The sequence below is a fragment of the Balaenoptera ricei genome, chromosome 4 (assembly GCF_028023285.1).
Source record: "Balaenoptera ricei isolate mBalRic1 chromosome 4, mBalRic1.hap2, whole genome shotgun sequence".
Taxonomy (NCBI): Eukaryota; Metazoa; Chordata; class Mammalia; order Artiodactyla; family Balaenopteridae; genus Balaenoptera; species Balaenoptera ricei.
The window spans coordinates 89,152,955-89,225,043 of record NC_082642.1 but is presented as its reverse complement, the minus strand read 5'-3'; the positions used below and the strand labels follow the sequence as shown (position 1 = coordinate 89,225,043).

Genomic DNA, 72,089 nt, shown 5'->3' with positions numbered 1-72,089 from the left:
GCTGATTTCAAGGGTGTTTGGGTTATAAAGGGCAACCCAACAAACCATTTTTCATTTAAGAACATGCATAGCAATACTGATACCAGTGGAGTCCGTGTCACAATGATTCATGCTTAATAACTTTAGACAACCGTATCACACATGTTTCTGAAACTGAGAGAAGTTTCAAAGTCTCAAAATCTTTGGAGAAGTGGCATTAGCAGAACACAGTTTGACAACAATCTTTCCTACAGAGCTCCAAAAAACATTGTCAGAGAGGTGGGCATGGGGAAGGTACACGGTCATTCCAAATTTTAATGCGGATAAAATTGGCTTGAACACTGGAGTGGCCTCCATAGTGCAACCCTGATAGAGCCTGTGAGGCTCCGAGGGAGAAGGGGGGCCACACGGGGAGGGCACGGAGAGTGAGGGGGAGGGTCATGCCTTCTGGAGGGTGGGTGTGTTTTCTTTCTTTTCCGGCTACTGTTATCAATGCGGTGAGCACATCCCTTCAGTTGAATGCCCTGGAGAGGAAGCCCAGGGCTTCCTGTTGTCTTACCAGTGCTGCAAAATGCAAGTTAGAAATAAAGAAAAAAGGGAAAAGGGCAGGGGGGGAGTGGGAAGCTCCTCTGGGTAGGTCAGGGACGCCAGCCTCCACGAGGGAACCCAGCTCACCTTTTCCTTGAGATGTTGCAGCAAGGGCACATCCTCAGCTGCTTCTCAAATCAATCAGGATCCAGAAAATAACCTCCCTCCAGAAAAAGGACATTTTTGTGCAACAACAGGATAGATAAGAAGGTTGGAGATCTTAAAAGGAAGGATAAGGTAATACGTATAGAGGGATACTGCCAAAGAAATAGACTTATCCCCTGCTTAATGCCCTTAAAATCCCTCTATTTGTGGGGCTCTACCCCAAAGTTTTGCAGTGTTAGAAAGAATCATTTAAATATCAGATTCTGTTTTATTTTGCTACTATGCGCTCTTAGCTATCTATGAGATGCTTGAAGAGATTTAGCTGAAATAACATCCTGGCCCCTGGGGTGAAGCACACAGGCGGTGCCAACAGGTTGCCATATATTTACATATTTACCTATTTATAGCACCATAATCAATATAAATACTCATTTATATCACCACACAACTTACCACTTAATAAAATAGCCTGCCCTCGCCTTGCTTTTCAGTGGCCAATTTTTTTCTTCTGTTCTTGAAAAGGCCAATTTTATCCCCTTTGAAATTTGCTTTGGCCGTGTACCTTCCCCACACCCTCCTCTTAGATAATATTTTTTGGAGATCTGTGAGAAAGACTGTGGTCAAGCTGCAATCTGTCACCTCTCCTAAGATTCTGAGAATCTGCAAGAAAATTCTCTTAAACTTTTCAAGCCAACCCTGACTCTCTTGAACTAGATTTCTTTAACAATGTTATCTTCCTCTGTTGCCTGTGTTTCACATCATAGTATATCCTTCCTTCGAAAGAGAGATAAGAACAACAAAAATTCCACTTTGATCATAACAGTCGATTAGAAAGGGAAACTCCCTCCAGTTTTCTAACTTTTCAAACATGCTATGCTTTCCCCTTGAAAGAAACGTGAGTTTTGCATCCCCAACTCCATTTCCTACAGTTTTCCTAAAGGACTGCCTGGCCGGTGGAGACAAAGGGAAAGAGGCACAGACATCTTTGTTGCTAGCATCACCCTCAGTTCTTTTTTTTGTTACATCCAGCTGTGTTTCTAAAGGTGATGTTTTGTTACTTCACTCTTCTTTACCAGAAGTTCCAACAGTATTTAAATTATCTTCTGGACCGATATTTATGGAAGACTATCAAATATTCCGCAATATGTATCATATCCCGGAGAAAAGACCTTACACATGTGTTAAGTAACAACCTACAGTGCAGGAGGTTTGCAGAAGGAGGTACTCGGCTCGGCTCTGTCAGCTGGATCTGCTGGGGAGTGGGGAGCATTGTGACACAGACTGAATTAAGCTTTTTTTTCTTTTTTCAGTTTTGAAATAAAAACTGTCATTAATTGCAAAAATGGCTACAAATTTTACTGAAGCACTCATCAGAATAAATACAATAAATAAATAAATACATTATGAATGGGAAAATGGTACAAATATAACCTGGGAATTGATAGTTTAAATGATCATGATGAAAAGAGATTTAATATTATGTGGATTGGGTGAAAATGAAAATACAGTGAGGCACGACAAATTGTTGAGCAAAATCAATCTCTTTATTTTTTAAAAATTTTATTTTATATTGGAGTATAGTTGATTTACAATGTTGTGTTAGTTTCAGGTGTACAGCAAAGTGATTCAGTTATACATATACATATATCTATTCTTTTTCAGATTCTTTTTCCATACAGGTTATTACAGAATACTGAGTAGAGTTCCCTGTGCTATATAGTAGGTCCTTGCTGATTATCTATTTTATATATAGTAGTGTGCGTATGTTAATCCCAACCTCCTAATTTATCCCTCCCCTGCAACTTTTCCCCTTTGGTAACCATAAGTTTGTTTTCTAAGTCTGTGAGTCTGTTTCTGTTTTGTAAATAAGTTCATTTGTATCATTTTTTTAGATTCCACGTATGTGATATCCTATGACATTTGTCTTTCTCTGTCTGACTTACTTCACTGAATATGATAGTCTCTAAATCCATGCATGTTGCTGCAAATCTCATTATTTCATTCTTTTTTATGGCTGAGTGATATTCCATTGTATATATGTACCACATCTTCTTTATCCATTCCTCTGTTGATGGACATTTAGGTTGCTTCCATGACCTGGCTATTGTAAATAGTGCTGCAATGAACATTGGGGTGCCTGTATCTTTTTGAATTATGGTTTTTTCTGGACATAAGCCCAGTAGTGGGATTGCTGGATCATATGATAGCTCTATCTTCACTTTTTTAAGGAACCTCCATACTGTTCTCCATAGTGGCTGTATCAATTTACATTCCCACCTACAGTGTAGGAGGGTTCCCTTTTGTCCACACCCTCTCCAGCATTTATTATTTGTAGACTTTTTGATGGTGGCCATTCTGACTGGTGTGAGATGATAACTTATTGTAGTTTTGAAAATCAATCTATTTAAAGGATCTAGAGAATGGATCCATTCAATGCATCTAGAGAAACGAATTGCCCAAGATAAGGCAAAGAGACATAGGTCTTTATCTAAGTTCCAGTTTCACATGAACTTTAATGCCATTTGGATATGTGTATGGGGATAAATGAATGAAGAAATTACACATGAAAAAAAAGACGGTCCAAAAATGGAAAAAGGATGAGATATCACAACTTCATAAATATTAAAGGAATTAAAAAAGCTTAGTACAACAGTAAAAGTTCAAAATGTACAAAAGTATGAAATAGTTCAGTGGAAATATTTTCAATAGGGCAAATTAATTACAGAAAAAAAATATTAAAAGGGGGAAGAATAAAATATTTGAATTTGTAAAAACAGTTGCATTTCCAGGTGAAAGAACTGTTTGCATAAAGAATGTGTTTACAAACAAGAAATTGGTACTTCTGAAGTCAGTCCCTGGAATATGATCCTATGTTTTGAAGAGAATGAAAGTACAAAAAATTTTTTTAAATTTCTTTATTTTATTTTTGGCTGCGTTGGGTCTTCGTTGCTGTGTGCGGGCTTTCTCTAGTTGCGGTGAGCGGGGGCTACTCTTCGTTGCGATGCGCGGGCTTCTCATTGCGGTGGCTTCTCTTTGTTGTGGAGCACGGGCTCTAGGCGCGCGGGCTTCAGTAGTTGTGGCTTGCGGGCTCTAGAGCGCAGGCTCAGTAGTTGTGGTGCACGGGCTTAGTTGCTCCGTGGCATGTGGGATCTTCCTGGACCAGGGATCGAACCCGTGTCCCCTGCATTGGCAGGCGCTCTTAACCACTGCGCCACCAGGGAAGCCCCAAAATATTTTAAAAATGTGCTTTACTTACTTTTGGCTGCAGGTAATTTTACTGAGGTTTTCGAGGTGGGGAGGGTTTCTACGACTACTGAGTTTTCTCTTGGTATTTTAGCTCTCCCACTTCCCGCAGGAGGCAGAACATCTTTCCTTGTACTTTTTTAGTTTATTCAGACCATTGGTGAAATCTTTTAACAACTGGATTTTTTTTTCTTTTTGATAGCTGTTAACTTGAGTACTCTCCCCCTTTTGGCATTTAAGATCTTGTAAACAGGTACAATTTGTTTCTCAGGCTTCAAAGGAAGAATATTACTGATACTTCCTTAATTATGTGAGAAGCTCAGCCTCTGGTGGCTGGCATTGAATTCTAGTTGGGTCATCACTGAATTTATCATCTTTTCCCTTCCTGATTTATTTCACCTTTTTCTCCCCAGTTGGCACCCACTTATCCCCCTTCCCCTTTTCTTTCATTTTCAGGTGCTTTTCTTGGATGTATTTATGTGAGTTCCTGACCAAATTTTACTTCTTTTGGGGGGCTTAGCTTTCCAATGTTGATTTCTTCGCCTCACGAATGTAAATCTCTGTGCCCTTGCAAAATGTTGAACTGTTTATTTTTGTATTTTGTTCATAGTTCTAATCACTGAATCATTTAGGGAGTTGTGATCCTGTTGCATGGTAACCAAGATGGTGCATGGCTTGTTTGTTAAGACTTAGCTGGTACCTGAACTTTCATGTCCATGAGGTTTGTTCATTTTCAGAGGACAATTTAAGTTTGAGTTGCTAGCCGAAACTACTAGGTTCTCATATTACTGGGTTTCAATATTACATTCTAGATTCTGCTTAATTTCTGGCGCCAGATGACAGTGCTCAGCACCTCCTTTGCGATAACTGAGTAGAGCTTCTTTTGGAGGCTTGTAGCAAATGACGGAGGGTTGCCAGTTGAATGGTCCTGCTCCTTTGAGTCCTCAATGGCTAACAGTTTCTATCTTTCATGGGACATCTGCTTTTTCCCAATCCCAAGCTGCTCTTTTCTACATAGATAATTGTTTTTTAACCAACCATTTGATGATAAGTCTTTCCACTGTCAGTTCCTGAGCTCTGTTAGGTAGGAAGGTAGGACAGTCTTAGGTCTGGGTATAGAATCTACTCTGAGGTTACCCAGGGTAGAAGAGCAGCACTGGAGTAACAAAGAGCCTTAAACTGTGAGGTTATACTTGGCTTCTAACTCCACGTGACCCTTAAGGCACGCATTTTCCTCCTGGACTTCACCTGCCCCACTTACAAAATAAGGAGGCTGAACTAGATCATTTCTTCAGTGACTTACAAATCTAACATTCCATGATTCTCAGGAGCTTTCTGTTCATCTCTCTGTGTGAAGTAGGCAAGTATTATAAATATTTATAAATAAAATATTAATTGAAAATAAAATTCTGAAGAATGTGCGGTCAGCCTTGTTAAGAAACAGCGCAATCTGGAGGTGCCTGGTTTGCTGACGGCAAAAGATAATGATGGAGCAGCCTTACCCTCTGTTACCCCCTTTTATCTTACTGTATATAACTGTGAGCTTCCAGATTTGTGAGAACACATACATGGATCTTTTTTTGTTGTCTGCAAAGGTCTTAGCCAACACATATCCATTCTTGATCCAGTAACCCTCTGAGACTGGTGTGTTTCAGATCTACCCTTCTCATCAGGGTTCCAGGATGCATCTAAGGGATAGAGGGCAAGAACCTCCCTCTTAATGCCCCTAAAATGGGCTGGAATTCCCCTCTGCCACAAACCGACTGACAGTAACTGAGGAAGACAGGGCAAGAGGAAGGTTAGAAGTTACTGAGCACGACAAGGGGTGCTCTGCTGGTGAACTGCCCACGGGTTTCTTGGTATCAGTCAACTGGAGCTTAAAAAAAAAACATCTTCATCATCCTACCCCTACATCCTCAAATCTGACATCCTAATCACGGAATTACAGCTCAGTGTCTTCCCTATGATTTCAACATTGCAGACCTTTCAGGTTTGTTAACTTTTAAGAATTTCATTCATTTGCTTGGGGTTTATTTCAAGCCCAAATGCACAGAAATATCTTGCTTTTTGTTCCATGCCCTGCAGTGTTCTATAATGAGGGAACGGACACACAATCCTGAGACATTCATTCATTCAGCAAATATTTATTGAGCCCCTGCCATGTGCCAGGCACATGGAAATACAGATAAAGCTATTTTTCTTCTCATTGGTTTCACTTGTAGTTACTTTTCTTCACTTCCATTTCCCAGACCCTCCACTGTTCCTGACTCTCCTTGGTATACTTGAGAGCTGAGTACTGAACCACTCTGATTAAAATAGGCCTGAGGTACTCCTTGCTATATTTGGGCACTTACCAAAAGGGTGTGGCACATGTGTAATAGAAGCTCTTTTCTGTGTTTTCAGTTTTCTTAATTTAATGTGCTTCTGAGAGAGCAGTTTCTGTTCCTGTGTCAACACAATGGCCCTTTCTATTCTTGATTCCAAAACTGGGTGACACAGAACATCAATCCATCACAGATCCAGTCATCCAAAAGACACTTCAGCCCAGGCTCTGAGCCTCAGAATCTCAAAGAAACTAGAGATGAAGTTAAGTAATATTGGCTTGAGCTCTAGTGCCAGTCAACTGCTTGTTTACTTTCAAATCCATTCTTTACCATTCCCTGCTTTGTTCTGTATCCACCTATACTAATATAAAGAAATGATTAGATAAGTAAATAAATGGAGAAAAAGAGACAAATGAACAATTCCAAATAATACATGTAGATGCTCCTCACTCTAGGAGGTGAAGCTTAGCCTCCTCCTATCCCCCTTGCTTTTGGGTGTGGGCTGGACTTAGTGACTGGCTTCCAAGGGATAGAGTATGAAGAGGGGAAAATAGCAGTTTTACAGTGGAGAGACCTGGCAGATATTACTTTAACCAGGCAATCAAAGTTAACATCACCAGGGATGTCATGTGGATATTATGCACCCCTGATATGATGTGATGAGATAGGTACATCGCCTCATGGAATTCTTTCCACAAACCCATAATCTCAGTCTAATCATAAGAAAAACGTAAGACAAACCCAATTTGAGGAACTTTCTACAAAATACTTGACCAGTACTCCTCAAAACTGTGAAGGTCATGAAAAACAAGGAAAGACTAAGAAACTAATAACTAAACACAATGTAGTAACCTAGGACAGATACTGGAACAAAGGTCGTAAATTAATGAAAAAAAATCTAGTAAAATATGAATCTGGAGTTTAGCTAGTAGTAACATACCAATGTTGATTTTGTAGTTTTGACAAGGGGAAACAAATTGGGTGAGAGGGGTATGGGCACTTTCTGTACTATTTTTGCAACTTTTCTGTAAATCTAACATTATTCCAAAATAAAAAGTTTACTTTAAAAAATTCCTAGCAAGACTAATAAAGAGGAAAAAACACAAATTATCAATATCAGGAATGAAAATAAGAATATTGCTGCAGACCCTACAACATTAAAAAGATAATAAGATGGTATAACTATCTTTGTGCAATAAATTGAACAATTTAGATGAAATTAGCAAATTCCTTGAAAAACACAGGTAAAACTGACATAAGAAGAAAGAAAAAATCTGAATAGTTCTATAAATTGAATCTGTAATTAAAAACTTCTCACAGGGGCTTCCCTGGTGGCATAGTGGTTAAGAATCCGCCTGCCAATGCAGGGGACATGGGTTTGAGCCCTGGTCTGGGAAGATCCCACATGCCACGGAGCAACTAAGTGCCTGCGCCACAACTACTGAGCCTGCGCTCTAGAGCCCGTGCTCTGCGGCAAGAGAAGCCACAGCAATGAGAAGCCCCCGCACAGCAACGAAGAGTAGCCCACGCTCACCGTGACTAGGGAAAGCCAGTGTGCAGCAACGAACACCCAACGCAGCCAAAAATAAATAAATAAAATAAATAAATTTATTAAAAATAAATAAATTAATTAAATTAAATAAAAAAATAAAAACTTCTTACAAAGAAAATTTCATGTCCAGATGGCTTCCCCAGTGAGTTACTCAAAATACTTAAGAAAGAAACAATATCAATATTGTTCAAATACTGTCAAAGAGTTGGGGAAAACGAAATACTTTCAACCTGTTTTACAATGCTAAGATAATCCTGATGTCAAAAAAGAAAAATTACATTACAAAAAAGAAAATTATTAGACAATATCTTTTATGAACCTAGATATAAATATCCTAACCAAAATATTAGCAAACCAAATCCAGCAATATCCAAAAAGTATATCACATCTTGATCAGTAATGCCAGATTTGTTTCAGTAGTGCAAGAATAGTATAACATTTTAAAATCAATCAGTATACATTTTGCATTAAAGATTAAAGGAGGAACTTCCCTGGCAGTCCAGTGGTTAAGACCCCGAGCTCCTAATGCAGGGGGCACAGGTTCGATCCCTGGTCTGAGAACTAAGATCCCACGTGCTGCATGGCATGGCCTCCCCTCCCCCCGAAAAAAAAGATTATAGGAGAATCACCTCATATGTAGAAAAAGCATTTGACAAAATTAAAAACGGTTAATGATAAAACACTAAGCAAACCAATAATTGAGAGAAACCCTTATTAATCTAAGAAATGGTATCTATCTCCAAAAAGCCTATAGGTATCATCACACTTAATGCTTAAATATTGAGCACTTCCCCTTAACATCAGAAACATGACTGATTGGTGGTTCTGTTACCACCAGAATTCAATATTTTACCAGAGTTTCTAGCAATTACTACAACGCAAAGGGGGAAAGGCATAAAAATTAGAAATAAATAAAAGTGCCATTATTTACTGATGACAGGATAATATACATAGAAAATCTGAAAGAATCTGCAAATATACTATTAGAATTCAAAAATGAATTAAGTAAGGTTATTGGATAGAAAATCAATATACAAAAAACAACTGATCGTGTTTTATGATCAATTAGAGAATGAAAACCTTAAAAATATAATTTATAATAACTTAAAAACACGAAATATTTAGGAATAAATATAATGAAAGATATGCAAAAGCCCTACACTGAAAACTACAAAATATTAAGGGAGATTAAAGAAAATGTATCAATGGAAAAATATACAATGTTCATGGATTAGAAGGCTCATATTGCTAAGATGTCAAATCTCACTAAATTGATCTATAGATTCAGTTCAATCCCAATCAAAATCCAAGGAAGATTTTTTTGTAGAAATTGATGGGAAGATTCTAAAATGTATATGGAAATGCAAAGGACCTAGAAGAGTCAAGATGTATTCAAGAAGATCAAAGTTGGAGGAGTTACACTACCAGATTTCAAGACTTAATATAAAGCTGCAATTAACAAGACAGCATTGTATGGGGATAAAGACAAACAAATACATTCACAGAAGAGAATAGAGAGTTAAGAAATAAACTCAACACATACAGAGTCACTTGATATACAACAAAGTCACCACTGAAAATCAATGGGGAAAGGATGGTCTTGTCAACAAATGGGACTACAGCAACTGGATATTCTTACAGAAAAAGAAAAAGCAGAACCTTGATCCTCTATTTCACACCATAAGCAACATTTCATTTGAAATGGATTATAGACCTGAGAATTAGAACTGAACTGATAGACTTTATGTAAGAAAATAAGAGCATATCTTCATGAATTTGGGGTAGGCAAGATTTTTTTAGGCAGGACACACAAAGCAATACACAAAAGAAAAAAAATTATGCTTCAGATTGATTAAAATTAAGACTGCTTATCAAAGATGTTATTGTTATTATGTTAAAATCAAGCCTTGTACTGGAGAAGATTTTCACAATATATATAGTCAACAAAAGCTCCATTATAAGAATATATAAAGAATTTCTAAAAATAAGTAAGAAAAAGACAACCTAATTTTTAAAAAATGGGCAAAAGACACAAGCAAGATTCCACAAAAGAGGTTATCCAAATGGACAAATAAGCACATAAAAAGATGTTCAGATAAGCAAAATGCAGTTAAATCTACAATCATTTACTAATACCCATTCACTGCAGTGGTTCAAATTTAAAAGACTGACAACAGTCATTGATGAATATATGGAACAATTGAACTCTCTCCATTGCTGGTGGGAATGTATATTTATGCAACTTTGGGAGATTGTAGGACAGTGTGTGCTAAAGCTAATTGCATGCCTATACTACAACCAAGCAATCCCATTTGTAGTATACGTCCAAGGAAAATGAGTCCACCAAAAGACAAGTGCAAGAACATTTCTAGCAGTTTTATTCATAATAGCCAAACACTAGCAACAACTTCAGAGGGCTGGATAACCAAATTGTGATATATTCATATAATGGAATACCACACAGCAATATAAAAGAGTGAATTACTGTTACATGCCACAGTGGATTAATCTCACTGCCCTGTGTCGAGCAAAGAAGCTGGATGCCAAAGAGTACATACTCTTTCACTCAATTATGTTCGAGACAAGATGGAAACACTCTATGGTAGTATCAATAGAAGTCAGAGTAGTTGTAACGTTTGGGGGGCTGGGTATTGACAAGGAAGGGACATAGGGAGGCTTCTGGGGCACCAGAGATGTATACATGTGTAAATATTCATTGAACTGTACATTTTAAATTGATGCACTTTGCTACACTTTTATAAAATAAAAGAACTATGGAACAAAAATAGTAACCAATCTAGACAATAATAACAGTGTAGACAACAGATAATTAAAGTCTGGAGCAAAGAAGTGAAATTGGAGATAGATGTTGAGGGGGCAGTGTCGTAATTCCTGAGTTGACTCTTCAGGACTCCATTAGAATCCACAGACATCTCCTTACCAAGAAAGAAAAGTGTAAAAATAGCCACCCCATAATGATTAAATACATTTATTTTCTTTTCAATATTATCTTGTATTTCCATGGAGATTGTTGCTTTAAACATTTGATATAAACGTTTTTTTCAAAAAGTGAATTGCCAGTGTTACAACCTAGCTTAGGAAAACTTGCCAGGGGGCTTATTAACACACATGCTATTGCCTGTGAGAAAGTTCAAAAAAAAAAAAAAATGGAGCTGTGGGAAACAGGCCTCTGAATAACAGAAAGGAAGGAAAGCTATTTCCTCCAGTGAGTGGTGAATGTGTGGAGAAGGGATGTAGGTGACAATCCTTCCTCCCTGTACTTTTCCCTCATGCAAGAGGGAAAGAGATGCAGATATATTTCCTGAGGGGATTTTCTCCAAAGCAAGGTGTAAGCAAAACATAGTGAACCAACCTAAGGCAATTGGGCTGTTTATAATTATGAGGGTCTATCTGGTAGATAACACATGTGGTCCATAGGTCTCCCGACCCACAGTGTTGCCGCTACAATGAAAGCAAGTCTCAGCCCAAATTTGGCCACACACACATAATGGTTATTATCAGGCAGGCTTAGAAACCCGTCTTAAAACTTGTTCTGTGGACTTGATGAAGCCCCAGGTCGATGTTGTTTTAAGAACTCCATCTCACTTGAAACAAATAAAACATGAGTCTCCTGTGAGGATTCAACTGCCATCTTGTCAAACTCAAAGGGCCAAGACTCTTCTGAGTCAGTGGCTGGATTACAGGACCATTTAGGAGACAAGCCCAGAACACCATTCTACAGGGTTTGGGCCACCAGCCTGTGACTCTGACCATGCAATGGCAGGGGTGCTCGTCAATATTTCCAGGGAATCCACACCTCTTGGGTCACTACTAATGTCACCAAGGGAAACATGTCTAACATCCATTTTGCTAGTTAACAAAGCCTCTGGTGTGAACTTGACCAGGAATGTGGGAGGTATTTCATGACAGACTTTGCTCACCACCTCTGGAGAAAACACTCCTGCTTAGGATATCTGGCTGTCTCAGGCTTGTAAATCCAGTGTACTTCACACATGTTTATATCGCTGTGGTTCTGCTGAAGCTGTCAAAGTAAATTATAGACAACAGAACAGAAGCTGTCACAGAACTGATTTCTTAACTGAGGGACGTAAAAGTCAAGGTTGGTGGAAGGGAACGAGGCTCTCTCTTTGACATTAGGTCCAGGGATGAAAGAAGAATTGTGAATGACAAAAATTAGGAATAAGTGAGAGAAAATAGGAAAAAAGAAGCAGTTACAGTAACATTGCTTAAGCTTTTCTTAATTTATTGCCTTTCATAAAAGGGGGTTGTAAACCTTTGGGAAAAAAATGTGGAAATCAAAGCCACAAACTCAGGTGAGCACTAAAAGAGCCTGCTGGGGGCTTCCCTGGTAGCACAGCTGTTAAGAATCCGCCTGCCAATACAGGGGACACAGGTTCGAGCCCTGGTCCGGGAAGATCCCACATGCTGCAGAGCAACTAAGCCCATGCACCACAACTACTGAGCCTGTGCTCTAGAGCCCTCGAGCCACAACTACTGAGCCCGCGAGGCACAACTACTGAAGCCCGCATGCCTAGAGCCCGTGCTCTGCAACAAGAGAAGCCACTGCAATGAGAAGCCCGTGCACCACAACAAAGAGTAGCCCCCACTCGCAGCAACTAGAGAAAGCCTGCGCGCAGCAACGAAGACCCAACACAGCCAAAAATAAATAAATAAAATAAATAAATTTATTTTTTTTAAAAAAGCCTGCTGGATGGATTACCAAAACCAGTGTTCAAATCCTACCTCTGCCACGCACATGATGCTGGGTTGCCTACTTTTTACTTCTCTCTGCCTTAGCTCCTTAACCTGTAGAGTAGGAACGGTAATTCCTTCTTAAGGAAATTCTCTGCAAGGAAACCCAAACCCAGCAGATTCAAACATCTGACGTTGGCACACTCTTGCCCCCTGGTGGCGATTTTTAGAACTCTGTGGACCGTAGTAAGGGCAAAAATTAAAGGTGGAAACTGTAAAACAAAAATCATGAGATGCCTTCCTTGTAATGCACAGTAGCTTTTTAATTGCTAATTTTCTTACCTCCTCAGTGCCTTTCCCCTCCTCCTACTCTCAGTAGTACACACACTGCAGGAAGTTTCAGGAGTCATCCAATTACCCTGGAGGAATTGTAGTATATTTATTTTCATTTGTATTTTTCCTTCTTACATTTATGGTTAACATCCAATGGCCCAACATGGTCCACTGAGAGACATAATAGTGAGGTGGTTTAGGGCACCTGAGCCAGGTGATCTGTTCAAATCCTGACTCTCCCATGTATTACCTGCATGTCCTTGGGTGGGCTATTTAACTGCTCTGTGCCTCAGTTTCCTTATCTATAAAATAGGCTTATTGGGAGGATTAAATAAGTTAATAATAGGTCTAAAACATGTAGAACATGAGAGTTCCCTAGTGGACCAGGGGTTGGGACTTGGCGCTTTCACTGCCCAGGGCCCGGGTCGGGGAACTAAGATCCCGTGGGCAGCATGGCCAAAAAATAAAAATAAAAAATTACATGTAAAAATTCAAACCATTTAGAAATTTATTTTTAAAAACTAAAAAATCTCACTTAGGTTCCTCCCCTCTCCCTTAAACTTCACTCCCCTCTCCACAGGCCACGATTAAAGTTAACTTGTGATGATCCTTCAAGAGTTTTTAACTGATTTTTTAAAAATCATGGGAATATAATTTACTCGTTATTTGGCAACTGGTTTCTCTCAACAGTGCAGCTAGGAGGTATTTCCAGGTCCCTAGTCTACCTCTTTGTTCCTATGGGCTTCCCAATATGCCCACAGCACAATTCACTTAACCCATGTCTTTTTTTTTTTTTTTAACATCTTTATTGGAGTATAATTGCTTTACAATGGTGTGTTAGTTTCTGCTTTATAACAACGTGAATCAGCTATACATATACATACGTTTCCATATCTCTTCCCTCTTGCGTCTCCCTCCCTCCCACCCTCTGTATCCCACCGCTCTAGGTGGACACAAAGCACCGAGCTGATCTCCCTGTGCTATGCGGCTGCTTCCCACTAGCTATCTATTTTACGTTTGGTAGTGTATATATGTCCATGCCACTCTCTCACTTTAACCCATGTCTTATTGATGGATATTTGGGGTTTTTCCAATTGTCCACTATTATGTTCCCTTTTCACTCATTCTTTTCTTTGTGTAATTCAAAACCATCAAGCTGAAACTTAGCAGGGCTTCCTCATTTCACAATCATAGCTTATTTCCTATTGAGCAAAGCTTCTTCCTCAGGTCAGCTCTTGCCACACCCCTAAGGGTGGGGGGCTTTTTCCACAGAAAGAAGAAGTGGAATTATCTATCCTGGGCCTTAGGAGCAAACGTGCTCATTCTCTTGACAGCCACGCCCATGCTGCTTGGCCCACGAAGCACTGCTGCCCCTGGGGCTCCTGAAGAGCTTAATAACCTGAAACAACAAAATCAATGTCACTTTGCCTCCAGTGCGGTTGGTAAGTTGTAATAGATGTGGAAACAGACAGGACGCCTTCCCATGACATACACCACCTCATGGAAGAGAGGGGTGTTCCAGGGTGAGTCTGTTTCCTCAGTGTCATTCCAGTATACGCTCCTGTTTTCAGGGGCCACTGGCGGTATGGTTCCCTGTCGTAAATGCTCTTTCCTCTCCCTTCGAGGATGAACTGAAATCTGACCCCTTTTTTTGAAGCTTTCCCAATTGCTCCCGCCTATAATAGTACTTCCCTTTTCTGAATTTCTTCAGCAAGAATGGCTTCTAAGTGCAGAACACCTTGTGAGGGTGAACCCCTGGGCCACAGAACCAGGGATTGTGGGGAGGTTTGAGATAGAAGGCCATCGTATACCTGAATCTCATAGAAATAACATAGTTATAAGAGGAGAGGCCTATAAGCAGAGAGACACTATGGGATATACTGGAGTCAATATGTACGAAAGGGAAGTGTAGATTAGAAGCATGTATACCCACGGCAAGAAAGAAGGAGAGCAAGAGTCTAGTGCAGTGTCCTCAAAATGCAGTCTGGGAAATTTGTTAGAAATGCAAATTCTTAGACCCCTCTGCAGACCTACTGAGTCAGAAACTCTAAGGGTGGAGCCCATCAATCTGTTTTGACAAGCCCTCCAGGTGAGTCTGATTCACTGGGAAGTTTGAGAACCAGTGGTAGCAAAGAAGAGACTTTTGCAACTGAAAATCTCGGGAGAAGTAGAGCAGCTAGAGGGGACTCCAGGTGCTGCTTATGCTTCACCCACTGTCAGCTGCTGCAATGTGGATCTGGTGGTAGGAAGTGGAGGAACAAATCCAAGTGACACATGGTCCTTCCCTTCAAGATGGGATGCATAAATAAGACAGCAGTCCTACAAAGTGAGATGGACTCTGTGCCATAGTAATGGTTGAGACCAGTGGTTCCCAACTGAGGTGCCTTGGGGAAGCCAGTCTGTTACAAATACAGATTCCTAGATCCCACCCTGAGAGATTCTGATTCGCATCTAAGGAGTGACTGAGTCTATACTTTTAAAAGCTGCTCAAATTTTTATGACAACTATAAAGAGAAGCCTGGTTTGGGAAGCCTTGTTATAAATAGTGGTAACAAGGAGGTTCTGAGTAGGGAGGGGAGAACTCAAGCCTGGGGTGGCAGGGAAACTCCACCTAGTAGGAAGGGATAAGCGCCCCTCCAAGAGCCTGTGCCGGTCACGTATTTCCTGGAGGGCCTGCAGGGACAGGAGAATTACCGCCGTCTGGGGCTAAAGTTCTGCCTGAAACTTGGCCCCAGGATTTCTCCCCTCCGTGCCAGATGTGGAGGCTGATGGAGGAGACACGACAGGAGGATGGCTTTTGAGAAAAGGGCAAGTGATGAAGGCTTAAAGGTTAATGTTAATTATCCAGCAAATTGTCAGACCTTCTCAAGGGCTACTAACCAAAAGACTGAGACTGCTTTTTTTTCTTAAGGGAAGTGGGGGTGGGAGGGACGATTTAGAAAGCTCCAGAAGTGATTGAGCTCAGACAAAACTAGGATTTATCTAGTCCCTGCTCTAGACTGCTCTCTGACAGTCGTGTCCTAAGAGAGGGGGTGTGGGGTCACCACCTGAGTTGGTGATAAAGCCATCATCTCCAATGGTCTTCAAAAGTTGATTTTATAAGCAGAGCTTTAAGAAATATCTCGCGTGGAACTCTGTTTTTCTAAAATTATTATTTATTTATTTTATTTTTGGCTGTGTTAGGTCTTCATTTCTGTGCAAGGGCTTTCTCTAGTTGCGGCGAGCGGGGGCCACTCTTCTTTGTGGTGCACGGGCCTCTCACTGTCGCGGCCTCTCACTGTCGCGGCCTCTCACTGTCGCGGCCTCTCACTGTCGCGGAGCACAAGCTCCAGACGCGCAGGCTCAGTAGTTGTGGCTCACAGGCTTAGTTGCTCCGCGGCATGTGGGATCTTCCCAGACCAGGGCTCGAACCCGTGTCCCCTGCATTGGCAGGCAGATTCTCAACCACTGCGCCACCAGGGAAGCCCCTCAAGTGGAACTCTGAAATGGGTTAAACTTGGAAACATAAGGACTGAGCTGCTGTGGTTAAGTTGGGGGTCCAGTTCCCACGTCCTTGGTCTCCTTCCTTTCTATCACTCAGGAACAATTACCATTCCCCACCCCTCCCCTAGTCCGGCTCCCTGGGATGACACTCCCTAGAGAGCGGTGTGAAAAAGACTGATCTGGTTGACCTCCTATCCAGAGCCTCGAGAGACTGCTTTCAGGGACAGCCAGATCACTACTGCACAAAGTCATCCTTCCTACTGCTGGAAGCTTTGACCCTCAGAGATTTCTTCCTTTTACTGAGGTGAGAACTGCTCCCTAAACTTCCACCCACTGTGCCTAATTTTTCCCTCCGGAAGTACTGCTACATTCTTCCACATGAAAGGTCTTTAAATAAATGTTCATAAAGACCATCTTCTCTTTTCCAGGCAAAAGCCTCACCACGTCTTCCAATAGATTCTCGTGTGACGTGGTCATTCCCTGCGGAACGTACTCCAGTTGGTCCATGTCCCCTTTAAGATAAGGCTCCTGAAGGAGAAATTTGGCTCCAGACAGGATCTGGCCGGGGCGGTGTGCATCGGGGCCATTCTTCCCCTTGATCTGGACATTAAGCCGCAATTAGTGCAGTGTGGGATTACATTAGCTTCCTTGGCAGCCACTCTCCAGTCTGTTCATACTGAATCTGCTGTCTACGAAACCTCCTCTGTTTCACGTTAATTGCTATTAAGTGAATTCTTTCCCATCCTGTGCTCCTGCAGTCGACATTTCTTAATGTAAGAGCTGGACGTTACTTTTAGCTCCATAAAATTTCATCCTCTTGGTTTTAGTCCAGTCATGAAAAATATTTTAAAATCTTGATTCTGTTTTTCAATGGCTATTACTTCCCAGCCTTAGTTGCCTTGAATTTTTTTTTTTTTTTTTTTGCCTTGAATTTTAGTGTTACTTTTGTACATCTGGAAGGCTGCTAACATATATCTGGAGCTTAGCGGGGAGGCGGAGGCGAGAAACACTTTTTTTAAACTTCCACTTACTGAGTACACTCTTATTTAATCTTTCATCTTTATACTGGCCCAGTGAAAACAGATACTAATATTGCATTTTATAAAGGAGGAAACTAAGGGGAAGGGAGGAAAATGAAGATCTTCCTCAGTTATCAGTCTCTGACTACTGGGCATGCAGCTGCTTCTACGCATGCACTCACACATGCAAGTTACGTAAGCTCCACCCCGTGGTCTTAAAGGAAGGTTTGGGCTCAGCTGTGACTAATAGGCTTATTTCCAAAGGGTGGAAACAAGAAAAACTAACTCCTGGGTCCTTCTTCTTAGAGTGACATCTCATTAGCCTTTTGAAGAAAATGAAGTCAGGCATAGGAATGGATGAAAATTGGAAAGAGCTAGGAAAAGATGAAGTTGGATTTTAAAAGTAAAGCTTATTGAGCATATAATGCCATTAAATGTGACTTGGTCATGCAGGTGTTTTAGTTACAGGATCTTGGAATTTGCATTTGTGGCTTTATCAGGCTGATAGAATTTTTTTCCTTGTCTTTTTAGATGCTGCAGGAGGAAGCGATGATTAAGTGAAGGATTTTCCCCACATTACCCTACTTTAATTTATCTTCACAGCATTTATGATCACATGATACTTTTCTTATTTACTTATTTCTCCCTACTGAAATGTGAGCTCCGTAAAAGCAGGGTCCTGTCTGCCTTGTTCTCCTCTGGTATCCCTATTACCTAGAATAGTGCTCGGCACATATTAAGTGTTTAAAATGAATGAATCTAAGTATGACACAGAAAACCTAGCATTTTATTTTATTATTTTTTTTTTTTTTATAAATTTATTTATTTATTTATTTATGGCTGTGTTGGGTCTTCGTTTCTGTGCGAGGGCTTTCTCTAGTTGTGGCAAGTGGGGGCCAGTCTTCATCGCGGTGCGCGGGCCTCTCACTATCGCGGCCTCTTTTATTGCGGAGCACAGGCTCCAGACACGCAGGCTCAGCAATTGTGGCTCACGGGCTTAAGTTGCCCCGCGGCATGTGGGATTTTCCCAGACCAGGGCTCGAACCCGTGTCCCCTGCATTGGCAGGTGGATTCTTAACCACTGCGCCACCAGGGACGCCCCAAACCTAGCATTTTAAAAAGAGTATTTAAAAACAACGTACAAGGCTGAGCAAGACTCACCCCGAACTCACCCTGGATGTAGATGTAGGCACATTGTTTAAATTTTAAGAAAATGCTACTAACATCCTTCCAGGGCCAGGTCAAAGCTACTTTTTGATAAATTTTTAAAAATGTACTGCCCTCTGATGGTAGTGGGGGGGTGGTTAATTTTAATTTTTGCAGCAGTAGTTGGACATGCCAGTTCCCTAAGACCAAACTATGACTTTGGGTAATGGCAAAACCAAGGTGTGGCCTGGGAGGGCCTGTAAAATACACAATGTGTTTGCTGTGCATATTCAAGACAATTCCCCTAGCTACTGCTCCTACTTACTCCCAAACTTTCCAACCACGTTGCTGTCTCCAGCCCTCTCATTCTGGGGTCCCACTGGTCAGCTTGGCAGTGCTAGGGTGGGCCTGCTCAGAGATGGTGTCGGAAAGATAGTGACACCGCTTGCTTGCTTGGGCCTGCTAGGACCCTAAGAGGTGTGAGCCCTCATATGGCAATTGTCCTTTATTTGTCTAGCTTCTCAACTTGGCCTCTTTCTCTTTTGCCTCAAGTTTTCGGCTCTTTCCTGCCTCCTGTTCCTAGCTCCTCTCATAGGTGGAAATGTCAGATTTGAAAGTTTAAAAAATGTCAGCACATTATATCAAAAGCATGTTTCCAAAGTCTAAAAAGATGTTAATCCTTTTATCATAAGGGCTATCAGGTGTCAAAGCATCATTTTCAAAATTTTTAAAACGTAATTCTCATAACCAATATCAAATGAACACATGCTAAGATTCATTAACTCATTGATGAAGGGGACCAATAAGATGGTAAAGCTGGTCCCAAAAGTATTTTGAAGGACTAAGTGTTTATAGGTTTTCACAAAGGAATGTTAGAATAAGACTGCTAGGTTAGATACAAAAGTGGTTAATGGGACTTCCCTGGTGGCACAGTGGTTAAGAATCCGCCTGCCAATGCAGGGGACATGGTTCGAGCCCTGGTCCGGGAAGATCCCACATGCCGCGGAGCAACTAAGCCCGTGCACCACAACTACTGAGTCTGTGCTCTAGATCTTGCGTGCTGCAACTACTGAGCCTGTGAGCCACAACTACTGAAGCCCACATGCCTAGAGCCCATGCTCTGCAACAAGAGAAGCCACTGCAATGAGAAGCCCATGCACCACAACGAAGAGTAACCCCCGCTCGCCGCAACCAGAGAAAGCCTGCGCGCAGCAACGAAGACCCAATGCAGCCAAAAATAAATAAATAAATAAATAAAATAAAATTAAAAAAAAAAAAAAAAAAAAAAAGTGGTTAATGTCCTATAGGCAAGTAAACTTATAGGTTATCTTCTTTACTGGACAGAAAATTTCATGTTAACAGTGTTTGGGTTCCAATCAAATAGTAAACCTCAAAGTCAAACACTGATACATTGTCCTAGAAAATTAAGCAATCTTTGGAAAAGCTTCTACACAATGCTGTAGTATAATATTGAAAAGACATGTGGCCCTCATGTTTTGCCTTATTTTAAGTTTGGGATAATTTTTCATAACACAAGTTTTTTTTCATATACATATTAATATAAAGTTTATATGTATTTCTCCTGTTAGTCTTTTCCCTGTTTTGGACCGTGTTAGTATTTTTCAAATGTTGAACAGTGGATAATGAGAGAGAAAACATAAATCTCACAAAACTTCTTTTGTTTCTAGTTGATAACTCTAATTTCAGGATGAAAGTGTTTGGTGTAGAGTGGAGGGAAAGAGGGAAATTGAGAGAAGAGTTTAAAGGTTTTGGCTAAAGTGAACTTTGAGGATTACATTAGGATTTTAATTTATCCATTTTATTATGGTTCATTATCAGACATAATAGATACCTCTAAGTTTCTTGTTGGTGGAGAATCCATCAGACCCAAAACATGAAAATTATGTAGTACCCAGTATCTAATAACAGGGAAGAGGAACAGTGGAATCAACAAGTATTTAATGATAGTGATGACAGTTGCTTGGCTCTGGTTAAGATTTCCTTTTAAGTGTAGAGGCACATGGTAATTTTGCTGTCCCAGCTATGTAATGCTACTATTAACAAGGTCAAGATGGCAGCCTAATGGAATTTGCTAACCTAAGAGTTCTTACCAGAAACTGAAAGTTCCTGGATCCATAATCATGCATTAGGGTGTCCATATCTAGGTTAGGAACAAGGATCATTCATTCAGTTTAAAGAAAATCCTGTCTTGAACAGGTACTGCTAATTTTTTGTTGTTGTTGTTTGTTTTTGCTTCTGGTGGAACACATATAGGAACTTTTTTCTGACTTAAAAAAAAAAAAAACCCTCAAATCTTTTATCATTTTCTCCTCTGTACCTTTTCTCTCCCTCTTCCTAAACATGTAATATTAATTCCATCCTTTTACATTTTCTTCTTCAAATTATTGATGCAGTTGCCCAAAACCATAGTAAGCATTTCATACCTACCCAAATGACTAGGAACTGGCTGAGTTTCTTCTTCCCTTTGCCCTTCATCGGTCACTATTCCCAGGATCTTTCAGCACCTGGTCTACTGCTCCTCCAGACTCCTTATTTTCACAAGGCTCCATAACTTTTTGGATTTTATGGATTTCCCTCTCTATCAGTCTTGGTCTGTCAAATTCAGATGCTGGATCTCATCACCACTAGGACTTACTAAACTTCTGAGATCTCTTAACTCAGAATATCAGTTCTCTAACCCAATTGCTTTATTGTTTTCTCCCAAGCTCACCTGTCACAACTTGCCAGATCTGCCTTCTGATGCCACCCTTTCTAGTACTTTTCATTGCTCAGCCCCTCCCATTTGACTCAGTTTCTCCTGGCTCCACAGGACTCCACCCAGCCTTAGATTCCAAGGTCCACGGCTTTGTACTGCCTTTGCCAGTTGCCTAGCCTTCCTCACTCTCTTGTGCTTTGCTCTGTCCACTGTATCAGTCTCTTCCCAGAGATGTGATTCTCTTTGTTCTGCCCTCATTAATGATCAGCATCATCCTCAGGCTGGCCACAAAATGACTGCAGTATTTCCAGGTGTCACACTCAGATACAACCATGTCCAGAGAAATAGAGGAGACTCCTTTTCTCCAAAAAATAGTGAACACCGATTTCACAGGTCCTTGTAGATCCCCCTTCACATCTCATTGGCTAGAACTGAGTAACATGCCCATCTCTAAACCAATCATAGACAATGAAATGGAACTACTGGGATTTATTGAGACCAAACGGTCTTTGCCTCTAGATCTGAGACTTATGTGGGAGGGATTATACCTGAACAAACAGTATTGGACCTCTGCAGGCAGTGGAGGAAGTGAAAGGATGTTGAGTAGGTAATCTGCTATATAACAGTATCTGCTACAATGTGAAATGGTGAACCACTGAGAGGATTTTATAGCCATAAAAGCTAAAACTTTTGAGCTTGAAGGTTGATTGTTCATTCAGCCAGTAACACTCTTGTAAACTTGGCCAGGGGAAGTTCTTTTGTTAGTTTGTTTCTAGGAGAGAGGAGGTGAGGGTAGGGGAGATCCTTTTCAGTTTGTGACCCCTGGGTTGTAGGTTTTCATTTGACTCCCCACAGTCTACTTTCTCCTTCTATGTTGAACACATCCAACCTCACCCTTCCATCTGAACAAAGCTCCTTCTTTTTCTTTCTTTCTTTCTTTCTTTCTCTCTTTCCTTCTTTCTTTCTTTCCTTCTTTCCTTCTTTCTTTCTTTCCTTCTTTCTTTCTTTCCTTCTTTCCTTCTTTCTTTCTTTCATTCTTTCCTTCTTTCCTTCTTTCTTTCTTTCCTTCTTTCCTTCTTTCTTTCTTTCCTTCTTTCTTTCTTTCCTTCTTTCTTTCTTTCTTTCTTTCCTCCTTTCCTTCTTTCTTTCTATCCTTCCTTCCTTCTTTCTTTCCTTCCTTCCTTCGTCCTTCCTCCCTCCCTCCCTCCCTCTCTTTCTTTCTTTCTTTCTATTTTTGGCTGTGTCAGGTCTTAGTTGTGGCACGTGGGATCTTCATTGTGGCAGGCGGGATCTCTCATTGTGGCGCTCAGGCTCTTTGTTGTGGTGCACGGACTTCTCTCTAGTTGTGGCCTGCAGGTTTTCTCTCTCTCATTGTGGCTTGCGGGCTCCAGAGCACGTGGGCTCTGTAGTTTGTGGCACACAGGCTCTCTAGTTGAGGCGCACAGGCTCAGTAGTTGCCACGCGTGGGCTTAGTTCCTCCGTGGCATGTGGGATTTTAGTTCCCCAACCAGGGCTCGAACCCACGTCCCCTGCATTGGAAGGTGTATTCTCTACTGCTGGACTACCAGGGAAGTTCTCTCCTTCTTAATGAAATAAAAAATCACATTTTAAGGCAAGACAAGAAAAATTTAAACATAAAGTTTTTCAGGGACTTCCCTGGTGGTGCAGTGGTTAAGAATTCACCTGCCAATGCAGGGGACATGGGTTCGAGCCCTGGTCTGGGAAGATCCCACATGCCGCGGAGCAACTAAGCCTGTGCACCACAACTACTGAGCCTGTGCTCTAGAGCCTGCGAGCCACAACTATTGAGCCTGTGCACCACAACTACTGAAACCTGCACGCCTAGAACCCGTGCTCCACAACAGGAGAAGCCACCGCAATGAGAAGCCCATGCACTGCAACAAAGAGTAGCCCCCGCTCGCTGCAACTAGAGAAAGCCTGTGAGCGGCAACGAAGACCCAACGCAGCCAAAAATAAAATAAATAAATAAATTTTAAAAAAAATAGTGATTGGTCAGGGACCTATACTCAATATTTTGTAATAACCTATATGTGAAAAGAATCTAAAAAAGAATATATATGTGTGTGTGTGTGTGTGTGTGTGTGTGTAACTGAATCACTTTGCTGTAAACCTGAAATTAACACATTATAAATCAACCATACTTCAATAAATATAAATAAATAAATATTAAAAAAAAAAAAGATAGTGATTGGTGCAGAACAGACTGGTCAGACAACCTGGGGAGATACTGGGCCACACTTCATGGAGGTCCTTAGCTTAAATACTTACTTATGACCTTATTAATGTTACTAGCTGTATTACTTGTATTCTGCCTATTTTACAAGATTATTATTTCTTGCATTAGCAAATATGTGACTGAGCCTCAGATAAAATTAATGACGCCTAAGTGACCTGAAATGATTGACCAATATATATAGTCCTATAAGACCAATGACTGTAATAGTGTAACTCTAGATACGGGAAGAAGCAACAAGAGGGAGCCATTTCCTGGACCATAACAGACTAGTAAGACAGGCAATCCAGAGGCTTTTGGCTGCTGTTAACAGGGCATAGTGCAGTAATAGCACATGGAGTGGCCTATCAATGAAATCCTCGCCTGACCTGGGAATGAGCATTCCTAGTGCTCTGGAACAAATTGGTCACCAAATGCCTCCCAAACCTTGGTCGAAATTAAGACCGAAAGGGAAGTGATCGATAAACAAAGAATGTTGAGACCTCCCTGGTGGTCCAGTGGTTAGGACTCCGTGCTCCCAATGCAGGGTCTGGCTTCGATCCCTGGTTGGGGAACTAAGATCCCACATACTGCAACTAAGCCTGAGCCCTGCAACTACTGAGCCCACTCTCTGCATGCCACAACTAGAGAGCCTGCATGCTGCCAGGAAGACCCAGTGCAGCCAAAATAAAAAAAAGAAAGAAAGAAAGAAAAAAAGAAAGAATGAAAGAAAGAAAGGAAGGAAGGAGGGAAGGAAGGAAGGAAGGAAGGAAGGAAGGAAGGAAGGAAGAAAGAAAGAAAGAAAGAAAGAAAGAAAGAAAGAAAGAAAGAAAGAAAGAAAGAAAGAAAACGTTGCCCACCATTGAGTTCAAGAATCAAGTCCTTAACTGCTACAGTCACTGACCTATAATACACCCTGAAATGAATTCAGGGTGAAAGATCAGGATGAGGCACTCTGTGCTCTAGGAAAACTGACAGAACTGGCCCTCAGCTAGATATTTTCAGGAGAAATTTTTTATAAACCCGGATTCTTGCATCTTCCCATACTTAGAAAAGCACTAAAACCATTAACTAAGGTGTCTATTCCCCATGGCTAGTAGCAACCTTCTACTGAGATGTGTGCTTGGTTGCACATATCTCTTTCACCAAAATCTCCTTACCTCTTTCAAACAGTTCTCAGAGCTCTCTGAGAGACTGCCTCCTGGGTTATAATACACAGTTTTGTTCGAATAAAATTTTCCATTTCTTTCTTAGATGGGCTATGGATTAATTTTTTTCATCGACATGGTCGCCCTTCATTTTCACCTTAACTACTCACTCTTACCCCGGCTTCTCCTCAGTCTCACTATAATCTGATGGCTCTGCTTGGCTCATTAAGAAGAAGACTGGACTTCCCTGGTGGCACAGTGGTTAAGAATCTGCCTACCAACGCAGGGGACATGGGTTCAAACCCTGGTCCAGGAAGATCCCACGTGCCACAGAGCAACTAAGCCCGTGTGCCACAACTACTGAGCCCGTGTGCTGCAACTACTGAAACACGCGTGCCTAGAGCCCATGCTCCACAACAAGAGAAGCCACTGCAATGAGAAGCCCGCACACCGCAATGAAGAGTAGCCCCCACTGCTCGCCACAACTAGAGAAAGTCCACGTGCAGTAACGAAGACCCAACACAGCCGAAAATTAATTAATTAATTAAAACAAAAGAAAAGAAGACTGAAATCATGAACCTGCCCCTGACATCATAACTGGCCTATCATCAGTCTTCTCTCTTATTCTTCCCTTTCCTTTATTTTTTTATAAAATTTTATTGGAGTATGGTTGATTTACAATTTTGTGTTAGTTTCAGGTGTATAGCAAAGTGAATCAATTATACATATACATATATCCACTGTTTTTTAGATTCTTTTCCCATGTAGGTCATTACAGAGTATTGAGTAGAGTTCCCTGTGCTATACAGTAGGTCCTTATTAGTTATCTATTTTATATATAGTAGTGCGTATATGTCAATCCCAACCTCACAATTTATCCCTCCCCAGCCACCCTGCTTTCCCCCCTAGTAACCATAAGCTTGTTTTCTACATCTGTGACTCGATTTCTGTTTTGTAGATAAGTTTATTTGTACCATTTTTTAGGATTCCACATATAAGTGGTATCATACGATGTTTGTCTTTCTCTGTCTGACTTACTTCACTCAGTATGACAATCTCTAGGTCCATCCATGTTGCTGCAAATGGCAATATTTCATTCTTTTTTATGGCTGAGTAATACTCCATGGTATATATGTACCACATCTTCTTTATCCATTCCTCTGTGATGGACATTTAGGTTGCTTCCATGTCCTGGCTATTGTAAATAGTGCTGCAATGAACATTGGGGTGTGTGTGTCTTTTTGAATTATGGTTTTCTCTGGGTATATGCCCAGTAGTGGGATTGCTGGGTCATATGGTAATTCTATTTTCAGCTTTTTAAGGAATCTCCATACTGTCCTCCATAGTGGCTGCATCAATTTATATTCCCACCAGCAGTGCAGGAGGGTTCCCTTTGCTCCACACCCTCTCCAGCCTTTATTATTTGTAGACTTTAAAAAAAAATTTTTTTTTTATTCATTTATTTTTGGCTGTGTTGGGTCTTCGTTGCTGCACATGGGCTTTCTCTAGTTGCGGCGAGCAGGGGCTACTCTTCATTGTGATGAGCAGGGGCTACTCTTCATTGCGGTGTGGGGGCTTCTCGTTGTGGTGGCTTCTCTTGTTGGGGAGCATGGGCTCTAGGCGCACAGGCTTCAGTAGTTGTGGTGCATGGGCTCAGTAGTTGTGGCTCACGGGCTCTAGAGCACAGGCTCAGTAGTTGTGGTGCACAGGCTTAGTTGCTCCATGGTATGTGGGATCTTCCGGACCAGGGCTCGAACCCGTGTCCCCTGCATTGGCAGGCAGATTCCTAACCACTGTACCACCAGGGAAGTCCCTATTTGTAGACTTTTTGATGATGGCCATTCTGACTGGTGTGAGGTGATACCTCATTGTAGTTTTGATTTACATTTCTCTAAGAATTAGTGATATTCAGCTTTTCATGTGCTTTTTGGTCATTTGTACGTCTTCTTTGGAGAAAAGTCTATTTAAATCTTCTGCCCATTTCTTTTATTGGGTTGTTTGTTTTTTGTTTTTTTTTTTATATTGAGTTGCATGAGCTTTCCCTTTCCTTTAAAGCTGCCCCTTTCCAGATGTCTTGGGAGCTTCCACAAAATAAATACTCAAAAAGTGTTTATTGAATGAATGCATTTATTCCATCCCTTCTCCAATCTTTTTCAATCTCCATCTCTATGTGGGTTTGAAGAGGTTTTGTGCATATGTTTGACCCTTCTTGTTTGTTCTTAGAACAAATGACCTGTAGATGTTGATTCTATTCTATTTCCTATTTTTAAAACAGCTTTATTGAGGTATAATTTATATACCTCAATATATATACCACAAAATTCACCTGTTTTTAAGTGCACAAAATCAATGATTTTGGTGAAATGTCTAGGCAAATCTTTTGCTCATTTAAAAACTGGGTTGTTTTTCCTATCATTGACTTGTAAGGGTTCTTTATATATGCTGGATACAAGTTCTTTTTCAGATATATGATCTGCAGATATTTTTCTCAGTCTGTGGATTGACTTTTTATGTTCTCAATGTTGTCTTTGAAGTATAAAATTTAAAATTTTTGATGAAGTCCAATATATCATTTTTTTTTCTTCTATAGATCATACTTTTGGTTTCAATTCTAAGACCTCTTTGCCTAACCTAAGTGTTATGGACTGAATGTATCTGCTCTTCCAAAATTAATTTGTTGAAACTCTACCCCTCAATGTGATGGTATTAGGAGGTGGGGACTTTGGGATGTGATTAGGATTAGATGAAATCATGAGGGTGAAGCTCTCATGAATGGGATTAGTGCCCCTAAAAGAGTCAGAAGAGGGGACTTCCCTGATGGCGCAGTGGTTAAGAATCTGCCTGCCAATGCAGAGGACATGGGTTCGAGCCCTGGTCCAGGAAGATCCCACATGCCACGGAGCAACGAAGCCCATGTGCTACAACTACTGAGCCTGCGCTCTAGAGCCTGCGAACCACAACTACTGAGCCCACGAGCCACAATTACTGAGCCCACGTGCCACAACTACTGAAGCCTGCGTGCCTAGAGCCCGTGCTCCGCAACAAGAGAAGCCACCGCAATGAGAAGTCAGCGCACCACAATGAAGAGTAGCCCCCGCTCGCCGCAACTAGAGAGAGCCCGCACGCAGCAACGCAGACCCAACACAGCCAAAAATAAATAAATAAATACATTAAAAAAAAAAAAAAGAGTCAGAAGAGAGCTTGTTTGCTATTCTCTGTTCTCCACCATGTGAGGATACAACCAGAAGTTGATAGTCTGCAACCTGGAAGAGGGTTCTCACCAGAAACTGACCATGCTGGCACCCTGATCTTGGACTTCCAGTCTCCAGAACTATGAGAAATAAATTTCTGTTTTTTTATAGTCCACCCAGTTTATAGTATTTTGTTATAGCAGCCTGATCTGGCTAAAACACCAAGGTCATAGAGATTTTCTCTTTTATTTTCTTCTAAAAGTTGTAGTTTTAGCTTTTTTCATATAGGTGTATGATCTATTTCCTTTTTAATATCCTGCAACTTCCATCCTAATTACTCCCTTCAAGATTCATCCTTGAATATTAATAGAGACCTACTTGCCTTTCCTCAATTTTCACCCGCTGCTTTTGTCAAAATATTAGATAGGTGATTAAATAACTACAAAAAACTTGGTGAATAAAATAGTCCCCAAAGTACAAGGGGACAGATCTGATGAACTTCTCAGGACATAATGTTTACAGTGACCACTCACAGTACTTTGACATACAGGGTGCTTGAGTCATACTTGCTTAATTGAGAAATAGAAAAAAAACCTTTAGATCAATTCTTGGGCTGATCCAGGGATTCACATACAATCTTTTTTTTTTTTTTTTTTAATTTTTATGTATTTATTTTTGGCTGTGTTGGATCTTCGTTTCTGTGCGAGGGCTTTTTTCTCTAGTTGCGGCGAGCGGGGGCCACTCTTCATCGCGGTGCGCGGGACTCTCACCATCGCGGCCTCTCTTGTTGCGGAGCACAGGCTCCAGACGCGCAGGCTCAGCAGTTGTGGCTCACGGGCCCAGTTGCTCCGCGGCACGTGGGATCCTCCCAGACCAGGGCTCGAACCCGTGTCCCCTGCATTGGCAGGCAGATTCTCGACCACTGCACCGCCAGGGAAGCCCCACATACAATCTTTAGTTAAGAGTACAGTACACTAAGAGGTCCAAACTGAATTGCATTTCCAGGTTCACATGTGAACAAACCTTCACCACTCAATGAACCAGAGATTCTAGGGATCCAACAGACTGAGGATAACCCAGGGCCAAATTGAATATTCAGAGCAGCTCTCAAAGTATTGAGCTTCATAGCCTGAGCATACATCTCTACACTTGGATTAGAGCCAGATCAGCTCTAAAGGGGATGGGGTGGGGTTGGGAGGGAGAGGGGAGGACGGTGGTTAGATTTATCTAACAAACTAAATGAGCTAAAATTTGGTTAGATGCCATATTAGGTAAAGAAAGACAAGGCGATGTGTTTTCTTGTCTTAGTATCATGGAGCCTTACGTACGTTGACAGACTGCAGAGAAAGCCAGCAGAGAATGAAGCTGAAAATGAGAAAGACAGGGGCAGAGAGAGAGAAAGAATAATTGATAAAGCCGGGTCATAAGAGAAGATGGAATCCAGAGCCCTCTAGGGAAGCTAATTTCTCTACGGAGTGGGAATTGAGAGAAGGTGAGGGAAAATATTCCCCTTTCACTTTTACACTCTGGTATTTGCCTAAAAATTTAAGATAATGAACAGTGAATATGTATTAACTCTATAATAGAAAAAACACTTAAAAGAGCTCAGCAGAAGAATTAGCTTTGAACAAGTTACACGGAGGAAAAATCGCAATAGCTACTCAGCTCATATGCTCACCCCCTTCTGCTCTAGTTAGTCAGTACCTCTATTACACATGTTAGTTTTGTTGCTTTGGCTGAACTATGTTAACAACTCAAAGGCGGAAGTTATGGCCCATTTTGTATCTTTCTATAGCTCTTAATTTAGTGAACATAGATGTACTCGATAAACATTGGATTATCCCCAAAACATGGATTGGGAAGTGTGGGGCAGATGACATTAACATAATCAAAAGATAATTATTTTGATACATATGGAAAATTTGTATATGATAAAGGATGAATTTCAAGTCAGTGTAGGGAAAGATAGGTAATTCAATAGATAGTGGTGTTGGGACAGTGGGATGGGTATCTGGAAAAAAGTAATCTCATATTTTACAGCAAAATTAATTCCTGTATAGAAGAAATCATGGGATTAAAACAAAAAGTCTTGGAGTGAAAAATGCCTCCCTAAATATGACGCAAAAATGCAGAAGCATGGAGAAAAATATTGATCAATTAGACTTGGAAAAAATATCAAGTCAAAAAACAGATGACAAGGTGGAAATATCTGCAACTCATATCATAAACCAAGAACTATTTTCCTTAATAAATAACTTTTTACAAATCCATAAGAAAAAAACAAGTAACCCAATAGAAAACTGAGTGGACATAACATTTTTTATGTCATAAAAAATGGCTTATTTCATAAAAAGTGTATGAAGACGCTCAGTCTCACTCATAAGACATACTAATTAAAACTATGAGATACCATTTTTAAATTATAAAATTGACAAAGATCAAGTTTGATAACTCTGTCAATGAGCATGTGGGGAAAACAGGTACTCTTACGTATTTCTGATAGTTTAAATTGCTACAACCTTCATGGTAAGTACCGTGTGTTGGTAAAATACACTCCAACATCATCTCCTACCATTTTTCTTTTGCTCAATCTGTATTAGCCACATTGGCCACTTTACACTTACTCAAATATACCAAGCACACTCCAGCCCTGGGGGCCTATGCACTTATCATTCTCCGCTACCCCTGAAATGCACATCAAATTTTCCTTACCTCCTTCAGGCGTTTGCTCAAATGTCACCTCTTCAGTGAGGCCTTCTCTGAAGGCCCTATCAAAAATAGTGGCGCCCATACCATCATTCTCTTTTTACCCTGTTTTGAACTCTGAGCACTTATCATATGACATTATTCTATGTATATTTATTGTCTCTCCCCTCCAAGCAGACCGTAAACCTTGTAAAGGCAAGGACTTTGTTGTGCACACTGCTGCATCCCCACACTCTAGAACAGTACAGGCTCAGCATGTTGTAGGTGCTTATTAAGTACATTACTGAATGAATGAATGAATGAAACTCTTTGGAGGACAATCTGGCAATATCTATTAAAATTCAGGGTGCACATACCCAGCAATTCCCCTCCAGGCGTCATTTTTAGTTCAGCAAAATAGGGAATGTACAAGGTTATTTATTGTGGTATTGCTTGTAATAGTGAAAGGGGAAAACAGCCTAAGGTCAATTTTTAAAATGTATCATGTACATCTATACAGTGAAATAGTATGTAGTTATGGAAGGATCTCCAGTTCTGAAAATTGGTTTGCTACCTTTGACAAATATACATTTGAGACATGGCCATCTTAAGTCCTTGGTGATATCACTATAAGAATGATCTCTTTAATGAGGCTTTTAATGGTAAAGAGAGTAGGGATGGACAGGTGGAAAGAATGAGTAACTTTTATAGCTTTATTTAATGGGTATTAATTTCCTTGCAGAAAACAGGATTTCTACCAATTAAATAATATTCTAATATGAAGAAAGATATATCTGTACATATATAACCTTGTTCAACAAAGATCTTCTCTTTGGAGATACAAACTCATGAATAGGCCTAAACTGGCTGTACATATGTTCATTTATTATGGGTAGATTTCCCATTTTACAAACAAACCTCTTATTTATGGGAAGAGGTTCAGGGTTTCAGAATGTCTTTAGTACATATTTCCTGATACTGGGGCAGGGGGATGGGGCAGAATTCCCCTGCTATCCATCAGATTACATCCACTTGAAGCTGCAGGGCATTCTGCAGGGGTACTCTTCTACTCCAGAGTTAAATAGATATAAAGACAATGTATAAAGGATAATCCCCTGGCAACCATATATGCCCTCTGATCTTATCAAACTATAATTTGCTTACTGTTCCTCAAATAAAACGTTCTAATTCCTATCTCTTTACCAATCCCCTGCAACATCCCCCTTTTTTTCCTCCCAGTTTAATCTGGAATCCTATATAAACTTCTATCCAAATACTACCATTTCAAGGGCCAGGCAAAGTACCATCTTGCCACTGAAGGACAAAGTCCTCCCTGACTATTCTACCCTACTGTAATCTAGGTTCTGATCCTCTCTAGCCTTTATCAAGCATTTGGATCTAATGCTGCCTAATACCATTAAACTAGCTTTTCATAAGCTTTTGACTTATCTTCCAATTAGACTGTAAGCTCCTTAAAGGCAGATTCGTATATTCTGTTTTCCCTATATTCCATATGCACCTACATAGTAGATGCTCTACATATCTTTGTTTTGAAAAGTAACATGGTCAATCCAAACGTGAACCAATATGCATAGTGTTCTTTACAGATTTTTCTACAACCAATCTATGGTCTTGTATAAACATGGATTTTTTACTACCCGATAATTTTTGTTTTAGTTTTTGGTTATCAGGACTCATCAGCTGACTCTGTGTCCCAGCCACAGGACTGTAGTTGTTCGTCCTGTGGGAACTCCACTTCAATGTCATAAACAAAATTTGGATCATCCTTCTTCTTCTGATTTTTCTCAAAAAGTTCATCCATGATGCTCTTCCTTTTGGCAAGCTCCTTGTCATCTAGTTTGTTCAGGTCTTCCTCAGGATCAATGGTTGTTTCCCGCTGAATTTGTTCCATTGTTTCTGCCAAACTCTGCCCCCACAAGTAACCTCGTAAAAAACTGAATAACTTCTCTAGTTGCTTCAGGGATACCTGTTCCAGGTAACCCTTGTGTCGTGGATTATTCTTTAATTGTTCAGCAGCTCTGCTGCAATCTAGGAGGGAGAAACAAAACTATTATACCACACGCAACACCACAGACTATTCAGGGACCACAAGTTACTGAAACCATTACCTGTCATTATAGTCAACTAGCTAACTGGCTTTTGGGAATGAATTATTTCACAGAACTATTTCTTTATATACAGCTTTGAGTGTGATGGGGGAAGGAGGGATATATTTTTTATTTCTGTAACTTAAAATCACTTTGAGGAGATGTTAAATACTTTCAACTGGAGAAAATGTCTGAGAAGAAAAAGTAGTATTACAGCTTTAGATATTAGTACTGGTACCAAGAAAATATCAAGATTACAAATAAAAAACACATGGAGGGAGAGAAGGGAATTAATATTACTGAATAATGCTATCTCATTTAACCCACACTGCAGATCTCAAAGGGTGGGATTATCAATTTCCTTTTACAGATTAGGAAACTGATGCTCACCAAGATTAAGTAGTTTAGCCAAGATTTCACACCTACCCTGACAGTCACGACTTGAACCTTGTTCGGTCTAACTCTGAAGGCCATGTCATTCCATTACATGAGACTCAAATCATTCTTATAAACTGACTCAGTGAATATTTAAGATAGGAGGCAAGATAAAACATAAGATACCTGAATACTTTGAAAAGTTTCGGACTGGCATGATGCGCTGGCGACTTTTCCCCTTCATTTCATTCTCATAGATTAAGATAACAGCCGGAGGCTGGAACCTAATTCCACATTTCTTGGCAGTGCACATCATTCTCACATACACTTCACGGTAAATCAGAGGAAATCTGATGAAAATGTGTCAGTCGCGTAATGACTTCCTGCTAAAGGGGAAAAAAAATTAAGTGTTGGATAAATCACATTCTCCTCTACTTTTCCTCCCCAGCAGATCTGAATCTACTCCAGTTCTGGAGATGCATAGTCAGCTCAAGCTCAGTATTTCAAGAGCTACCTGGAAAGTTCAGTTTGGCCCCAAGTTATCTTTAGTCTACAGAATCCCTGGTTCATTGAGGGGTGTAGATTTGTTCACACATGAACCTAGAAATGCAGTTCAGTTTGGATCTCTTAGTGTACTGTACTCTTAACCAAAGACTGTATATGAACCTCTGAGTCAGCCCAAGAATCAACTTACAGGATCTTTTTTGTTTACCAATTAAACAAGTATGTACAAGCACCCTCTATGTCAACATACTACGAGTTTTTTAAGCTTATGTCCTGACGGGTTCACTAGACCAGACCTCTCTCCTTTGTACTTCCCCAATCATTCTACTCATTGAGTTTTTTGTAACTACTTACTTTATCACTTTTCTTTTCCTTCTATTCTATATGCTCGATGAGGGCAGGGGACATATCCACTGTTCACCACAATATCCCCAGCACAATACCTGGACTGTAGTAGGTATTCCATTGTTTAATTCAATGTGTTAATAGAAGACACAGCCCCTGTACATCCTCTAAGTGTTCACAGTTTAGAAATCTGATCAAAAAAGGCAGAATCAGCCTCCACATATTTGAGGCAATAAAGCTTACATGGCTTTTATTTCAACTTATTTGTCTCACTACATGATGTTTTTTCAGTTATAAGAAACATTTTATTTATTTATTACTTTTTAATCTTTATTGGAGTATAATTGTTTTACAATATATCAGTTTCTGCTGTACAACAAAGTGAATCATCTATATGTATACATATATCCCCATATCCCCTCCCTCTTGCGTCTCCCTCCCACCCTCCCTATCCCACCCCTCTAGGTCATCACAGTGTCGGCCTGATCTCCCTGTGCTATGCAGCAACTTCCCACTAGCCATCCATTTTACATTTGGTAGTGTACATAGCTCAGTGCTACTCTCTCACTTCATCCCAGCTTCCCCTTCCCCCGCTGTGTCCTCAAGTCTGTTCTCTATGTCTGCATCTTTATTCCTGCCCTGCCACTAGGTTCATCAGTACCGTTTTTTAAGATTCCATATATGTGTTAGCATACAGTATTTGAAACAACCATTTTAAAGGTTAATACTTTCCATTCCGTCTTCCCTTCCCTGCTCTCAATGCCAAAATATACTTAATTATAGGGACTGCTTTAGATATGACTATGATATTCTCAGAAAGATTTGCAAATGTCAAAGAACCTGGAGGTAAAGCAGCATAGGGATATCTTCATAAATTCAGTTCTGTTAGAGAATCACTAGGAACATGGTTACTTAATACATGTTCATTGTAGAAAACTGGGATGGGAGTGGGGAAGGGGGAGGAAGAAACATACAAAATAATCATCCCTGATTCCTTCCAGTCTTTCTAGGCATAGTTTTTTGTTTGTTTGTTTGTGGTTTTTTTTTTTTTTTTTTTTTTGGTTTGTTTTTTAGCTATAGTATTTTTTTTTTAGATTCAACTCAAGGGCTACTTTTTATTTATTTATTTTTAAATTTATGTATTAATTTATTTATTTTTGGCTGTGTTGGGTCTTCGCTTCTGTGCGAGGGCTTTCTCCAGCTGCGGCAAGCGGAGCCCACGCCTCATCGCGGTGCGCGGGCCTCCCACTGCCGCGGCCCCTCCTGCCGCGGAGCACGGGCTCCAGACGCACAGGCCCAGCAGCCGTGGCTCACGGGCCCAGCTGCTCCGCGGCATGTGGGATCCTCCCCGACCAGGGCTCGAACCCGTGTGCCCTGCACTGGCAGGCAGATTCCCAACCACTGCGCCACCAGGGAAGCCCTATAGTAAGTTTTTATATCATACATACTGTTTCCTACCTTTTAAATTTTTACAAAATTTTATTTTATGGAAGTATAGTTGACTTACAATGTTGTGTTAATTTCTGCTATACAGCAAAGTGATTCAGTAATAAATATAAATATATATATTCTTTTTCATATGCTTTTCCATTATGGTTTATCACAGGATATTGAATATAGTTCCCTGTGCTATACAGTAGGGCCTTGTTTATCCATTCTATATATGATAGTTTGCATCTGCTGATCCCAAACTCCCAATCCATCCTTCTCCTACGCCCCCTCCCCCTTGGCAACCACAAGTCCGTTCTCTATGTCTGTGAGTCTGTTTCTGTTTTGTAGATAAGTTCATTTGTGTCATAGTTTAGATTCCACATATAAGTGATATCATATGGTATTTGTCTTTCTCTTTTTTACCTCAGTATGATACTCTCTAGGTCCATCATGTAGCTGAAAATGGCATTATTTCATTTTTTTTAAGTCCTGCCTTTTAAATTTAACAACCTATGTAATTTTGCCATTAAATGTCTTTCTAAAATGCAAATTTTTATGACTGCAAATGTTTTGTCCTATGCATATACCATAATCTATATTATTCACCACTTACTATTGGATGTGAGAATTTTTACTTTTAGGAAATGGATCATACTGTGTTGGCTAAAAAGTTCGTTTGTTCCATAAGCTGGCTCTAGTAGCGCTTAGTTGTCTTTAACTTCATTCGAAAGTTTTGTTAGACTGTATTGTGACAGCTGTCATATCAGTGTGCATTAAAATTGGTGAATTTTTGTGTAGCCGTTTTAATATAGAAAATAGGGGGGAAAAGCAACATTTTCGGCATATTATGCTTTATTATTTCAAGAAAGGTAAAAACACAACTGAAACGCAAAAAAAGATTTGTGCATTGTATGGAGAAGGTGCTATGACTGATTGAACGTGTCAAAACTGATTTGCTAAGTTTCATGCTGGAGATTCCTCGCTGGATGATGCTCCACGGTCGGGTACACCAGTTGAAGTTGATAGCCATCAAATCGAGACATTAATTGAGAACAATCAACATTATACCACGTGGGAGATAGCCAACATACTCAAAATATCCAAATCAAGCACTGAAAATCATTTGCACCAGCTTGGTTATGTTAACCGCTTTGATGTTTGGGTTCCACGTAAGTTAAGCGAAAAAAACCTTCTTGACCGTATTTCCGAATGTGATTCTCTACTTAAACATAATGAAAACGTTCCATTTTTAAAACAAATTGTGATGAGCGATGAAAAGTGGGTACTGTACAATAATGTGGAATGGAAGAGATGGTGGGGCAAGCGACATGAACCACCACCATCCACACCAAAGGCTGGTCTTCATCCAAAGAAGGTGATGTTGTGTATATGGTGGGATTGGAAGGGAATCCTCTATTATGAGCTCCTTCCGCAAAACCAAACGATTAATTCCAACAAGTACTGCTCCCAATTAGACCAACTCAAAGCAGCACTCGACAAAAAGCATCCGGAATTAGTCAACAGAAAACGCATAATCTTCCATCAGGATAACGCAAGACTGCATGTTTCTTTGATGACCAGGCAAAAACTGTTACAGCTTGGCTGGGAAGTTCTGATTCATCCAACATATTCACCAGACATTGCACCTTTGGATTTCCATTTATTTCGGTCGTTACAAAATTCTCTTAATGGAAAAAATTTCAATTCTCTGGAAGACTGTAAAAGGCACCTAGAACAGTTCTTTGCTCAAAAAGATAAAAATTTTGGGAAGACGGAATTATAGAGTTGCCTGAAAAATGGCAGAAAGTAGTGGAACAAAATGGTGAATACATTGTTCAATAAAGTTCTTGGTAAAAATGAAAAATGAAAAATGTGAGACTTCCCTTGTGGTCCAGTGGGTAAGACTCTGTGCTCCTGATGCAGGAGGCCTGGGTTTGTTCCCTGGTTGGGGAACTAGATCCTGCATGCATGCCGTAACTAGGAGTCCGCATGCCACAACTAAGAGCGCCCGCGTACCGCAATGAAGACCTGGTGCAGACGATATAAATAAATAAATAATTTTTTTTTTTAAATGAAGAATGTGTCTTTTATTTTTACTTAAAAACCAAGGGAATTTTTTGGCCAACCCAATATATAAAGAACTGTGTTATCAAGTTATTGTGCTCTGCCTCTGATCTGATGCCATGATCCCACTCCACCTCTTCTTTCTTCTTTTTTTTTTTTTCTTTTTCTTCTTTTTTTTTTTTTTTAAAACAAATACTACTCCCAGTTCACCTCACTAAAATTTGTTCTGTTAGTAAACTTTCTAGAAGATCCTACTGAGCACAATAAAAATTCCATACACTCAAGCAAATGGCTGTATTAATAAATGATATATGCAAGTGATGCTCAATAATGTAGTTTTAAGACTACACTCTTCTTTCTTTTAAAAATTAAACTCTTATTTTTATTAATGTTTGTATTCTGTTTAAAATGTAACATAATTCTATGAGGCTTATAACAAAAAACTGTTGTCCTCTCCCCTTCGCCTCTCCATAGGTAACGAGTTTCAATTCTTTTAAATGTTTCTTCCAAAATTTATCTTCATATTTCTTAACAGCATGCTTATACTGCTCTCTTCAGTTTTAGGTAGTATCTTCTGACATCTTTCCTCTTTAAGACATCCATCCTAGAGCCCTCCGTTCTGTTCCAATCTGCACTGGATACTCTCCAGCTTGCTTATATATTCAATTCATGAAGACAGACGACACATTTACCCAGCATTTCTTCCTAGACATTAATACTTTTCTCCTCAAGGATCAGTGACCTGCATAATTTTGCCAAGCATCCCCACAGCACCTAAAAGTGTACGGATTTTGCCATCAGGTAGACGATCCTCTCCCTATCCACGCCCCCACCAGTGCAAGACTGACTTTCTTACCCATAGAGAAGTACAGAAAATGCATCTTCTGCAGGTCAACGTCTAAAATCTCCGTGAGGGGGTGTTTCCACTAACCGTAGTGCACCTAGGAGCACTCGACTTTGAGGCCAGGCACAGCCTGGCGCTGCAGAAAGAGGCGACAGCCACAGCTCCGCAGCCGTGACCGTGGGGTGAATTCCCCAGCAGGAGGCCCGCATCGGCAAATACCTGGAATTGGAGGTGGACGTCGGGAGCTGGGCTTGGCTGTTCCCAGGACACCGCGCGGGGCTCGGAGTCATGCTGGAGGACCGCTGAGCGGTCCCTAGAGCAACTGCCCTGGCATACGTCACGGCGCTTGCGCAGCTCCTCGCTCCGCCCCCGACCGGGAGTGCGAGGGGCGGGGCGACGAGGGGGCGGGACCGCGGCCTCCTTGACGCCAGAACATTCCGGGACCGGGGATGCGGGGAGCAGGGTAACGGGTGAACCGCTGGCGTGCGCGCAGCGAGTCTTCCGTCCCGGTCCCTAACTCCGTGACAGCGCGCTCTAGGAGCGGTGTGAGGCGTGCGCAGGTTCCTCCGACCGCATTTTGTCCCCGCGCGCTCTTCTGGGGCGCGCGTTCTCCGGCGTCCTGGCTCCCCCGGCCGTGGCCGTCCGGGCGGTGGCCTGGCTACTCCTCTGGGAGGCGGCTGGACTCACCTGCTCGCCAGCCGTAGCCTTCAACACCACCCCCACCGACGCTGGTAAGGGGAAGGGCGGGGCTTCAGGGGTGAGGGCGGGGTTTAGGGCCGAGAGGGTGGGGAGCCCTCCAGGCTCCCCAGTACTCTCCCTTCCGCACTTTACAAAGGTACTTCTCGCGACCCTAGAACTGTGGGGAGAGCTGCAGGAGATTAAAAACAAAGGCTGCAAGCTTCCTGCTACTCCCCCCGCCCCGCCCCCCCCTCTTCATTGCTTTGTGGCTGCTTCTGGTTCTCTGGAGAGTCGGGCTTTGTCTTTCTGAGGAGGGACTGGCCGCACTATTACTAAAATATTGTAAAGTACAGCCGTGAAGCGTCTTGGGGTGCTCTTGGAATGCGTGAAGCTTCTGACCACTGCGGGGCCAGCAAAGCCTAACTGTCCTATGAGGTGTGAGAACCCCAATCTAGAATGCATAGATTGTATGTATTGTCCTCGGGGGACGTGGAAAGGGGAGGAAGACTAGTTTCGTTTTACAAACATTTTTGATAATGGACTGGATTGGGCTAGGGTTTCTTTATGACTCAGGGCTGGGCAAGCGAGTTGATTCACTTCTTTGGGCCCGAGTCTGTGGGCAGAAGTGCTGTGCTAGGCGCTGTGGATCCAGCCCTCGTGGAGCTTGCATTGCAGTAGGGGGAGATGTATACAGTGCAGTAGTAATTACAATAAAGTGACAACGTTTGATAGGGAAAGGAAAGTCAGTACAAATCAGGTGAGTTTCTCTGTCTTTAAAACGAGGATATTAGACTAGTATCTGTCAGTCAGTGCAGTTCTGCTTTTGTGTTTACATATTAAGTTCCCAAATTTATTTGAAGAAAGGATTACTAGGCCAAAAAGAATTTTTAAACAACTGGACTTATATCTGAAGACTCTTCCAGCACTGGCATTTTGTGATTAAAAAGGGGTCAATTTCCAGAGCCAGTTCAGGCCGCAATAACCAAATAAGGTAATATTTAAGAGGAAAAATCTTGAAGGTGCATTCAGATGCAACAAATTCACTCTGAAAATGGTACCTTTGGGGACTTCCCTGGTGGTCTGGTGGTTAAGAATCCACCTTCCAATGCAGGGGACTTGGGTTGGATCCCTGGTTAGGGAACTAAGATCCCACAGGCCCCGGGGCAACTAATCCCCCGTGCTGCAACTACTGAGCCCGCGCACCACAACTAGAGAGAAGCCCACGTAACGCGAGGAAAGTTCCTGCATGCCGCAACGAAGGTCCCGTGTGCCACAACTAAGACCCTATGCAGCTAAATAAATAAATAAATATTAAAAAAAAGAAAGAAAGTGGTACCTTTGCCTTAAAAATCATAAATAATCTAGTATTTGCAATACTGTTTGTAAATTAGCTTTTCTACTATCCCAAGATGAATGAAATTTACTATTCTCTAGTGTATATCCTGATAGACTTTAAGCCTATTAATCTGACCTTTTTTCTAATTAATTTATAGGCAGATATAAACCCTTACCCCCACCTCTATTAAAATTAAACATTGAAGAAATATCTGGATTTATGCAAGAGATATTCTGTAAGTTGCTTGGGAAAAGATGATATGTGCTTCTCCAAAGCAATTAAGGATTTCTTTAAATAGCTAGGAGAGTGGAAATACCTTAGGCTTTAAAAGTTGGGCAGATCTTGCTTCTAAATCAGTTACTTACCTAGTTGTGTGACCTAGACAGTAACTGTTTATAAGTGAGAGTTTCCTCCTGTGTACAAATGCCAATAATTTTGCCTGCCTGTTTAGCTAGACTGTGAAAGTTAAAATACATGTGAAAGCCCCAAGTAGAGAATCTGTCATATAGGTATTATTTAATAAATGTTGTCTTTCATACTTTTTTCCTTCCTTCCCTAGTATATTCCAAATGTTTCCATCTCCCTGTCATGTTTTTTTTTTTTTGGATCTTCTCAGGAATATATCTAATGGACTTAGCATCATACAGTAGTGTATGGTTTTTCTGTATGTTTGTTTTAATATTCTTCCCACACACTTCCAGCTTTTGAAAATGGAGTAAAATTCCATAGCAAAGTGCCTGGGCAGAGTTAGTGGTCATTAGTAGCTGAATTTTTAACTTTATGAGACTGACACTGAGTAACAGTTTTAATGTCTGAATTCTGCATGGAGTCAGTATAGTGAGATTTCTGGTTATTCTAAGTTTATAAAGGAACCCTTTGAACCTTTCAAAAGCCTCCAGTTTTTGTTGTTTCTTTAAACTCTTTCAACGTCTCCACAAGGCATAGTGTACCATCCTCTCAGTTTTTGCTATTTGTGGATGGTAGAATATAGAAGTTGCCAGTTTGTATCTGATACTCAGTTTCAGTGAGCTAGGATTAAAATTGAGGTTTCCTGGCTCTTTGGCCATTCTGTTGTTTTTGGTGTCCTGGGATCACCTGAATAAAGTAATATAAATAGCAAACACTTACATAGAGTGCTTGCTATGTGGTTGACCCTGTTCTAAGTGCTTCTACATATATTAAATTCTCATGACAACTAGTAGAGAGGGAAACTATCTTGCCCAAAGTCACACAGCTGTTAATAGACAGACTGGGGTTTGAAACTAGCCAATCTAACTCCAAAGTCAGGACTTTTAACCCCTATGCTATACTAGAAATAGATTTATGTGTAGCTCAAATTGCTTAAGTTTTAAAAGTTTTTGTTTTGTTTTTAGGTTGGTTAGATTTTCCAGGCAATTAAAGCCTATTCAAACAATTATTTTCTGATTATTTAAATATTCTTTCATTGAGTGCTTATTTTGTTTAAAAAAAATTCTTTTCATGCTTATAGGCATAAGGGCCACTTGTTCTGAAATTATTTTGAGGCAAGAAGTTTTGAAAGATGGTTTCCACAGGTAAGTTGCCCATTGACTTATACTTACATCAAAATACTGTTTCAATGTAATTTAAAGCAAAAAATCAATAGTTGAAAAATGGATAAACTGAAGAAAAATTACATGCCTTCTTAAAGTTATAAGTGACAGATATGTGGTTCATAGTTTGAAATAATGATTAAAATAACAGTGGAGAAGAGAAGGAGAAAACAAACATTTATTATTTACTACACATATCTATTATATATTTATATAGCCAGAAGCTATATATACAGTATTCCGTTTAATCTTCACAGTGGTTGTAAGATAGATGATACCTTTCTTGTATTTCAGATGAGGGACTAGGGCTCAGGGAATTTAAATAATTGTGTAGAGATTAGGGTGGTAGAGCTCTGATTCAAATTTATGACTCTCATACTCCAAAGCCACACTCTCAAGTACTAAGATATTATACCATCATAAATCACTATTTCTAATTTACAAGACTTGGTTCCAAAGACCAAACTATTTCCAAAATAGAAACTATCCTCAAAAATTAATATTTGCTAGTATTAAAGATATTTAAAAGACTGGTAAAATGTTGTGGAAACTGTTCCATAAGAAATTCCCAAACTTTAAAGCTTCTCAAGGTGGTCACTTTGAAGTTATTATCAGATATTTGACTTATAAATTCTGATACATATATTTTTTAAATCCCTTCATTTTATAAGTCACCTTAAACTAAAACAACTCACTCTCCTCACTCTTCAACGTTAGCCTACAGGTGAATGGCTAGGAGGTGTAGTAGAAAGAACTTGGTTTTTCTGTTTGTTTGTTTTTAATTCAGATAAATTTGGGCTCAAAATGTAGCTCTACTATTTAGTATCTGTGTGGCCTTATCAAGTTACTTAAGTCATTGCTCCCTTACTGATAAATGTGGGTAATGATAGTATTTCCTTATTAGGGTTGTGATGATTCGATCGGAGAATATGTGGAAAGCTCCTTAATGTAGTGCTTGTCACATAGCACATACCCAGGAAATGTTAGCTGTTATTATTAATAATGAGATAGGTGAGCAATCTGGGCAGTACAGTTTCAAAGAGGAGGTGTGACTATTAAGTATAAAACTGATTTTGGGAGCGAATTCACTTCTGAAGGGAGTTTTTGACAGAGTTCCAGACACATTTTAAGCAATATCAGGGTAATTATGCCAATTATATAGCTTCTCTCTTTAACATAGTTGGAATGTATTTTCAAGAGGAATGGGAGATAACTGATTCCAATAAGGAAGAAAGAAGTAACTGAAGAGATTATCGTGACAACAAAAGTAGCTGTCCAGTTCTAAGTACCGAGGATAAAAAACAGGATATAAAACCAACAGTGAAGAGTGACAGAACCCATAAGAATAGCTTCAGAAACTAGAAATCTCAGAGTTATTTGAGACCTTCAGAAAATGCCAACAATCATTTTTTAAAAAGGCTTTTTTAGTTATGTTTAGAGCAGGTATAGTCTTGAGAGGGTAGATGAGGAAATATTAACATATCATAGAAAGTAGAATTTGTTAGCCCCTCTTATTTCTGTCTTCTTGGTCAAGAAGCATTAATCCCACTCTGGAAAGGGTCAGGTGGTTATTGGTAGTAGGAAACTGAAGTGCAGAAAATGTAAGGGAATTAATTACACAAAAGGGCCTTAACGAATATAAATGAGTTTAGAGTCTCCCCTCTCTGATGAATTATATCTCATTGCAGTAGGAGAACTTGCTTAAACCATTGCTGAACTTCTGTTTATAATCTTTGGATGATCTGGAAGTTAGTTAGTTATTGTAGTTTCTGGACAAAATTCTAGGCCAGATTACTAAAACGATGGTTTGTGAACACAGAATAGAAACTGTTGGTTTCTGGGGACTAGCATGAATAAGCTTTATTACAAGCTTATTTCTTTTATAGAGTTACTGGATAGGTGGATCAGAGGAATGCTATAGCTGTAGTATATCTGATTTTCTGTAAGTCTTTTGATGAAATTTACATGTTATATTTGAAAACAAGATGAAGAATGTGAACTGGAAGGTAACACAGGTGAATAACTTCATAAAGATTAACAAATACATCCGACATGTTTTGGTTAATTGGTTGAATTCATCTTGGAGGGAGGTCCTGAAGAGTCTCTGTCTTTTTAAATATATGTGTTTTTTCTGATGATAAGATATTACATGTTCACAAATACATATATAGTATCCAGAAGAAAAGAGATAATAGATATAGTCTACTTTAGAATATATTTAGAAGAATTAAAGCAAAATATATATATAGAGATAGCTGTTCTTGATATTTTATAGAGGCAGAATGAAATAGTGGCTAACAATTTGGGCTCTAGAGTATAACTACTGGAGTTTGAATCTTAGCTCTTGGCTGAGTTACTTAGTCTCTCTGTGCTTTGCTTTCCTTTCCCTCTTTCTTTTCTTGAAAGAGGGAAAATATTTTTGTTTACTCACATGTATATACACAACTTTTGGATTTAATTGATTTTTATATTCTGTGATTAGCTTTTACATCACTAGAAATGATATTTGGGGGCAAAAATAGAATATAACAATGCCACAGAAACTATTCAGAATTCTTTCAGTGAATGCAAATTATTAGGAAAATAAACTGCTATATGTAAAATTACCTCAGACTACTTTAAAGAATAAAAGCCAAAAATATCTATAGAGATAGCTGCTCTTGATATTTAATTCTTGGAATTTCTGCTGTGTTCCTAGAGCAATGAGTTCATATAAATTTATTGATTATCTGAGAACCAGAAACTAACATCATACGTAAAGCCTGAAAACATTTCCCCATACTTTTTAAGTTGGAGATGACAATTTTTCTATGAAGAGAGTAACATGGGTATTTTACCCTAGTGCTTTGTTTTCTTACAGGTAAAATAGGAATTATAATAGTACTATTTCATAGTGTTTTTTTTTTAAATTAATTAATTTATTTTTGACTGCATTGGGTCTTCGTTGCTGCACGTGGGTTAATTTCTTTAGTTGTGGCGAACGGGGGCTACTCTTCATTGCGGTGCGCCGGCTTCTCATTGCAGTGGCTTCTCTTGTTGCGAAGCACAGGCCCTAGGCACGTGGGCTTCAGTAGTTGTGGCACACGGGCTCAGTAGTTGTGGCTCGCGGGCTGTAGAGTGCAGGCTTGGTAGTTGTGGCACACGGGCTTAGTTGCTCCGCAGCATGTGGGATCTTCCCCCACCAGGGATTGAACCCGTGTCCTCTGCATTGGCAGGTGGATTCTTAACCACTGCACCACCAGGAAAGCCCCCATAGTGTTTTTTTTTTTTAATAAACTTCGTTGAGTTTGACAACTATATACACCCATGTAACCATGTAACCAGTCAAAATATAGAACATTTTCATCATCTCCAAAAATACTCATGTGCTACTTGCAGTTATTCTCCCTCACCCATACCCACACTCAGCCAATCACTGATCTACTTCTGTTACTAGATAGATTTTCTGGAATTTTATATAAATGAAATCATACAGTGTGTACTTTTTGATATCTGGCTTCTTTCACTCAGCATTATGTCAATGAGATTTAACCATGTTCTGTATGGCAGTAATTTGTTCTTTTTGTTGCAGAGTACTGAAATTTGTTTATTCATTCACATATCTATGACATTGGAATTGTTTCTAGTTTTGGGCTATGATAAATAAAGCTATAATGAGCAGTTGTGTACAAGTCTTGGCATGGACATGTTTTCATTAATTAATATCAATAAACAGAATTGCTGGATATATGATAGATAAATGTTGAACTTTTTAAGAAACTGCCAAACTGTTTTCCAAAGTGGTTATGCTGTTTTACATTCTCATCAGTAATGTATGAGAGTTCTGTTTCTGCCACGTCCTTGCCAGCACTTGATATGGTCAGTCTTTTTAATTTTAGACTTTCTGGTGGATGTGTAGTGGTATCTCGTTGTAATTTTAATTTGTATTTCCCTGATGAGTAATGATATTGAGCATCTTTTTGTGTGCTTATTGTCCACTAGTATATCTTCCTTTGTGAAGTGTCTCAGTCTTTTTTTTTTTAATTGAAGTATAGCTGATTTGCAGTGTTGTGTTAATTTCTGCTGTACAGGAAAGTGATTCAGTTATACATACGTATACATTCTTTTTTATGTTCTTTTCCATTATGTTTATCTGAGGATATTGAATATAGTTCCCTGTGCTATACAGTAGGACCTTGTTGTTTATCCATTCTATATGTAATAGTTTGCATCTGCTGACTCCAAACTCCCAGTCCATCCCTTCCCCTTGGCAACCACAAGTCTGTTCTCTATGTCTGTGAGTCTGTTTCTGTTTTGTAGATAGGTTCATTTATGTCATATTTTAGATTCCACATATAAGTGATATCATATTGTATTTGTCTTTCTCTTTCTGACTTGTGAAGTGTCTTAGTCTTTTGTCCATTTCTAAACTGGGTTGTTTGTTATTTTATTATTGAGTTTTAAGAATTCTAATTTTGTTGGAGTATAGTTTATCAAATTTTTTCTTTTGTGGTTCATGGTTTTTGTGTCCTGTGTAAGAAATCCTTGTCTATTCCAAGATCATGGAAATTTTCTTTTAGAAGTGTTATATGGAGTATGATCCATTTTGAATTAATTTTTTTATATACTGTTACGTAAGGGTTGAGGTTAATTTTCCATATGGATATCCAGTTGATCCAGCATCATTTGGTGAAAGGACTATTCTTTCCTCATCAAATTACCTTGACACATTTGTTGAAAATTAATTACCTTATATGTGAGGATCTATTTGTGTACTGTATTCAGACTATGGCCCATAGGCCAAATCCTGCTCATTTTGTACCACCCTTGAGATAAAAATGACTTTTACACTTTTAAAGGTTGTTTTAAAAAAAGGCAAAGAAAAATATTCAACAGAAACCTTATATGACTCACAAAGCCTAAATAATTTTACTGTTAGGACCTTTACAGAAAATGTTTGCCAACCCCTGATCTGTATGTCCTGTAATGTACTATTTTGATAATAGGTGTAGCTTGATGCTGCATCTTCAAATCAGGAGGTCTGAGTCCTTCACCTTTTTTTTTGAAAGTTGTTTTGGTTATTCTAGACCCTTTGCATTTTCATATAACGTTTGAAATCAACTTGTAGATTTCTTCAAAAAAGCTTCATAAAATTTTGGTTGGGATTCTGTTGAAACTCTAGATCAATTTGTACAGAACTGATATGTTAATATTAATGAATGTTCCAATGCATGAATATAGTATTTCCACTTATTTAGCTTTTATCAGTTTATCTTAACAATATTATAACTTTCAGAGTATAGGTCTTGCATGTATTTTGTTAAATTAACCCCTAGGCATTATCTTTTTGAAATATTACTAGATTTGGTTTGCTAATTCTTTGTTAAGGATTTTCATTTCATGTTCTTGAGGGATATTGGTCTTTTTTTTTGATGTGATGCCTTATTCTGGTTTTGGTGTCAGGGCAATGCCAGCCTTGTAGAATAAATTGGGAAATATTTCCTTCTTCTCTATTTTCTGATTGCGTAGCATTGGCATTACCTCTTCCTTAGATGTTTAATAGAATTCAACAATAAAACCATCTAGGCCTGGGATGTCCCTGTGGTGGTCCAGCATTTAAGACTCCATGCTCCCAATGCAGGGGGCCTGGGTTTGACCCCTGGTCTGGGAACTAGATCTCACATGCCACAACAAAGATCCTGCACGAGGCAGCGAAGATCCCACAGGCTGCGACTAAGACCCGGTGCAGCCAAATAAATAAATAAATTAATATTTTTTAAAAAACCAAAAAAACAAACATCTAGGCCTGAGGTTTTCTATGTGGGAAGGCTTTAAATTGTTTTTATTACAAATTGAAGATATGGAACTATTCAGATATTTTATTTCTTGTATCAGTTTTAGTGACTTTTTTCTTTCCAGGAATTTGTCTGTTTTATTTAAGTTGTTTAATTTATTGGAATAAAATTATTCAAATATTCCCTTATTGTCCTCTTAGTATGTAGAGGTTGTGTAGTAATGTTCCCTCTTTCATTCTGGTAATTTGTGCTTTTTTCTTTCTTTCATGATCAGTCTAGAAATTTACCAATGTTATTGATCTCTGCAAAGGAAATATTTCATTGATTTTTCTTTATTATTTTTCTCTATTATATCTTCTCTATTATATTTCTCTATTATTTTTCTCATTATATTTTCTCTGTTCATTTCTATTATTCTCTCTATTATTTGTCTACTTTCTCTTTCATTAATGTCTGCGCTTTATTATCTCCTTCCTTTTTACTTTAAGTTTAATTTCCTCTTCCTTTTTAGTTGTTTAATATGGCAGTTTAGGTTATTGATTTTTAGACCTTTTCCCCCTTAATACAAGTATCTTTGCATTTAAAAGTATAAATTTCTATGCATGGATAAAGAAGATGTGGTGTATATATATATACGATGGAATACTACTCAGCTGTAAAAAAGAACAAAATTTTGCCATTTGCAGCAAAATGGATGGACTTGGAGGGCATTATGCTAAGTGAAATAAGTCAGACAGAGAAAGACAAATACGGTATGATATCACTTATATGTGGAATCTAAAAATACAACAAACTAATGAATGTAAAAAAAAATAAGCAAACTCACACATATAGAGAACAAACTAGTGGTTACCAGTGGGGGAGGGGCAACATACAGGTAGGGGAGTAAGAGGTACAAACTATTAGGTATAAAATAAGCTACAGATGTATATTGTACAACATGGGGAGTATAGCCAGTATTTTATAATAACCATAAATGGAGTATAACCTTTAAAAATTGTGAATCACTCTATTATATACATATAAGCTACGTAATATTGTATAGCAACTATACTTCAAAGAAACACAAATAAACAAAAAAGTATAAATTTCCTTCTAAGCAGAGCTTTAGTTATATCCTACAAATTTTCTTTAATTTTATTATTTTTTTAATGATTTTTTAAATTGGAGTATGGTTGCTTTACAATATTGTGTTAGTTTATACTGTACAGCAAAGTGAATCAGCTGTACATATACATATATCCCCTCTTTTTTTGGATTTCCTTCTCATTTAGGTCACCACAGAGTATTGAGTAGAGTTCCCTGTGCTATACAGTAGATTCTCATTAGTTATCTATTTTATACATAGTATCAATAGTGTATATCTGTCAATCCCAATCTCCCAATTCATCCCCCCTCCCTTTCCCCCTTGGTATCCATAGGTATGTCCACTACATCTGTTTCTGTATTTCTGTTGTCCTACAAATTTTGACATATTTGTTTTCATTTTTTTTTTTAAAAGATATGTTGACTATATGTGTGTGGGTCTATTTCTGGGCTCTCTATTCTGTTCCATTGATCTATTTTCTGTTCTTTCACTGGTACCACACTGTTTGGATCACTGCAGCTTTTTTAATTTTATTTTTTGGCTGTGCTGCACGGCATGCCGGATCTTAGTTCCCCGACCAGGGATCAAACCCTTGCCCCCTGCAGTAGAAGTGTGGAGCCCTAACCACTGGACCACCAGGGAATTCCCCTATTTTCATTTTCATTTAGTTCAATATATTTTCTAATTTCCTTTTTTATTTCATCTTTGGTGTCAGTCCTTTAGACACAATTGTTTGATTTTAAGGTTTTAGGGGATTTTCCAGAAATCTTTTATTGATTTTTTTTCTTTTTATAATAACCATTTTATTTCAACCTGAGCACCTTAGTATATAACTAACGCTGGTGAACTGTTTTCCTTACTAATTCTGAATTACTGTAAATGTACAAGTTGTGCTAACAGTTCAACACTTGAATAGATTAAATCATCTCTGACACATGGTAGATCTCATACCTAAAACAATTAGTGCAATATACCTAACCTATCAAAATAAAATGAATTGGGAAAACAAGGCTGCATTATCGTTACTAACATATCAGAATATTTAATGTTATAAATTACAGGTATGTTGTTTATTATGGTTCTAGCCATGTAGGAACAACTGAAGCCCCTTTCTTTCAAACGGGGAGAGAAGAAAAAAAATTGTTTTAGTAACTATTCATTTGCATACTTTTTTTTTAACCTCTTTATTAGAGTATAATTGCTTTACAATGGTGTGTCAGCTTCTGCTTTATAACAAAGTGAATCAGTTATACATATATACATATACGTATGTCCCCATATCTCTGCCCTCTTGCATCTCCCTCCCTCCCACCCTCCCTATCCCACCCCTCTAGGTGGTCACAAAGCACTGAGCTGATCTCCCTGTGCTATGTGGCTGCTTCCCACTAGCTATCTATTTTACGTTTGGTAGTGTATATATGTCTATGCCACTCTCTCACTTTGTCCCAGCTTACCCTTCCCCCTCCCCATATCCTCAAGTCCATTCTCTAGTAGGTCTGCATCTTTATTCTTGTCTTGCCCCTAGGTTCTTCTGACCATTTTCTTTTCTTTTCTTTTTTTTTTTTTTTTTAGAGTCCATGTATATGTGTTAGCATACGGTATTTGTTTTTCTCTTTCTGACTTACTTCACTCTGTATGACAGTCTCTAGGTCCAGCCACCTCACTACAAATAACTCAGTTTCGTTTCTTTTTATGGCTGAGTAATATTCCATTGTATATATGTGCCACATCTTCTTTATCCATTCATCTGTCGATGGACACTTAGGTTGCTTCCATGTCCTGGCTATTGTAAATAGAGCATTTGCATACTTTCAAGCAACTCTTAAATATTACAGAAAAGTAATAAACATATATGTGGAAACTACCATGCATTACCCTACTTACAGCACGGCTGAAGACTAACTTTAAAATAAGTTTGGGGACTTCCCTGGTGGTCCAGTGGTAAAGAATCCACCTTACAATGCAGGTGATATGGGTTCGATCCTTGGTCAGGGAACTAAGATCCCACATGCCATGGGGCAACTAAGCCCACATGCCGCAACTACTGAGCTCGTGCCCTGGAGCCTGCACGCCACAACTAGAGAAGAAAAAACCCACACGCCACAACTAGAGAGAAGCCCGTGGGCTGAACAAAGAGCCTGTGCGCCACAACCAAGACCCGACGCAGCCAAAAATAAATAATAAAATAAAATAAGTTTGAATGTACATGATTGTTAATGTATTGACTGTATTATGTCCAACGGGGACGAAAGCTCCTTCTTTGCCCCTAAACAACAAAACCTACATAATGACCAGCAGTGATTAAACAGAATCACAGACACCTGGTTTGTTTCCTTTTGTTGATAAGCTCACATGTTTGAAGGGAACACTGTTGATCAAGATGCACTTATCATTTTTCATATTCCTAAAACAAGATGGGGTTACATTTGATTTTTTAAAATATATTTATTTATTTATTTATTTCGTTGTGCCGGGCCTTAGTTGCTGCAGGCGGGCTCCTTAGTTGCGGCTCAAAGGCTCCTTAGTTGCGGCACGTGGGCTTCTCAGTTGTGGCATGCGAACTTCTTAGTTGCGGCATGCATGTGGGATCTAGTTCCCTGACCAGGGATTGAACCCAGGCCCCCTGCATTGGGAGCGTGGTGTCCCATCCATTGCACCGCCAGGGAAGTCCCTACATTTGATTTTTTAAGCCCATTTAAAATATAACAGGACTAGCTATAGTTTAGATGCTACTGATGTTCATTTTTTTCCCTTGAAGATGTGGGACTGTTTTCTCTTGGATAATTTGTTAAAATGTGGAATGTACACTTTAAATATAGATACTAGGAGAAATTACTGTTAGCCTGAATACTGTAGCTAAGTATAAGTATCTTTAGAACCTCCTTCTAAATAAAGAATGTTTCTGAAGAGTTTCAAATCTTTTTCATAGAACTGTGGGTTCTGGTTAACTGTCGGTCCAGACAGTCATTTGTCTATATCTCTGGTGATGAGAAATGATTCCCCCTAACCTTCCAATGAAATAAGTGGACACACAGCTCTCATTCTCTCCTTCTATTCCTGAAACATTAGTCAGGGACACATGCATGTTATTAAAAATTAAGTTCAAAACAGTTAAAATAATTCTGTATTAGAAAATTGACTCTATTATAAGTCTCTTCTTTTTGGAAGTCATATTAAACTTGTTAAACGCTCCAATTCTACTGCTAACATTTAGAAAGCAGAAGAATATTCTACCTAGTTCAAACTGTAGGCTAGTAACTACAACGCTGACCCCTGGTTGGCTGTGTGGGTTCATTAAGGCCTGCTGCTCTTCCTCTGGCAGAATTTGCTCCTGGATTCTGTAGTTCATTCTTTGGCAGCTTTTTAGCTATTACTGTGAATATTTCATTTACATTTATTGATGTTTGAGCTGATGTCTTCGTGAATAACTTGTCATCTGCATAGGACTGTGCTTCCTGGAAATCTCAGCCCTTTTATTCTAGGTTGGCCTTGTTTCCTGGTAAAGCTATGACTGTGTTAGGACTCACTTGCCTCTGAAGTTCTTTAACCCAGTTTCTTGCTCTTGCAAAGGACTCCTCATTTGTGATATCATATGCAACTAATGGCTGCCTGTAGTCCTCTGTAGTACATCGGTGCTAGGCTATGACATCATTCTTGACCAGCTATATCTCATGTCCCATATTTCACACTGCTTAAAAAGCAGCCCCAGTGGTGCTCTCTTGAAATTCATGAAAGTGGTCCTTCACAGCACGAAGCACCAGGTTTGATTTGCCAACAGCAGGCTCTCCCAGAAGTACTAGTTTGTACCAGCATACTGTATTTTATTTCCAGTGTTTGGCCCGTTGGGTCTTGTTGCTCCTTGATTAGCCATGTTTAAATTTGAAAGAAGTCCCTAATTTCAGTCTCTTAGATCAGTTTCCAGGATGCGAGGTGTCAATTTTTCTCTTTCTGGAACTGAAGAAACCTGAGACCACACATGCAGGGCTGTGGGGCTGAAGCTACCTGGCAGCAGATCCCAGGCATAGCCCGAAGGACAAGAGAGAAGCTGAAGCTGTGGCTTTGGTGGAGGCCGTGTCTCCTCCTCCTATTGATTTCCAATTTAATTCCACGTGGTTAGAGACCGTATTCTGCATGATTTCAGTTCTTTTAAACTTCTAGAGACTTATTGCCCAGCATATAGTTTTTCTTATGCACTGAGTATGATCTGTAATTGTTAATCAGATCAACTAAATTGAAGGTTGTTCATGCCTTCTGTATCCTTACTGATTTTTTCTCTACTTGTTCTATCCATTATGGAGAGAAGGGCATCGAAATCTTTTTCTCTAATTGTGGATTTGTCTGTTTATCCTTGTAGTTCAACCAGTTTTTGCTAAGAAGTAAAATACATGAAGCTCTGTTTTTAGGTGCATAAAGTACATTTAGGATTGTTATATTTTCTTGATGATTGACCCTTTTATTTTTGTGTAATGTCCTTCTTTATCCCTGACAATATTCCTTGTCCTGAAGTCCACTTTTTAAGTGTTAATATAGCCACTCCATATTTATTGTTATTAACATTTGCATACATTTTCCCATCTTTCTACTTTTATCTCTGTGTTTATATTTAACGTTTCTTGTAGACAGCATATAGTTAAGTGTTACTATTTTATCCAGTTTGTCAATCTCTACATTCTGATTGGAGTGATTAGACTATTTTAATATAAATATAGATTTGGTTGGTTTGATTTAAATCTATCCATCTTGCTACTTTTTTTCTATTTGTCCCATCTAATCTTTTTTCTTTTTTCTGCCTTATTTTGGATAAATGGAATATTTTTTAATCATTCCATTTTATCTCCATTTTTGGCTTATTAACTATACCTCTCTCTTTTTAAAAAATTGTTTGCTTTAGGGTTTACAATTTTAACTTATATAGTCTACCTTCAAATAATATTATTGTATACCATGAATAATGTATGAATCTTAGAATAGTTCACTTCTTTCTCCTCCCCTTTATGCTATTCTTGCCATACATTTATTAACTTTACATGTTTTGCTTATGTTATAAACACTACCATATATTGTTGTTACTTTTGCTCTGAACAGCCAGTCATATATTTTTTACATTGTTATTTACTTAAATTGTGGTAAAATGTCCATAACATAAAATTTGCCATCTTAACCGTTTTTAATTGTACACTTCAGTGGCATTAAGGACATTCACAGTGTTGTGTTACCGTCACCACTATCCATCCATAAATCTCTTCATGTTGCAAAACTGAAACTCTGTGCCTCTTAACAATAACTCCCCATTCTTCCTTTCCCCCTGCCCCAGGCAACCACCATTCTATTTCTATCTCTATGGGAATCTCTGCTGAACCCTTTGGTCTCTACCTTCGATTGGTTGGAATGCAGTGTCTCCCCACCCTGTGTGAAATTTCAGAATTTCTCATCTTTCATTTCCCTTGTAATTCTTTGTCTAGTCTTGTGGAGTTACATCTTACTCACGCTTATTTTAGTATTCAACAAAAACTCAAGAGGACTCCATTTCAGACTTCTAGAACTCTTTCTACGAAGTTCCTTCCTTTCTGGAACAGCACTGTGACTTCTAGCTACTTAAGCCTCCCTTATCTTCTGTCTCTGTTTTCTCACTTAAGCAAAACCACCGTGCTTTGGATCTTCTTCCCTGCGCTTGGTCCAGAATGGGCCTCCAGACAGAATGCGGGGACAATTATACATTTAGGTTTATAATCTATTTCAAATTAATATTTGTAGTATGGTATGAGGTAGAGGTCAAGATTCAGTTTTTTCTATATAGATACACAGTTGTTACAGTACCATTGGCTGAAAAGACAATCTTTTTTCTTTTTTAAACTTTTTTTTAAAAAAATTTATTTATTTATTTATTTATGGCTGTGTTGGGTCTTCGTTTCTGTGCGAGGGCTTTCTCTAGTTGTGGCAAGCGGGGGCCACTCTTCATCGCGGTGCGCGGGCCTCTCACTATCGCGGCCTCTCTTGTTGCGGAGCACAGGCTCCAGACGCGCAGGCTCAGTAATAGTGGCTCATGGGCCCAGTTGCTCCGCGGCATGTGGGATCTTCCCAGACCAGGGCTCGAACCCGTGTCCCCTGCATTGGCAGGCAGATTCTCAACCACTGCGCCACCAGGGAAGCCCTGAAAAGACAATCTTATCCCCGTCAAATTATATTGGCACCTTTATTTTAAAAAGTGTGTGTCTGTTTCTGGACTCCATCCCTTTCCATTGATCTTTGTCTGTTTTCACACTAATACTATATTATGGCTTATGACATGAATTTATGAAAGATCTAATGAGTGGTTCTGATGTGATATAAATATTTCATTTGACTTGATATAATCTTGTTTTGAAAAACTAATTTGAAATATAGTATTTCTACTAGCTTGAATATAACGTTATACTAGCTCATTTAAAAAATGAATGTAGATATTTACTTTAAACATACTTGTCTTACAGAGACCTGTTAATAAAAGTGAAATTTGGAGAGAGCATTGAGGACTTACAGACCTGCCGACTCTTAATTAAACAGTACATCCCAACAGGACTTTTTGTGGATCCGTATGAGTTGTCTTCATTACGAGAGAGAAACATAACAGAGGTACAAGTGTTAGAGGGGTTTTTTTGAGAGAGAAATTATTGTAGGGATGCTATAATTTGGATTAAGGCTAAATAGGTAAGACAACATTGTAGTACTTTTGTATTGATTTTTTTAAAGTGTATAAAGTATCCTTTTAAAGATAGGACGGGAGTATTCTTTAAAAAGTGAGTGATACCTGTCATACTTGTCAGTAATAAGCCAACTAAACTGATGTTATTAAAGCTTCTCTTTGAGAAGATTAATGGTTAATAAATACTGCTTCAACAACAACTTTGTTAAATTGACATATACCCCAACACCTGTATAATTTGGGTATGGGAGGAAACGAAACAAATATTTATTGGATATCTGTATGACAAATATCTTCTTTTTTCTTAAAGGAAGCAAGGTAAAATTGAGCATTATAAGAAAGATTATGTCCCACACCCTTTACATAGATTAATCTTATAACAACCTTGGAAAGATTGCATTTTATAGATAAGGAAACAGGCACAGAGAGGCCAAATAACTTATCCAGGATCACATAGGCAAATGGAAAAGCCAAGAAATGAATCCAGGATTGTCTGATTGCAAAGTTGTCGTTCTTTTGGGAAATAAATCTTACTCCTTAGCTAAGGGTTTTGCTAACTTTGATAAGAATCACCCATGCAGGTTATTGTCTGCCTGGGAAAGTTTAATTCAGCAGTTCATATTGGACCCCCAAATCTGTTAATGACTCAAGTGATTCCTATTAAGAAATTTTGGGGAACACTGTCTTAGTTCATAGGATTATAATCTATATATGAATTTTTAAAAGGCAAAATGGATACGCTTGGAGTCATTTATGATGGCGGTTTATTTCTAATTGTGGTTTAGGCCAATTTCTTCACCTGTTTTATTAAGTTTGTTTTTGAGTAGGTAATTACATTTTCATGATTCAAAATTCAGGGGGTGTAAAAATGTATACATGACAAGCTTCCACCTATTTTTTAACCCCCAGTCACCATTTCTTCCTGTGTTCTGGAAATACTGTGTTTTTGGAATCATAAGTTTCACTCAGTCAAAATGTGTTCGGACTTCTGCCTTGGCCAAGTTGGAGAACAGGGACCAGATTTACTTTCCCACTTAAACAACCAAGAAATAGACAAAATATATGAAATAATGGAAAAAATAATTGAATATCAGGCAGTGAAGGCAGTGATATCTTAGAGGTGGGAAATAAATAAGGTTAGCCCTTCAGTTGTCCTAGCTTTTTGCATGAGCGTTTTCAGGCTGTAGTACAGGGAGGGTGAACCCGAGCAGAGCCTGGTGAACTTCTTGAGTTGAGGAGATAAAGGTAAGATTTGGGAAAGACCAAAGCCACTAGAATTCACTAGACAGTGTACCAGAGAGGAGAGAACTGCAAAGAGACAAACTGCAGAGATCCATAGAGGTTCCCCTCAAGTACGTAGTTGAGTATTAATTAATGCATGCATGTGAGGAAACTGCTTGATGCTGGGAAAAGAACCATATGAAAAAATTAGAGGTAACAGTGTCTCACACCGGCTCAGTTGTAGTGCCTGTTCCCAACAACCAGACTAGGAAAATCCTCGTAATTCACTGGGCATTGGATAGATTAAACAGAAGAACTTTTACTCAGTAGTGGGGAATACTAAGCCCTAGACTGCACATTGCTTCAGTCCTGCTTAACAAATTTCAAAACGAAGACCTTCCAAAAATCAAACTGTTGCAAGTAAATTTACTGCATTCCAAACAAAGCTCAAGAATATTTATAGGAATGCAGAAATATCTAGCACCCAAAAAGATCAAAATGTCTTGACTCTAATAAAAAGTTTGCAAGGATGCAAGGATGTGGGAAAATATGACCTGTAATGAGATAAATGAATCAGTCAAAACTGATGCAGAACTGACCCAGATATTAGAATTAACAGACAGGCCAAGAAAATAGTTATTGTAACTGTATTCCATATGTTCAAAAAGGTAAGTAGAGAAATGGAAGATATATGAAAGGACAGTTGACCTTTTAAAGATTAAGACTACAAAGTGTGAGATGGAAAATATTCTGGATGAAATTAATGGCAGATCAATGCAGAAGAAAAGATTAATGAACTTGAAATCATAGCAATAGAAACTACCAAAAATATAAAAGAGATAAAAAAAGAAATGTATTGAGGTAAAAGTTTTGCAATAATTATGCAAGACAAAAGGCATACTTACTGTATAAAAAGTTACTGCAAATGGATACGAAGAAATCTTAATCTTCTTTTAAAATATGATAAAAGTAAATATAAGTAAGCATATATGTGTGTGTGTATATATATATATATATAGAGAGAGAGAGAGAGAGAGAGAATAAGTATATTAAATATATGTAACCTTACAGCCCATTAAGAATATGCAAACAAAAATAACAAAACCCCACATTTTGTATTAAGTCAGCATAATCTTAAGCAAGTTGTTACATTACTCACCATGGTCATGAATGTGGGCAAAAGGGCTTGCTCACTTAGTGATATGGGGATATAAACTGTTACAGTCTTTCCACACAGCAGATTTTTAACATGAATAAAAGAGCTTTGAAATTTTCAAAAAAAAAAAAAAAAATGTAAAAAGTGAGTAGAGCATTAGTGAGTTATGGGACAACTTCAAGTGGCCCCCACCATAAGTGAAACTGGGCTGCTTCCAAGAGATGTCTGCACCCCTGCACTCATTGCAGCACTGTTTACTATAGCCAGGGTATGGAAACAACCTAGGCGTCCATCAGTGGATGAACAGACAAAGAAATGTCAGAGAGAGAGAGAGATATGAAAATGAGAGCTATATATAAATGTGTATATACATGTGTGTGTATGTGTGTATATATATGTGTATATACACATAAATATGTATACCCACACACAGACACACAGTGGAATGCTATTCAGCCATAAAAAAGAAAATCCTGCCATTTGCAACAAGACACATGAACTGTGAGGGCATTATGCTAGGTAAAATAAGTCAGAGGAAGACAAATATTGTATGATCTCACTTATATGTGGAATCTAAGAAAAACTGAACTCAGAAACAGAGAGTAGATTGTTGGTTGCCAGGGGTGAGAATGTGGGAAAAATGGGTAGTCAAAGAGTACAAACTTCCAGTTATAAGATGAGTAAGTTGTGAAAATCTAATGTACAGCATGGTGACTATAGTTAACGATACTGTATTGTATACTTGAAACTTGCTAAGAGAGTATACTTTAAAAGTACTCACCCATCCATGTACAATGCTTGGTGTCAGTCGATTTATCTCTTGTAAAAATAAAATACAGTGTGTGTGTGTGTGAAAAAAAAAAAAAAAAAAAAAAAAAAAAAAAATAAAAGTACTCACCTCACACACACACACACACACACATAAAGGTAATTATGTGAGGTGATGGATGTGTTAACTAATCTTATTATGGTAATCATTTTGTAATATATACATATATCAGATCTTCATGTTGTACACCTTAAACATACACAATGTTGTATGTCAATTATATCTCAATAAAGCGGGGGGGAGGTGTAATGGGAGTCCACAAGGAGAGAGGAAAGAGATGGAGATGGAAAAAATATTTGGAGAAATAATGACTGAGGGACTTCCCTGGTGGTCCAGTGGTTAAGAATCCTCCTTCCAATGCAGGGGATGCGGGTTCAATCCCTGATTCGGGAACTAAGATCCCACAGGCCACGGGACAACTAAGCCCGTGCACCATAACTGGTGAGCCTGCGTGCCTCAACTAGAGAGCCCGTGTGCCACGAACTATAGAGCCCACGCTCTCTAGAGCCCACATGCCACAACTAAAGAGCCCATGCACTCTGGAACCCATGCGCCGCAACTAGAGAGAAGCCTGCGTGCTGCAATGAAGAGCCTGTGTGCCATAACGAAAGATCCTACATGCCACAGTGAAGATCCGGTGTGTCACAACTAAGACCCAACGCAGCCAGAAAAAAAGAAATAATGGCTAAGAAATTTTCAAATTTGACGAAAACTATAAACCCACATATCTACGATGCTCAAGTACAAGAAATATGAAGGAAACTACACCAAGGTACATGATAATCGAATTGTTTAAAACAATGATAATGAGAAAATCTTAAAAGCATCAAGATGAAAAAAACACATGTAAAATACAGAGGACCAAAGATAAGAATAACAGCAGATTTCTTGCCAAAAATAATGCAAACAAGGAAATGGAGTAGCATCATCTTTATTGAAAGAAAAAACCTGTGAATTTAGAATTCTGTAGCCAGTGAAAATACCTTTCAAGGTGAAGGTGAAATAAAGACTTTTTCAGAGGTACAGGCTGAAAGAATTCATTACCATCAGACCTCCAATACAAGAAATGTTAGAAGAGGTCCTTCAGGCAGAAGGAAAATGATACCAAATGAAATCTATATGTACACCAAGGAAAGACTAGCACTTGAAATGATAACTACATGGGTAAATATGACTTTTTTCTCTTATTATTTAAATTTTTCCAAGATAATTGACAAAAAATAATAACAATGTAGTGTAGCCATTCTTAACCATGTCTAAGAATAAAATGTATGATAGCACTATCACAAAAGTTGGGAAGTGAAAAATGAAATACACTTTTGTAAGGTTGTTTTACTAAATGTAAGGTAGTTTAATATCACTTGAAGGTAGACTCTGCTACATTAAAGATGTTTACTATAAACCCTAAAGTAACCTGTAAAAATAACAAAATAAAAAGTTGTAGTTAATATGCCAGCAAAGCGGATTAAATGGAACTATAAAAAACATTGAGTCACTCGGAAAGAAGGCAGAGAAAGAAGATAAAGGGAACAAAAAATAGACGTAAGATATAGAGAACAAGATGAATTGAACTTAACCATATCAATAATCATATTAAGTGTAAATGTCTAAATATCTCCATTGAAAGGCAGAGATTTTCAGATTGGATAAGAAAGCAAGACCCAACTGTACGTTGCATACAAGAAATGAACTTTAAATTTTAAAACAAAAGATAGAACATGCTCACACTGATCAAAAGAAAGCTGCTATATTAATATTAGGCAAAGGGATTTCAGAGCCAAGACTATCACCAGTGCTAAGGAGGGTCATTTTGATAAAGGGATCAACTAATCAGAAGGAATAATAATAATCCTAAACATTTATGCCACTAATAACAGAGATTCAAAATGCACAAAGAAAAACTGGTAGAACTGTAAGGTGAAATAGATGAATCCACAGTTATAGTTGGAGACTTCGGTACCCTTCTCTCAATAATTGACATAATAAGTAGACAGAAAGTTGATAAGGATATGGAAGATTTGAACAAAACTATCAACCAACTTGACCTAATTAGCATTCATGGAACACTCCACCTGACAACAATAGAATACACGTTCTTTTTTAGGTGTACATGGAATATTTACCAAGATAGATCACTTTAGGCCATAAAACAAGCCTCAATAAATTTAGAAGAATTCAAGATGTCCAAAGAATATTCTCTGACTACAAAGGAATTAAATTATAAAGAACAGAAAGATCTCTAGAAAACCCTCAAACATTTGGGAACTAATTAGCATACTTCTAAGTAATCCATGGTCAAAGGAGAAATCAAAAGGGAAATAAAGAATTTTGAACAGAATGGAAATGAAAACACAAAATATCAGAACTAATGGGGTACTGCTAAAGCTGTGTTTAGGGGGAAATTTGTAGCACTAAAATGCCTATTTTAGAAAGAAGAGAGGTCTCAGTCAGTGTTTTCAGCTAAGCCTCCTTAATCTATGAAAAGAAGAGCACATGAAACCAAAGTAGAAGAATGTAAATAGTGAAGGTCATAGCAGAAATTAATGAACTAGAAAACAGAAACACAATAGGGAAAGCCAGTGAAACCAAAAACTTGTTCTTTAAGAGGGATAAAATTGATAGACCCTTAGCCAGCCTGATTATAAAAAAAATAAGTAGTTAGAATTAACATCCCTGTGTCAGAAAAGTATTGTACATTTCATTTTTTATAGTTTTACATCTTTACATTATACAAGTTATTCAAAGATACCAATTACTGTGTCTTAACTGGGGAGTGTTTTGGGTTGTTTTGAAAGAGCTCTAGCCTATGAGAGAAAGATCTGTTGAATGTTACAGATATAGTACAAAAGTTTTATAGCTTAATTCATTTAACTTTGCTCTGGTGGTTTATGACACGTGTAGTTGTGTGTTGTCATGAAAAAGTATAGGTCCATGTCTGTTAACCAGTGCACGTTGCTCTAGGATTAATTTTTGTTACATAATTTCAATTTCTTTTTTTATTTTATTTTATTTATTTATTTATTTATTTATCTATCTATTTATTTATTTATTTATGGCTGTGTTGGGTCTTCGTTTCTGTGCGAGGGCTTTCTCTAGTTGCGGCAAGCGGGGGCCACTCTTCATCACGGTGCACAGGCCTCTCACTGTCGTGGCCTCTCTTGTAGTGGAGCACAGGCTCCAGACGCGCAGGCTCAGTAGTTGTGGCTCACGGGCCTAGTTGCTCCGCGGCATGTGGGACCTTCCCAGACCAGGGCTCGATCCCGTGTCCCCTGCATTAGCAGGCAGACTCTCAACCACTGCGCCACCAGGGAAGCCCCTATAATTTCAATTTCTTGATAACATTCTGTTGCCATTGTTTTATCATGGTGAAAGTGGAACAATGAATTCTGACTTTTGTGGATCAGCGTAGAGTCACTGGACTTTTTGGGGTTGCACTGATGGTTTGGCACGTGTTTGGGAGATTTACCAGCATCCAACTATTGTCTAGATCACTTTTGATTGTCAGGTTATGATTTTCAAAAATATTTCTCTATTACTTTGAATCTGAAGTGATACACATACCTGTAACTCTCTTTGGAGATTTTGATCACCTGTCAATTGGTGTACCTACTTGTACATTTCCCCCTCTTCCCTATTGTACCTAGGTGTCAAGAAATTCATAGCCTAAACTCCTGCGTCGGCTCCAGGACCTCAGACTGTTGTTTGTGGACTAGCTTCTGCTGGTTCTTATTTGATCTTGGTTTAAAATGGATTTGGGTCTCTGTTGAGGTTCATTAAAAAGAAATTATCCCCATTTAAAATTTTGAGACATAATTCACATGACATAAAATTCACCGTTTGGAAATGTGTAATTTAGTAGTTTTTAGTATATTCATAAGGTTGTGCAACCATCACCACTATCTAATTCCAGATATTTTCATTACTTGCAAAAGAAAACCCCTATAAGGCTGATTTTTGAGATTCAGATACCCAGAATAAAATTTTTTGAACCATCATCAAATAATCCTTTGACCAACAGGGCCCTACCTGAAGACCAGAATGCCATGTGTAGCAATTTGCCTCATTTTCATTATATCCCATCTTAAATTCATATTAAAAATATTCTCAATTTTTGGCAAGTGACCATATTTTTATTTCCATGGAAAAATAAGCAATAAACAAACAAAAATAAACAAAACAGCTCAATAATTAGAGAAGCTGAAGATCATAGTACCATCATAAATTCTAAATAGCACAATCAGGAATATACTTTGTTAGTCCTACTTACTACACTTAATTTTCAATTAGATACATGGGCTATTTTATATTACTTAACCTAATTGAATAGGAGAGTCAGTTTGACCTGGCTTTGAATCTTGTCTCCTTTACTTATTAGCTACAGTATATTGTTTATCCACCCTGATACTTTGTTTGCTCATTTATATAATGGGGCTAAGAGTTCCTACCTGATAGGGTTCTTGTGAAAATTAAAGGAGATAACATATATAAACCACTTAGTGAAATACCTAAGTACTCAAAGAAGGTTATCTTTATTATCCTGTCATCTGTGTTGATGAGATAGAAAATTTGGGCTTATGTGTTATTTTGATTTGTAACTAGTTGTACCCAAAGAGAGTTCATTAATAAATTTCTAGCAGGAGGTCTCTAGTAAAATTCCTTAGGGGTTTGCTCTTGTGATCCTCCTGGTCAACATTTTTATCCTTAGATAAAAATACGGAAGACACAGTTATCAAGTTCATAAATGTTACATAAATGCTGGTTGACAGATTGGGATTTCAATTAAATCTCAACAGCATAGAAAAAATGGACTGTAGCCAGAAAGATAAATTTAATAGAGAGAGATATAAAGCCCTGCATTTAATTAGTAAAACATCAATTACTCGAAAAAATAGGATGGGAGTTATTTAAAGTTTTGTGCAAAAAGTTCAAATGAAAAATATAAGGATGAATAGGCAGAGCACAGGGTCAGTGAAACTATTCTGTATGATACTGTAATGACTGATACGTGTCATTTTACATTTGTGAAAAATCCATAGAATATACAATGTAAAGAGTGAACCCTAACTTAAACTATGGACTTTAGTTAATAATAATGTTCATCAGTTGTAACAAATGTACCAAACTGTTGTTAATAATAGAAAAAACTCTTGAGTGTGTGTGGGAGCTGTGGAGAGTATGTGGGAATGCTGTTATTTTCTGCTCAGTTTTTCTGTAAAACTAAAACTGCTCTAAAAAATGAAATCTATTAATTTTAAAAAATAATATAGAGAGAGATAGTATATAGATATGTGTCACACTGAAATGAGGCTGCTAAAAAGCTAATGCAATTTTTACACCTAGAAACTGAAACAAAAAAAAAGCTAATGCAACTTTTGCTGAAGAAGGTAGTGTCGCTACTATTTTCTCTGAGTATTTTGGAAGGCAACTGATAAGATGAATGGTTTAGAAACCATGTCATGAGAAACCAAGAAAACTGCATATTTCTCTGGGGAGGAGAAAACTTAGTGGAGGCAGTGTGGTTGCCTTCTGATGTATAAGGGACCCTTAGTAAAACAGAGGACATATTTATTGCAGATATTGTAAGTATCGACAATTGGTGAATTATTATGGGTCAGAGCATCAAGTTTCTACTAATAAAAAAGGAATAATTTTAACAGTACATAAAGTGAGATGACTCAAAATAATGAACTCCCTACCAGTCATTGAAAGCATTAAAATAGTGGCTGGATACTTGATAAATACCCTCATGGAACAGTGGTTTAACTTGATTACCTCTAGGTTCCTTATGACTCAAGATTATATAATTCCTTGACCTTTGCCAATAAGTTCTGTTACTCCTGTGATGAACAGAGAAGAAACAACATGTGAAAATATAGCACTTGGTATCACTGTCAAATAGAAGAATTAGAATGCTCGCTGTGGTGGGTAGAAGCTAATGCTGGTTTTTTCTCTTTCCATAAAGAATCTAGAGAAAACTTGCGTGTGTGTATGCATACACACACACACACGAACACAGATTATGTATATAATGTTGATATACATGTGTATGTGTGCGCATATGTATATATGTGTGGTTTCACACATAAATATGTATGTATGTGTATAGATACATTTGTAAGTTAGGGCTAATTTCTGCCACATATGCAGTTTTACTTTTGGTGTAGAATACTTACTTTAAAATGTTTTTTTACCATATTATTTTTTAAAAGAATCATTTACCATTTTTTCCATTAACTTTTTATGCCCAGTATGGAAAGAGTGCTGACCTTTGCTTAGACTTCCTGACCGCAGTGCTCTATCTTACTCACTACCATCTTACTTCTGTGAAGAACAGGAAATTAGCAGAATGACACCAATCATTTTAACCCAATACTGGGTTAACTGTTTTTGTCATAGTTTTCATACTTATTGAATAATGCTATATTTATTCATGAAATTTCTTTTCTTAGTACCTGTGTAGTTACCTAAACAAAGGTTGATAAGGAAATTACATAGAAATTTTTATTATGGGGAAATTTCACACCCCAGAGTATAGTTTCCTCAGTTTACTTTTAGTAAATGTCTATTAAACACACATCACATCTTGTGTTTTCTACTTAAAATTGAGGATGGAAGGGGAATGGAAATTGTTTATAAGGGGGGTTTTTTGACATTTTTGTTCATCTATATAACAATCTTCTGGTTTTATTTTTTTTTTAATCTTCCTCATTCATTTCTTCTGGACTAATATTTGTTTTCTTTTTGACAGGCAGTGATGGTTTCAGAAAATTTTAACATAGAGGCTCCCAACTATTTGTCCAAGGAGTCTGAAGTTCTCATTTATGCCAGACAGGATTCACAGTGCATTGATTGTTTTCAAGCTTTTTTGCCTGTGCATTATCGCTATCATCGGCCACATAGTAAAGATGGAGAAACCTTTATTGTGCTCAATAACCCAGATTTATTGATGTATTGTGACCAAGGTAAGGATTGCAAGTCTTTTTGGAGAGTTGAAAATAAAATTAAAGGTATGATGGTAAGTCTGAAGTCAAGGATGGTGATGACAAAATCATGTTTCTTTTTTCTTTCTTTTAAACTTTTTGATTGTAAAATAAAGCACAGATATAGAAAACTTCACAAATATATAGTTTAGTGACTTATTAGAAGGCAAATACCCATGTAACTACCACCCAGGTCAAGAAACAGAACTTTGCCAGCTGCCCTCGCAGGAGCCCCACGTGTCCTGTCCCAATCTCCTTTCCTGTAAGAGTAACCCACTCTCCTGACTTTTAATCACTTCCTTATGTTTCTTTATACTTTTATCACTCAAGTGAGCATTCTTAGACACTGTAGCTTAGTCTTGCCATTTAAAAAAAATGTTATTTCCATTAAGTCTCTTAATTTACAGATTTCCCCTCTATCTCCTTTAAAAAAAAATTTATCTGTTGAAGAACCGGGGTCATTTGAGACCCTATCATTGTTGGGGTTTGGATGATTATACTTATTAGTTCATCTGACTTCTTTATTACTTGGAAATTGGCAGCTGGCTCGAGAGGTGTGATCAGATTCAGGTTTGATTCTTTTGGCAAGACTATAGGTGGTGCTGTGTTCTTTTATGAGTGGGCATATAATGTCTGGTTTTTTCTTTTTTCAGCCATTGATCCTTATTACTCCTTTGCTGCTTTCTGTTTCTTCATACTGATACTGCAGGATTTGTAGCTGTTAGTGCTTTGTGTCCACTCACATGTACTCTGGTGTTTAGGGGGGATACCTTGTCACCTAGGTTTGTTGTAAAAGTTGTCTATGAGTTATTGGGTTTGTGTGTGATTGTTCTTTCTGCTTTTATGTGTGGATTATTTTTTTTTTCGCTGCGTTGGGTCTTTGTTGCTGCATGCGGGCTTTCTCTAGTTGTGGCGAGTGGGGGCTACTCTTCGTTGTGGCGCATGGGCTTCTCATTGCGGTGGCTTCTCTTTGTTGCAGAGCACGGGCTGTAGGCACGAGGGCTTCAGTAGTTGTGGCTCGCGGGCTTAGTTGCTCCACGGCATGTGGGATCTTCCTGGGCCAGGGCTCGAACCCGTGTCCCCTGCATTGGCAGGTGGATTCTTAACCGCTGCACCACCAGGGAAGTCCCTATGTGTGGATTTGAGTAAATTAAAAAACTATGCTCTTATCATTTTCAGTCTTCCTACAATCAAGACTTTAAGAAGCCCCTTTCAGATTTTGGTTCTTTGTGTCTCCAAACAGAAGTCAGTAGCACTGTTACTAAAGATCGGCAGATAGAAAGTTTTTAATCATACATTTGCTGTCATCATATATTTCATGATGAGAAAACTTAAAAAGTATTCAACTGTGTTAGCTTTGTTTATCCAACCTAGTTTTCTGTTTCTTTTCATGGTACCTTTTACTTACCCTAAATAAACTTTGGAAAAGTGCCCCCTCCCAAGAGAGCACCTGGGGTTCTGGAATTGTTCGTTTTTTTGGTCTGAGAGTTCTTTACACGGGTGTATTTTTTCTACGGAAATTTATCGGTTGTAGGTTTAGGATCTGTTCATTTTTCTGAGATATGTTATAATTCAAAAAAAGTTTAAGTTAAAAAAAAATGGCCCCTGGTGTAGTGGGGTTTGTTAAGAAGTCATGCTCGGGGCTTCCCTGGTGGCGCAGTGGTTGAGAATCTGCCTGCTAATGCAGGGGACATGGGTTCGAGCCCTGGTTTGGGAAGATCCCACATGCCGCGGAGCAACTAGGCCCGTGAGCCACAATTACTGAGCCTACGCGTCTGGAGCCTGTGCTCCGCAACAAGAGAGGCCGCGATAGTGAGAGGCCCGTGCACTGCGATGAAGAGTGGCCCCCGCTTGCCACAACTAGAGAAAGCCCTCGCACAGAAACGAAGACCCAACACAGCCAAAAATAAATAAATAAATAAATAATTAATTAAAAAAAAAAGAAGTCATGCTCAACTTCTATACAGTCTTTGTAATTTTATGATTTCCTAGGCATCCACTTAGAACAGGCTATTAAAATAAAACAGCACATGATAGTTGGGTCCAAATCATGTACATTGTGTATTAAAATATTTGAATACTCATATCCCAACATGAAAGACTGGCCTAGCCTCTAGTCCAGATCAGTTTTCTGATATGGTGTTCTACCACTTTTTCTCAGAGTTTCCAATTTTGAAATGCTGGGCTCAGTCAGAAGTGACAGCTCCTTGTGCTTTGAACAGTAAGGATAACTGCCAATGGAACAATATGAAATATAAATCAGTAAGTTAATATTTTATGTTTTTAGGTCATGCGGCCTCATATAAAACTCTTTCTATAATGTTTCTGCCACGTTTAAGGGATTAGCATTTTATATTCTATCATAGAAAGCTGTTTTTTTGTTTGTTTTTAATGTTGTTTCTTTGTTACTAATGGCAACAGTCATAGAATCATTTAATTTGGGGGGTGGGGATTTAGAGTTAGTCCCAGTGCCTCATTGATCCAGAGCTTAAGTATAGCTGATGTGCTTTTTAAAAGTGTGGAATGGTAAAGAAAAACAGTGGTGTGTCCATCTGATTTTAATCAATAAAACTTCACTTTATTTAGAACTTTTTATTAATTTTTGAGCAACAAAATGAATTAGTTGACTTCATTATATTACACAGAAAAAGTGAAAAAAGGAAAGTAAAACTCTAAAGTTGTATCATTTCTACTGTGGTTAAGTTTCTAGACAGTTGTATTGTTATTATAAATCTAAATCTAGGCTGTTTCAGGCCATTTTTAGCGTTTTAACCTCCCAACTTGTTTTCAGTTATTAAATTAGGTAAGTATTAGTACTTCATTAACACTGGCTTTGTCTAAGGAGTCTGTAGTTTTCTACTTACCCTCTTGAGCTAACATAGTCTACTTTCCTCTCTTCAGACTGGTAAGTCTTTGTACAACATATCTCTTTTCTTTCCCTCTTTTTTTCTGTTCTTTTGTTACTCTTTTAAGAGCTGCCTTTTAACTGATGCTTGTAGTATCTGAATTTCTCTTTGTTCCTAATTCTCTTTAAGACCTGTTTTCTTTGGTTGAATGGCACAATCTGTGTCATTATTTTTAGAATTTATTTTTACAAGCAGTCAAATGAGTTTGCAACAAAAGTAAAAAAAATTTAAAAATTTAAACTAGCAGACAACGTAACTGTCAATCAGATAAACATAAAGCAGATTTGTTCATATGTGTGGATATTTAGATTTGAAGTGTTTTCCTCGTAGTTGCTTAGAAGTATGTCTACCAGCTAACTCAGAAAACCACTACTGACAGTGAAGACCTACTGCAAAGCCTATTATTTTGTATTGGAGAACCTTCTTTGAACAGACAGTTGGAAAGATGTATGATTGTGCTAATATCTTATGCAACATAAATTTGCTTTTGAGATTTCTATTGCCATAGAGTACCTGAATTTTTTTCAAACTCTAAAATACATCTGGAGAATTACATTTGATTTTCTTATGTGAATGAAGAGTATGATTAATATTTATACTATTTATGATGTATTGGTTTAAAAAATTTGTGGTGTGCATTGCTACACAATAAATAATCACTCTATTAAAACATTTTAAATTCAGTTCTCTTTAAGACCATGTAACTTGAAATAGGAGGTCGTAATTAAGTACGTTGATTTTTTTCTTTGTTACATTTCTTATTTATATATACCAGAAAAATAGGTGACCATTACTAAGATGGTGATCTGTACTAAGGCTTGTTTTAAAATGCCATTATTTGAAAGATAATTTTAGATGGTACTTTGTTACAGATTGTGTTGGTAACTTCTTTTTTGAATGTGAAAGTGTAATGCATGCCATTTATAAAAAGAAACCAAAAATAAAAGAATTCCCAAGTTACCTAAATTTTAATGTTTTTCAAAACCTATTTTTAAACCATGAAATTTCCCAAAGTTTCTAATTGAACCCCTTTATCTTCAAAACCAAATAGAAAATAGAAACCAAGTTGAACATAGGAGAACTTTTGTATTGCTAGTCAGTATTGCAACTACTTGGATGTTTTAAAAACAGTAAAGGACACATTCAATTGTGTAATTTGTGAATAACAAACTTAAAAAAAAATTTTTGGCTGCATTGGGTCTTCGTTGCTGCACGTGGTCTTTCTCTAGTTGCGGCGAGCGGGGACTACTCTTCATTGCGGTGCACAGGCTTCTCATTGTGGTGTCTTCTCTTGTTGCAGAGCAAGGCTCTAGGCGTGCAGGCTTCAGTAGTTGCAGCACGTGGGCCCTAGAGTGCGTGGACTTCAGTAGTTGTGGCGCATGGGTTCAGTAGTCGCGGTGTGCGGGCTCTAGAGCGCAGGCTCGGTAGTTGTGGCACACGGGCTTAGTTGCTCCGCGGCATGTGGGATCTTCCTGGACCAGGGATAGAACCCGTGTCCCCTGCATTGGCAGGCGGATTCTTAATCACTGAGCCACCAGGGAAGTCCTAACAAACTTTTAAAAGCTGTTTGAGGAGAGAAACAGCAAAACAGGAATGAATGGATCCTTTAGTTTTATTGTTGTTTTAATGTTTTTCCTTTAGGGCTTCAACTTCTAGATAATTCTGTATTCTAATATGAAACATAGTAAGAGGAAGTAAATGTTTATATTGATTACAGAGGTGACATTAGGATATAGCCAGTATTTTTAAACAATATACTCAACTCTATGTAAAAAGCAGAAAAAGTCAAAGCTAATGAGAATTTAAGAATTATTGTGGGAATTGAGTCTGATTCTGTTACATTAACTGAAATGTTGAATTTAAAAGAATCATTCAAATAATAATGTTATATGTAGTATAGCAATGGCTGAAAGATATTTAAAAGAAAAAAGAAAAAGTTAAAATTAAAAATCAAAGAAGTAGTGGTTTCACCTTAGGACATTGATCTTAAATGTCTTTAACTTCTCTATCCATCTCTCTCCCTAGGTATATAAGAATGCGAATCTACAGGTTCCAGTGGGGCTGACCATACATACCTCTTTAGTGTGTTCTGTGACTCTGTTTATTACCGTCTTGTGTTCTACTTTAATCCTTGTGGCTGTTCTCAAATATGGCCATTTTTCCCTGTGAGTTTTATGTAGTTAAATGCTTTCCATAAACCTAAATAAGACCTATTCATTTGTGACTAGAAGTGTTCTAGAATTATGTCATTACTTTTGTCTTTCGTTTTCATTTATGGCTAATATTATGTTTACTAGAGGAAATTCTGGATGATTCTCAGCTAATTTCAAAATTCAGTGCTCTGTTGTGTAGACCTCTCATAATCCTCAAGCATCAAGTGTCAATAGAGGAAACTTAATTCTGTTAAATTAATATTTATCTTGTGAGAAGTGACTTTATCTTCATTTGTGTTATAAATGAGTACTTTATGTATTAGAGACAAATTATCGCTAAAAATTGAGAAAATTGTTATAAGATTAATTTGGATGAATCAGAGTTTATTTAAATGTTAATTTTATGAGAATATTAATTTATCCAGTGTTTCAAAGAAAATCATTAAAGTAGGACAGCTAAGAAATTATTAATATCGAAATTGATTTTTCCTCAAAGCATTTCCATTCTCCTTTTCTATTTTATAATACTGCTTTTGAATATATGAATTGGCAAAGGTCTTGATGAAATTAAGATTAAAGAGTATATTTTATTAAGTTGTACAGTTACAAAACTTTGTTGAATCTTCGGGCAATTTTTTAAAAAAACAAAAGGTCTTGATTTACTGTTTTTCTTTGTAAAAATTAGAAAATAAAGTAAATGCCGTAAGCTAATTAAAAAATAAAAGGGCAAGCATGTTCCAAAACAGAAGCCAAAAAACTGGGGTATGTTGGCATTGTTTGTTTTCTGTGGCATAATGGGATATGATGTACTTTATATATGCTATCACTGGTTAATTTCCTAAAACACTCTGGTGTTTTTATGGAATAAATCTTTCATAATTTGGCACGTATAGTTTGACCTACTAATAACAGTTCTTTTTTAAGATGTGTTTGAGAACTTATGTATTGAGAAAGGCAACCCAATGCCATAAAGCAGAAATATTAGAGATCTTTAAAATGATGAAAATTTCAACCCAGTCTTGTTTCATAGCTGTTTAGTATTTTCTTATAAGACAGAATTCCATGTCTTTTTTTCACAGTGGGATTAATATAGTGGCTTGAAATAGAATTATATGTCAGTAAAGATTCAGTAACATCAACAACATTTTGGAATATGGTTAGTCAGGTGAGGGAACACGGTACTATTTAACCTCTTAAGTGTGTGTGTGTGTGTGTGTGTATTTTCTTTTGCACATCGAAGCCAAGTTCCTCAGTATTTAAATGTTTTCAAGTTAATATTTGAGATTGTGGCTTGGAACATGATTCAGCCATTTTCTCATTTATACAGGTATTCAGAAATGTAATAAAAATGTGAATGTGAGTGAAGATACTTTGATATGACTTTTCTTGCCTGATAAATACTTGCAGATGACATCACTTTTAATATAACAGCATTTCTGGTTTTGAACTCTTTGTATTATCTTCTTTGGATACTTAAGAAATGAATAAGCACTTTATTTTTTAAATCAGTTTTGTAATTCTGTGTATGGTCTTTTTTGTTTATAGCCAAGAAAATGGGTATTGTTCTGCTGGTCATTGTGTTCCAGT

General features: G+C 38.4%; 2 protein-coding genes and 1 pseudogene across 4 annotated transcripts; 1 reads left to right on the top strand and 2 right to left on the bottom strand.

Moving 5' to 3' along the window:
* Positions 1-32,088: 32,088 nt before the first annotated feature.
* Positions 32,089-38,835, bottom strand: CEP19 (centrosomal protein 19). 3 transcript variants are annotated; one of them, XM_059920845.1, is made up of 3 exons: positions 38,349-38,835; positions 33,128-33,327; positions 32,089-32,507 (listed from the first exon to the last, which is right to left on the bottom strand). In XM_059920845.1, the coding sequence occupies exons 2-3, from the start codon at positions 33,255-33,257 to the stop codon at positions 32,146-32,148; spliced, it is 492 nt and encodes a 163-aa protein (XP_059776828.1). In that variant the 5' UTR covers positions 33,258-33,327; positions 38,349-38,835; the 3' UTR covers positions 32,089-32,145. The 3 variants fall into 3 exon arrangements, with proteins under 3 accessions (XP_059776828.1, XP_059776829.1, XP_059776831.1); XM_059920846.1 differs by having other exon boundaries at positions 33,128-33,324; XM_059920848.1 differs by lacking the exon at positions 38,349-38,835 and adding an exon at positions 38,142-38,319.
* PIGX (phosphatidylinositol glycan anchor biosynthesis class X) lies at positions 34,619-71,388 on the top strand. Its single transcript, XM_059919979.1, has 7 exons — positions 34,619-34,636; positions 38,668-38,860; positions 41,633-41,696; positions 55,046-55,187; positions 65,212-65,425; positions 67,605-67,705; positions 70,375-71,388. The coding sequence occupies exons 1-7, from the start codon at positions 34,619-34,621 to the stop codon at positions 70,516-70,518; spliced, it is 876 nt and encodes a 291-aa protein (XP_059775962.1). The 3' UTR covers positions 70,519-71,388.
* LOC132365081 (ras-related protein Rab-5A-like) lies at positions 51,827-52,446 on the bottom strand (annotated as a pseudogene).
* Positions 71,389-72,089: the final 701 nt, after the last annotated feature.

Excerpts from the sequence above, each read along its gene's own strand:
- CEP19 (XM_059920845.1), bottom strand. The coding sequence starts at position 33,257 with ATGATGTGCACTGCCAAGAAATGTGGAATTAGGTTCCAGCCTCCGGCT. Across the intron at positions 32,508-33,127 it reads AAACTTTTCAAAGTATTCAG|ATTGCAGCAGAGCTGCTGAA; the intron begins GTATCTTATGTT and ends TCTCCCTCCTAG.
- PIGX (XM_059919979.1), top strand. Across the intron at positions 38,861-41,632 it reads CACCACCCCCACCGACGCTG|GCATAAGGGCCACTTGTTCT; the intron begins GTAAGGGGAAGG and ends TCATGCTTATAG. Across the intron at positions 55,188-65,211 it reads GAGAGAGAAACATAACAGAG|GCAGTGATGGTTTCAGAAAA; the intron begins GTACAAGTGTTA and ends TCTTTTTGACAG.